At 42.5% G+C, this 71199-nt stretch overlaps 4 protein-coding genes across 7 annotated transcripts; all 4 read left to right on the plus strand.

Moving 5' to 3' along the window:
* Positions 1 to 1111: 1111 nt before the first annotated feature.
* LOC106566055 (protein shisa-4) lies at positions 1112 to 10412 on the plus strand. Its single transcript, XM_014133866.3, has 5 exons — positions 1112 to 1385; positions 5167 to 5344; positions 5798 to 5934; positions 6729 to 6932; positions 7437 to 10412. The coding sequence occupies exons 1-5, from the start codon at positions 1310 to 1312 to the stop codon at positions 7484 to 7486; spliced, it is 645 nt and encodes a 214-aa protein (XP_013989341.1). The 5' UTR covers positions 1112 to 1309; the 3' UTR covers positions 7487 to 10412.
* A 1063-nt stretch (positions 10413 to 11475) lies between these two features.
* LOC106566054 (uncharacterized) lies at positions 11476 to 18139 on the plus strand. The gene is made up of 3 exons (XM_014133865.3): positions 11476 to 12003; positions 14578 to 16374; positions 16475 to 18139. The coding sequence occupies exons 1-3, from the start codon at positions 11743 to 11745 to the stop codon at positions 16499 to 16501; spliced, it is 2085 nt and encodes a 694-aa protein (XP_013989340.1). The 5' UTR covers positions 11476 to 11742; the 3' UTR covers positions 16502 to 18139.
* Positions 18140 to 21930: 3791 nt separating this feature from the next.
* On the plus strand, positions 21931 to 30270 carry LOC106566053 (mitochondrial import inner membrane translocase subunit Tim17-A). Its single transcript, XM_014133864.2, has 6 exons — positions 21931 to 22034; positions 23376 to 23475; positions 26288 to 26351; positions 26470 to 26598; positions 29152 to 29262; positions 29394 to 30270. The coding sequence occupies exons 1-6, from the start codon at positions 22009 to 22011 to the stop codon at positions 29465 to 29467; spliced, it is 504 nt and encodes a 167-aa protein (XP_013989339.1). The 5' UTR covers positions 21931 to 22008; the 3' UTR covers positions 29468 to 30270.
* Positions 30271 to 33159: 2889 nt separating this feature from the next.
* On the plus strand, positions 33160 to 58093 carry LOC106566052 (ras-related protein Rap-1A). Of its 4 annotated transcripts, XM_014133862.3 has the most exons (9): positions 33168 to 33338; positions 36794 to 36884; positions 37809 to 37897; positions 39871 to 39939; positions 40069 to 40125; positions 40327 to 40467; positions 55421 to 55564; positions 55676 to 55799; positions 57256 to 58093. In XM_014133862.3, the coding sequence occupies exons 3-8, from the start codon at positions 37841 to 37843 to the stop codon at positions 55763 to 55765; spliced, it is 558 nt and encodes a 185-aa protein (XP_013989337.1). In that variant the 5' UTR covers positions 33168 to 33338; positions 36794 to 36884; positions 37809 to 37840; the 3' UTR covers positions 55766 to 55799; positions 57256 to 58093. The 4 variants fall into 4 exon arrangements, with proteins under 4 accessions (XP_013989338.1, XP_013989335.1, XP_045547840.1 ...); XM_014133863.3 differs by lacking the exon at positions 36794 to 36884 and having other exon boundaries at positions 33160 to 33338; positions 55676 to 55807; XM_014133860.3 differs by lacking the exon at positions 36794 to 36884 and having other exon boundaries at positions 33160 to 33338.
* The last annotated feature ends 13106 nt before the right edge of the window (positions 58094 to 71199 follow it).

Genomic DNA, 71199 nt, shown 5'->3' on the forward strand with positions numbered 1-71199 from the left:
TTTATGGTTCATTGAACAAGCATGGGAAACAGTGTTTAGAAACTTTACAATGAAGATCTGTGAAGTTATTTGGATTTTCACGAATTGTCTTTGAAAGACAGGATCCTGAAACAGGAACTTTTCTTTTTTTGCTGAGTTAATTTTTTTATTCATTTTTTTTCATTTCTGGATAGCCAGGGGCACACTCCAACACTCAGACATAATTTACAAAAGATGCATTTGTGTTTAGTGAGTCCGCCAGATCAGAGGCAAAAGGGATGACGATGTGTTGTCTTGATAACTGAGTGAATTGGACAATTTTCCTGTCCTGCTAAGTACTTTTGGGTGTCAGGTAAAATGTATGGAGTAAAAATTACATTCTTTACTTTAGGAATGTAGTGGAGTAAAAATGGTCAAAAATATAAATAGTAAAGTACAGATACCCCAAAAAACGACTTAAGTAGTACATTAAAGTATTTTTACTTTAGTACTTTACACCACTGGATTTCTGTTGGTTTGGTTGACATTTCCTTTAGGGCTTTGACTCATTTGACACTACATTGCAATCTCTTTCAGGAAGAATTTGGTGAGTGCTTCTTTTACAAATTGATGTGCTTTCATAAGTGTTGGCAGTCACACAGTGCCTCTTCTCAAATGTAAATTGAAAGTACATAAAGCTGCCATGCATTACATAAGTCACATTTCTTGTGGTTCTTAGATTATCCTGCTTGTAAATTGGGTTTTTGTGCAAGAGAATGGCAAATGCAGGACTTTTATTGGCATAATTTTTTTATGATTGCAACTTCTATTCATATTTTGAAAAGTAGAAAAATGCAAAAACTGAATCACTTGAAAAATACACGAGTAATTATATAAATTAATAGGAAATGTAGAATAACCATTGTATTGGAAATACACATGTTGTTTTGTAAACTACTGGCTTGGGGTAATTGACGCATTTTTATACAGGGTACAGACTGAAAATAACAGTCAGCTCAGCTGTCACTAAACGCATGTGTGCTGTAGGATGTTATTCTGTCTGTTATCTTAAAAAAAATGTCAAATGGAATAATGTGCAATATATTCCTTCCAACGGAGGCCAGGGTGGCGCTAAAGAATCCCATTGGGTCTCACTGGGTGAACAGCGTCACATGCGATGTTATTCTACCCAGATTTTGTTGATAATTCACCTCATTCCCGAGTGTCATATAATTCCGTAACTAGAGCATTATTATAGAGATTGTTATTTAAAGTGGCGTATGGAGCGAAATAGCTGTTAAATCTGCCATTGGTTTCCGGAAAAATCAGCAGTTGAACCATTTTGCATAGTATGTTTACAGTGGGCAAGATGTCCCTTATCGCAATGGCTCTGCTGGTGATCACCGTCCTTCTCTCCGCCTGGCAGGGTAAGTATTGACAATGCTGCTTGGTTTTTCTAACAGGCCGCACTAGGCTACATTTCTTGATACATTCTTGAAACATGTGTAAAATGTATCCATCCATACATTGTAGCGGTCGAATCCACTCGACACCTAGGGCTAAAATGGATCCAGATGATGTCTGAACGTTCCAAGGGGTGTCCAAACATAGAAATAATATACATTCATTCTATTTCTATGGTCCAGACAGTATTAAAGCATTTTTTGTTTTCCGCCTGTTTTACTAATATTTATTATCGACCTTTTGATTTTTTTTATTAAATGAATGTGGATTTTTGTATTTAAGAATTGCTATCAAGATATGGTGGTCTCAAATATGAAACGCACGATAGCCAAATATTCCCTAGCCTACGAAGACAACTGTTATTCTGTTAAAGGCCTAACGTTATGTGTTATTTAATTTCGTAATTTTATCTCTAATAGACTTACCTGTTTATTGAAAATTATTTATGTGAAATTTATGAATCACAAAATAATCTGTAAATCAAACAATATTAGAACCCATTGGTGTCAACAATACATCATTGGCAGAAATTATCAGGGGAACACATCTAATTTTAATTTGATTGGATGAAATCAACTGATCAATCAATTAACTATTTAATACATTTTATTTTTATTTATTTGATTTATTTCACCTTTATTTAACCAGGTAGGCAAGTTGAGAACAAGTTCTCATTTACAATTGCGACCTGGCCAAGATAAAGTAAAGCAGTTCGACAACATACAACAACACAGAGTCACACATGGAGTAAAACAAATATACAGTCAATAATACAGTAGAAAAATAAGTATGTACAATGTGAGCAAATGAGGTGAGATAAGGGAGGTAAAGGCAAAAAAGTTCATGGTGGCAGAGTAAATACAATATAGCAAGTAAAACACTGGAATGGTAAATTTGTAGTAGAAGAAAGTGCAAAGTAGAAATAGAGATAATGGGGTGCAAAGGAGCAAAATAAAATAAATAAATACAGTAGGGGAAGAGGTAGTTGTTTGGGCTAAATTATAGATGGGCTATGTACAGGTCCAGTAATCTGTGAGCTGCTCTGACAGCTGGTGCTTAAAGCTAGTGAGGGAGATAAGTGTTTCCAGTTTCAGAGATTTTTGTAGTTCGTTCCAGTCATTGGCAGCAGAGAACTGGAAAGAGAGACGGCCAAAGGAGGAATTGGCTTTGGGGGTGACCAGGGAGATATACCTGCTGGAGCTTGTGCTACAGGTGGGTGCTGCTATGGGGACCAGTGAGCGGAGATAAGGGGGGACTTTACCTAGCAAGGTCTTGTAGATGACCTGGAGCCAGTGGGTTTGGCGACGATTATGAAGCAATGGCTAGCCAACGAGAGCGTACAGGTCGCAGTGGTGGGCAGTATATGGGGCTTTGGTGACAAAACGGATGGCACTGTGATAGACTGCATCCAGTTTGTTGAGTAGGGTATTGGAGGCTATTTTGTAAATGACATCGCCAAAGTCGAGGATTGGTAGGATGGTCAGTTTTACGAGCGTATGTTTGGCAGCATGAGTGAAGGATGCTTTGTTGCGAAATAGGAAGCCAATTCTTGATTTAACTTTGGATTGGAGATGTGAGTCTGGAAGGAGAGTTTACAGTCTAACCAGACACCTAGGTATTTGTAGTTGTCCACATATTCTAAGTCAGAACCATCCAGAGTAGTGATGCAGGACAGGCGGGCAGGTGCAGGCAGCGATCGGTTGAAGAGCATGCATTTAGTTTTACTTGTATTTAGGAGCAGTTGGAGGCCACGGAAGGAGAGTTGTATGGCATTGAAGCTCATCTGGAGGGTTGTTAACACAGTGTCCAAAGAAGGGCCAGAAGTATACAGAATGGTGTCGTCTGCGTAGAGGTGGATCAGAGACTCACCAGCAGCAAGAGCGACATCATTGATGTATACAGAGAAAAGAGTTGGCCCAAGAATTGAACCCTGTGGCACCCCCATAGAGACTGCCAGAGGTCCGGACAACAGGCCCTCCGATTTGACACACTGAGCTCTATCAGAGAAGTAGTTGGTGAACCAGGCGATGCAATCATTAGAGAAACCAAGGCTATTGAGTCTGCCGATTAGGATGTGGTGATTGACAGAGTCGAAAGCTTTGGCCAGGTCAATGAAAACGGCAGCACAGTATTGTTTCTTATCGATGGCGGTTATGATATCGTTTAGGACCTTGAGCGTGGCTGAGGTGCACCCATGACCAGCTCTGAAACCAGATTGCATAGCGGAGAAGGTGCGGTGGGATTCGAAATGGTCGGTAATCTGTTTGTTGACTTGGCTTTCGAAGACCTTAGAAAGTCAGGGTAGGATGGATATAGGTCTATAGCAATTTGGGTCAAGAGGTCCCCTCCTTTGAAGAGGGGGATGACAGCAGCTGCTTTCCAATCTATGGGAATCTCAGACGACACGAAAGAGAGGTTGAACAGGCTAGTAATAGGGGTTGCAATAATTTCGGCAGATCATTTTAGAAAGAAAGGGTCCAGATTGTCTAGCCCGGCTGATTTGTAGGGGTCCAGATTTTGCAGCTCTTTCAGAACATCAGCTGAATGGATTTGGGAGAAGGAGAAATGGGGAAGGCTTCGGCGAGTAGCTGTGGGGGGTGCAGTGTTGTTGACTGCAGTAGGGGTAGCCAGGTGGAAAGCATGGCCAGCCGTAGAAAAATGCTTATTGAAATTCTCAATTATAGTGGATTTATCGGAGGTGACAGAGTTTCCTATCCTCAGTGCAGTGGGCAGTTGGGAGGAGGTGTTCTTATTCTCCATGGACTTTACAATGTCCCAGAACTTTTTTGAATTTGTGTTGCAGGAAGCAAATTTCTGCTTGGAAAAGCTAGCCTTGGCTTTTCTAACTGCCTGTGTATATTGGTTTCTAACTTCCCTGAAAAGTTGCATATCACGGGGGCTGTTTGATGCTAATGCAGAATGCCATAGGATGTTTTTGTGTTGGTTAAGGGCAGTCAGGTCTGGAGAGAACCAAGGGCTATATCTGTTCCTGGTTCTAAATTTCTTGAATGGGGCATGCTTATTTAAGATGGTGAGGAAGGCATTTAAAAAAAATAACCAGGCATCCTCTACTGACGGGATGAGGTCAATATCCTTCCAGGATACCAGGGCCAGGTCGATTAGAAAGGCCTGCTCACTGAAGTGTTTCAGGGAGTGTTTGACAGTGATGAGTGGAGGTCGTTTGACCGTAGACCCATTACGGATGCAGGCAATGAGGCAGTGATCGCTGAGATCCTGGTTGAAAACAGCAGAGGTGTATTTAGAGGGCAAGTTGGTTAGGATGATATCTATGAGGGTGCCAGTGTTTACGGCTTTGGGGTGGTACCTGGTGTGTCATTAATAATTTGACATTATATATACATAAATGACATTATATATACAGTATATTGCACTAAAAGTGGATTGACTTAATTCAATTCACATGGTTTCATATGACATGGGCTCAAAGAGATTAATCTGTAGTCCCTTGGGCCAGAAGGAAATTACATTAATGAAGGAGGAATTTATTAATATGGGTTTGGAGGGACCTATATGCAGAACCTCTGAACATTTTTACTGTGTCATTCTCCAACCTTCTATTTCAAGTGTAATTACACAGTAGTTATTCGGTGAGATGTAGAAGATGGGCTGTTTGGTGTCTAACTAAATCTATTAACACCCCTGAGTGGTCTCAGGGCGAGTGTAATCAGCTTTCTATTGCCTCTGTAAGCCCACCCTTCTAAGTGTGTCTGTCTGTCTCTGCAGTGGGTGCCATTGATGACTGCTTGTGGTACGTGGATAAAAATGGCACTTGGCACAACGGGGTCCCCTGTCCCCTCATGACCTTCTGTTGTGGGAACTGCCACAAGCGCTACTGTTGCTTGGATGGCCTCAAGAGGATCACTGAGAGGGAGCAGAAGCGCTGCATGCTCTTCCAGTTCAGGTGTGTGTGTGTGACTGACTCCGTTCAGATGTTATTTTTCTAGCTGTTGCGTGTTAGTTATATTTTGCTAATTGACTCTACATTACTCCCCTCAAACCATATAAACTCATAGCAACTCATATAAACTCACAGCAACCCACAGAAATGCATAGAAACTAGGATTAGGTCCCCACTGTCCATATACCTTCATTTATTATGATCTAAAAGGCAAATCCGATACTCTGAGAAGATTTGTGAATAGCTGAGCTGTGGCAGAGATGGGACTTCAAAGCTGTTCATAAACCCTGAAACTTTGGGCTCACAGAGTTCCTCTGGAGGAAGACAGTTGGTAGTTGGAACACTGATACTTCTCTACTTAATGTTAGAATGAGGTAAAACATTTCTTGCTATTACTCTGAGTGTTTTTAGAAAGAATCAAACGTCTTCCCATCCATCCCTCCCTCCCTCTCCTAGCCCTACCACCATCGCCGGCATGGCTTCGTCCATCCTGCTCTTCGTGGCTATCATTGCTACCATGGTGAGCTGCTTCATGTGCTCCTGCTGTTACCTCTACCAGCAGCGACAGCAGCGTGGCAGGACGCACTATGATGGTAACATGTTGGGTTGATATTAGCACAATGTGTTGATGTGATGAAGTACTGTATATAGTATATTGCAGTTGGGTGTGTGTGGAGTTGCAGTTGGGTGTGGAGTTGCAGTTGGGTGTGGAGTTGCAGTTGGGTGTGGAGTTGCAGTTGGGTGTGGGTGTGGAGTTGCAGTTGGGTGTGGAGTTGCAGTTGGGTGTGGAGTTGCAGTGTGGGTGTGGAGTTGCAGTGTGGGTGTGGAGTTGCAGTGTGGGTGTGGAGTTGCAGTTGGGTGTGGGTGTGGAGTTGCAGTTGGGTGTGGGTGTGGAGTTGCAGTTGGGTGTGGAGTTGCAGTGTGGGTGTGGAGTTGCAGTGTGGGTGTGGAGTTGCAGTTGGGTGTGGAGTTGCAGTTGGGTGTGGAGTTGCAATTGGGTGTGGAGTTGCAGTTGGGTGTGGAGTTGCAGTGGAGTTGCAGTTGCAGTTGGGTGTGGAGTTGCAGTGGAGTTGCAGTTGCAGTTGGGTGTGGAGTTGCAGTGGAGTTGCAGTTGCAGTTGGGTGTGGAGTTGCAGTTGGGTGTGGAGTTGCAATTGGGTGTGGAGTTGCAGTTGGGGGTGGAGTTGCAGTGGAGTTGCAGTTGGGTGTGGAGTTGCAGTTGGGGGTGGGTGTAATTATAATGTCAGGCGTAGTTATGTGAAAAGGATTTGAGAAAAAGTGAAAATGGGGGTGGGGATTCATTGAATTAGTGAGATCCCAGTGTACTGTATTTCCATATTGACTCACTGATAAGGAAGCTCACTACAACCTTTATGCTTCAACCTCAGCCCAGCACATCCCTATGGCCCCCTACCCCGTGGAGCCCATGTATGACGCTTACGGCAAGCCGCTGGTGATGGGACATCCTGATTATCCACACTCTGGTTACCCAATGGCACCTCAGTACCCTGGCATGCCACAGCCGTACCCCATGATGTACCCCGGGCCGTACACCCCGTACCCCATGGCAGACCCTGGCTACCCTCAGGGAGGTAAGAGGACAACCACACTCTGTTATTAATACTGACTGACATAATTTTTGATTGGTTGATTGATTTTTAGACTAATGCAATATCAATGTCTGAAGTTTACGCAAAATCATGAGGCTAATATTGATATGGGTTGTATTCATAAAGATCTAGAGCCAGATATTGTATTTTATTTAACCAATAAGGCCTGAGGGGGTGTGGTATATGGCCAATATACCACGGCTAAGGGCTCTTCTTAGGCACGACACAACCACAGCTAAGGACACAGCCCTTAGCCGTGGTTTATTGGCCATATATCACAAACCCCAGAGCTGACTTATTGCTATTATAAACTGTTTACCAATGTAGTCAGAGCAGTAAAAATACATGTTTTGTCATACTTGTGGTATATTTATTTTTTATTTTTAAATCGTCTGATATACCACGGCTATCAGCCAATCAGAATTCAGGGCTCGAACCACCCAGTTTATAAATAATAATTGACCTTTTTACTGTTGTGTGTTACAGCACCCCCTCCTTACTCCCCACCCCAGTACACCCCCCACCCCAGTCACTGATGGGATGATAACATGTACATGGTGGGAGATGAGAGGAGAAAGACAAAGGAAGGACTGCGTCAGAAAGAGAAGGCGACCACGAGACAACTCGGCTCTCCTAGTGGTTGTCCAGTGAAAGATAACCAGAGGCACTTTCCTTTATTTACTACATCCTTCAATGGAACAGAGCATGTGTTGAGTTGGGTTTTCCTGTCAGTCCTGACACTGAACTTGATTCCTACTGACAGTCTGGACAATGTCACACCAAGTGAAGTAACCATCCTGCATCCATGCACTCACTCTCACATCCATCCATCACAATTAGGGTAACCCATTCTATAAAGTCACACACTACCGTTTGTTTGACATTCATTCTCTGTTGAAGACGTTTGACTTGAGCAATGGTCAACATCTATTTTCACAGTCTGGCCACTACCAGATTAAAGCCAACATGAGGTCATACCTGCCTGCAGATAACACTGTGTGTGGGAGCTGATTGTAGAGTCGTATGTTGAATAAAAGTCAGAATGCTCAGAGTTGATTGCTCCTCTCGCTCTATCGGATCCCTTTAGCCAGCTCTTACTGCAGGTTCACATTCTGTGGGGATTTCTTTGCCCTCTCACGCTTAGCTTGTCTTTCCAAATAGAATATCATTAACTCTATTCATATTAGAGAGTCAGTTATCCAGGTTCTGCTACGTCCCAAGGTGTCATTGTAATCAGTTGTCAGAAAGTTTATTTATTAGTGGCATCTGTGTAAATGTTTTTCCTGTAATATATCAGGTCAATGTATATTTAATAACTTAAATAACAAATCTGAGCCTTATGTCATCGTGAATTCAAGATAAACAATTTCAATACGTATTTTGTAAAATATATTTTATGTTTGAAGGTTTACATATGAACAAATAATGATCGTTTTAACATACTATCGCAACTTTTAAAAACATTGTACCATTAAATGGTTTGAGCATTTGTTTTACAGGTTATATTTCTGGTTATTACATTTCTCTCTGAGCCATCGTTGTGCACCTTGTGTGATGTTAGAGCTGCACAGTAGGACATGACGTGTAGGACATTATTACCAGCAGGTGAATGGCTCATCCAGGTCAAATGTGTTGGATAAGGTGACATTCTATTTTACCATCACTGAGATTCTTGATACATTTTTCCATTGAAAACACGAGTTGTTTCAAAGCACACTGAGAATCTTGGCATGAAAAAGGTGGAACAATTATGCAAAATATCTAGTGATTCAGCTACTGTTTATGTGTCAATGTAAAACAATGACATACTATTATTTATAACCACTATTGTTACTAGGTCACAATTTGAATGACTTGATTACTTTGGTATTTATTGTCAACATGTAAAGTAATATGCACACCACAATACATACTTGACTTTATACTGGGTTTGCTGATGGGTTTGCTTAATGAATGCACTTATTTTATTGTGTACATTTAACATTTTTACCAGCGTGTAAATCAAATCTGTTACTAGTAGAACGGTTACCAGATATTACTTGTTGGTTGTTTAATGGATGTTGTAATATATAATAAGTGCTGTTTTTTCTAATAACATAAATTATAACTTTAGAATGTAAAATGCTGTAATAGCTGTCTTTAATTGCATTTCAAATACTCATAGTTAAAAAAATAACATTTTTTATTCATTGCCTTGCAATCAATGATATCATTACCTTCATTGTGTGAAACTTTAGTTTACTAGAAGGTTTTGTTGATGACGCCATCAAGGCGGTTTCTGATTGGAAGGCAGAAAAGTAAATATGTTAAGCAGGGGCGATTTTAGAATATAAATCTTGGTAGGGCAAATAATTAGTAAAAAAATATATAAAAAATGTATGCATGCCAGCAAAGCCACAACGCTCAACAATACATTAATTGCACTATAACGGTGACCACGAACTGTTAGGGCCTACATTTAAAAAATAAATCTTTTTTTTTTTTTGATTTTATTTAACTAAGCAAGTCAGTTAAGAACAAATTCTTATTTACAATGACAGCCTACCTCAGCCAAACCCGGACGACGCTGGGCCAATTGTACGCCACCCTACGGAACTCCCAATCACGGCCAGATGTGATTCCACCTGGATTTGAACCAGCAACTGTAGGGTCACCTCTTGCACTGAGATGCAGTGCCTTAGATCGCTGTGCCACTCAGGAGCCAATAAAGCTGTCCCAACAACAGTCCGGATACCTTACCAATGCTATACCTGGCTATCAGCGGAGTAATTACATATTACATCATTTGGCATATTACATCATCAGCAGCATACAATATATTTTTGGACTCACCTTGTGCTGTGCTCAGTTGAACAGGAAGGTAGCACGACGGTCCTTCGTGGGCAAATTTTGTCATCAAAGTCTGGCATTCTCTGTATTTATGGTGCTTTCAAGACAACTGGTAACTTGGAAAAAAATCAGGGTCGAATCATGATGAATTCAGTGATCTTCAGGTCGGAGCTCTAGAAAGAGGCCTGAGTTCCTGACTTACAATTCCGAGTTGGATGACTGTTCAAAATGTATTTTCCCAGTCGGAGCTCGTTTTTTCCCCAGAGTTCCCAGTTGTCCTGAACTCAGATTTCCTTGTTCCGAGTTTCGAGTTGTTTTGAGTGCGGCAGAATTCATGCTGGATTGACAGCATGGCCAATATTGAATGTTTATCCTTTTAAGCTTGGAAAAGAGACCCTTAAACCCAGACTTGAGACCACACACCCACTCCACTGAATAGCAGGCTAGTGATTGCTTTGCAATGCTTGCAGTTAGCCACTGATTCCTTCCAAACCACTCATTGTTGAATTTGTGATTTCCAACTTGTTGTGTAATGTTAATGTCCAATGGCCGATGAGCACCAATATGTTTTATGTATATTTTCAATTAGTTATTTCTCTTCATATGACAACGATTAAAAATGATTTGCCAGTAGATTGTCGACTTGATTTATGATGACTGCTAGCTAAGATTTTGAAACTATGATGTTGACATGATCAGTCAAATCAAAGCTACTGTAGATATAATGTCATTTTACGTCCTTGTATCTGTGGCCAATGACCTTGAGCCTTCTTGGATGTGCACTTCTAATAAACTATATGGCAGCATCCAAGGGGCTTGAATTTTTGAGCTCAACCCTTAGATTGGGCGGTGACGTAGTATCCCCATGAGTGACGAACACTGAGCCAATCACGGTGCAACTAGAGAACATTACCAACCCTTATGCTCCGTATTTTCCGCTGGTTGCCCCACCACCGCAGAAAGCACTGAGCTAGGCTGAAACACCTGCATTTTGGAGCTGCCTTACTCAAGCTTTATTATGTCAATGATTATTTATTATCTTTTTACACTGTTTGCAAACTGATATGTGACACGTATTAATGCCAAAATAACATTCCAAACAGGCCACAAATGATATTTGTTTTTCTTTAAGATAAAAAGGTGGGCAGCCCCGCCCTGAATTACGGGTTGCCACTGATGTTAAGTCAATCTATCACTGAATGTATGAAAGGGGTCATGATAATGATGGTAGTGTACTATTGTGACCAGTAGATGTCCTCAATTTGTTACTTTTCCACCAAGTGAAATATCCCTCTTCTTTTAGTTCAAAATGCGATTTTTGAATGTACAGTATTTCAGCACAGTGTTAGACTTTTCGTGTTGGAACAATGTTTCATATGTGTTTTTCTAGTCATTAGCTCGTTATTAGTTATCTCATGAAACTATGTAATAAAACACCTCAATAGCATGGACACATCGCATAATACAAATTCAACTTTACAAGTTTGTTTTCATGAAGTCTGTGTTGATTAAACACAGAACCCTCTTGAAGTAATGCTGTAATCATGAAAGAGGAAGTAGCTCTGTGTTATACTATGCTTTGGCATTTCTGTAAACCACCGCCCTTCCCTTTGCCTTTAAAGGACTATGTACCCTACACTAAATATGGACATGCAGTTTCACAGGATTTCAAAGAATGTCCCAGCCTCACACACCAACTTTCATCATAGGCTAACACTCCATACTGGTACCTGACTGCAAGCTGAGTCTCTAGTCCTCCCTCTTAGCACCAGAATTGATGCCTCTGGTGGCGTCTCAGTGAGAGAGACACCACCTTCGGCCCATGGGGATATTCTGCAAGCTCCTACACTAGGAAAGAACAATATTCTAAAGGAGATACCATACAACTCGTAGGCTACAAACCCTTTACATCTGTTCTGCTCCGAGGGTATTTTCTTTGAGTGTTCTCCAGCCAGAGGTAACCATGTCCAGGAGGAAGGTTAGGGGACTGACGCGAACGGGCCGGCAGGTGAGCGAGGACCCTGATCTGGACAACCTGCTGTCCAACCTGTCCCCTGAGGAGATGGAGGAGTTGGAGAAGGAGGTGTTGGTGATCCCGGACCTGGATCCCAACGAGGGAATAGTCATAGAACAGCCTGCCACTAACGCTGTCCGGGACCGGGATGCTAAGCTGGACAGCCGAGAGCGTCCAGGGAAGCTCAGCCAAAGGGAACAGTCTATTGAGGTATGATAACTGAACATCAAGTCAGTGGAACCCCCACAGTTAATGTTTATTATGTGTGAGACTGAGATGGTCTAACGTCTGCCTTCTGAGATGCTTTACTGACACAATCTGTCACTTTAGGTGTTTATCCTATGTTTATCTACCTGGTTTATCCCTTAACTGATAAATCTGTTGAATCTCAGCGATGTTGACAAAACTGATAGTGGTGGAAGTTGATCACATCCTTTCAGATCGAGACTACTTTCAACCCCCTCACATCAGCTCCACCCGTTTCACGTAACTGTTATACTATAATACTATAATAAAACACATTTTGGTTAATAGGACTGGCTGTTGGAAGCCAGAGAAACAAATTACAATTCACAAATGTCTAATAGTTCATTTAGGTTAGTGTTTCTTGAACAGGTATTTTGATGATACTTCTGACATTTACTCCCCTGCCAACGGGACCTTGGAAAAGATTCCAGCAGCTCATGCTCCACATAAATCATCCTCCACTGCTGCTAGTTCTAATGCCAGAAAAAACATTATTGTATACCCCTCAGAGGCTTTCACATTCTTCGCTCAAGTCTCTTTTGGTAAACAGAGGAAATGCTTAAAGATACAGAGATGTCAGATTGTAGTAGCTTTGTAGTTTATAGGTCAAATATTTGTTGTTTTTGTAGCTGACAGCTTTAATGTTTCCCCTACCAGGTAGGGGGAAACCGAGCCATGAGGTTGGAAGTGTATAAAAAATGGGCACTTCAGATGATTGAGCCTGGGCTCTGTGGAGCTTCTTAATCCCGGCCTGATAGAATTCCTTGGTTGATTGTTCCTTACCGCCTTTTAAGGACACATCTGCCAGGGCCGCAGCCTTGCACAGCAAAACAGATGGAGCAAGGCTCACAAATCAAACACTTAGCTGCTCTGCAAATGTATTCTGCACTATAAAAAGGCTCCCCCATGCACACTGTAAACACATGGTATATAATGTCAAGTTTACTTTACATGCTGTGGGATTATATCATAGTTTATGTCATACTGTGCTCTCAGGGAGCCAATATGTTATTCTTCATAAATAGCCTTGAAATAAAACTAGACTGGTATTACCAAGACTCGTTTTAATATTTAATATTAATATTTCTAGAGAACATGAATGAGCAAATGCATGTTTTTGTGTAAATCATTGGTAAACAAAGGCTTACAGGGTTACATAATCAAGGATACAGACTGATTTGGATTTGGAGCTGGAGCTGGAGGACAGGCCTGTGATTAATCATCTTAATAGGGCTGTTGCTGGTTGACATCATAGAATGGTGGCCATGCGGGGATGACCATAACAGGCAAGGCACATTGACAAATTAAACACACATGAAACACAATATCTTGATTCGAATTGGATGATACCGTAGAAACAATTAAGAAAAATGTACTGAGTTATAGTTCATAGCAGGAAATCGGTCAATTGAAATAAAATCATTAGGCCCTAATCTATGGATTTCACATGACTGGGTATACAGATATGCATCTGTTGGTCACAGATACCTTTAAAAAGAAGGTAGGGGCGTAGATCAGAAAACCAGTCAGTATCCGGTGTGACCACCATTTGCCTCATGCAATGCGACATCTCCTTCGCATAGAGTTGATCAGGCTGTTAATTGTGGCCTGTAGAATGTTGTCCCACTCTTCAATGGCTGTGCAAAGTTGTTGGATATTCCCAGGAACAGGAACCCGCTGTCGCACACGTCAATCCAGAGCATCCCAAACATGCTCAATGAGTGACATGTCTGGTTTGTACGCAGGCCATGGAAGAACTGGGATATTTTCAGCTTCCAGGAATTGTGTACAGATCCTTGCAACATGGGGCAGTGCCTCAAGACCATTGATAAAATGCAATTGTATTCATTGTCCGTAGCTTATGCCTGCCCATACCATAACCCACCGCCACCATGGGGCACTCTGTTCACAATGTTGACATCAGCAAACCACTCGCCCACACGACGCCATACACGTGGTCTGCGGTTATGAGGCCAGTTGGATGTACTGCCAATTCCACTAAAACGACGTTGGAGGCAGCTTATGGTAGAGAAATGAACATTAAATTATTTGGCGACAGCTCTGGTGGACATTCCTGCAGTCAACATGCCAATTGCACTCTCCCTCAAAACTTGAGACATCTGTGGCATTGTGTTGTGTGACAAAACTGCACATTTTTAGTGGCCTTTTATTGGCACCAGCACAAGGTGCACCTGTGTAATGATCATGCTGTTTAATCAGCTTCTTGATATGCCACATCTTTCCGGTGGATGGATTATCTTGGCAAGAAGAAATGCTCACTAACAGGGATGTAAACAAATTTGTTCTCCAAGTGTGGGAGAAATAATCTTTTTGTGCGTATGGAACATTTCTGGGATATTTTATTTCTGCTCATGAAACATGGGACCAACATTTTAATGATGTGTTTATATTTTTGTTCAGTATATTACTGTTTGGATTGTTGTGTGGATTCTTGAAAGTCTTGTCAATGTGTACAGTATACTGTTCAGATTAATTTCATTGTGGAAACATCCCTATGTAATGTTTCTTCTCCTGCAGGGAGAACCCAAGAAGGAGAGCCGGAAACAAGAGTACCTGAGGAAGATGGGCCTGAGTCAGGAGGGGAAGGAAGGAGGAGGGATCAGGAGGCAATCAAGTATCTCCACTGAACGAGAGAACAAGATGGTGGAGAGAAATAACAAAGGTCCGGACTGTACTAAAGAGGACAGAGCCAGCCTGTCTAGTAGATACAGGAGAGAGGAGAGCAAACAAAAAGACGTGAAAGAGACCACTAGAGAAAGCTTCAAAAGAGTTGAGAGTAGCGACGCTGACGTGAAAGATACAACTAGAGACAGATTCGGGAGAGGGGAGAGTAGGGACATTGTAGAGAAAGAGGATGCCAAAGAAAGAGAGAAAATTGAGGATAGCAAGCTTAAGGAGAAAAGAGACAATAGATTGAGCACCAGTAATAAGACAAAAGAAATGATCTCGAAGTTACAGGAGAAAAAGGAAAAAGAGGAGATCAAGGAGAAAGAAAGAAAGGAGGAGAGTAGGAAAAGAGGTGAAAACAAGACAAGGGGACTTGTGTCAAAGTTGGTGGAAAAGCAAAGTCACGTTGAAGAGAGTAAACCAGAAGATAAGAAAGCCAGAGTGGAAGAGAAGGACAAGCCCAATAAAGACAAGTTTGACTTGAAACTTGAGCGTCAAAAGTTGCCAAAAGAGGAGGAGAGCGGAAGTGAGAAGCAAGTGGAGAAGGAAGATCCTAAGGTGAAAGTGAAAGAAGATGGTAAGGATAATGAGAAAGACATGGTGTTAAAACGCAAGGACAGTATGAAAGCGAAAGATAGGAGTATCACAGATAAGGAAACAGAAGAGAAACAGGGAAAAGATTTGAATGAAGGACTAAAATCCATCAAGGGTGATGAACAACGTGGGAACTCTGTGGCGAACAAGAGCACACCTAGCAATCCCAAAGTAGAGGAGGAAGAAGACGAGGACTCCAGCATGTTCGATGACCTCATGGAGCAGGTTCGCAGCAACGACCCCACCATGACCGAGCTCAACGTCAACAACTCTGAGGTCATCAAGGCTAAAACACTCATCCAGTTTGCAGAGGCCTTGAATAAAAACACCCACATTAAGACATTCGCCTTGGCCAACTGCCGTGCTGACGACCACGTGGCCTATGCCATCGCGGGCACCTTGCGCAGCAACACGTCTATCACAAGCATCAACCTGGACTCAAACCTTCTCACCCCCAAGGGTATAATGGCCCTGATCCAGGCCTTGCAGAAAAACACTACACTCACCGAGCTGCGCTTCCACAACCAGAGGCACATCTGTGGGGGAAAGACAGAAATGGAAATGACCAAGATATTGAAAGACAACACCACCCTCCTGAAGCTGGGCTATGGCTTTGAGCTTGCCGGCCCACGCATGACCATGACCAACATCCTGAGCCGCAACATGGACAAGCAGCGACAGCGGCGCCTACAGGAGCAGAAGCTGGCCCAGGCCAATGGTGAGAAGAAAGGGGCACTAGAGGTCCCCAAAACTGCTGGAGGATTCCTCCGGGGTTCCCCCAAGGCTTCCCCTAAACCCTCCCCACATCCCTCACCAATGGCCTCGCCAAAGTTGACTCCTAAAAAAGGACCAGGAGTGGGACCTCCTCCACCCCCTCCTCCTGGAGGACCACCCCCACCTCCACCCCCCATGCTGGACATAGACTCCCTACGCAACTCCCTGACGCCTGCATCACAGAGGAAGATGGATGATAAGGCCAACAAAACCGGTGTTAACTCCAGGGACCAACTGCTGGACTCCATTAGGAATGCCAATATGAAGAAACTGAAGAAGGTAAGATGGGGAAAGGATCAATTGCTGATAGACAGAAAGAGTTGTAACACATGTATATATTTATATGCCTATCCATACACCATCCCCTCTCTTCCTACAGGTTGCGGTACCAAAGCTGTTGCAGTAGTCCTCTGGAATCGAGACCATAACCGAAGAAATAGGAACCACACAGGTGGTCTTGAACGTGGATCAAAACTCCTACACATCCCATGCATAGACAGACACACAGTCTGACCACTGTGCTGCGAGGTTGATAAGGCAGGCAAGCAGAGAATGAACAGATGATTTCTATTGGATGCACGGCTTCCACTGTGCCGTGAGTTCTCTCCTTAAGCTATACACTGGACTGCAGGGACCCTGTGGAGCGAGTTTTTCAGCAGGACGTGCCCTGAGGTCCTATATGTCTGCCTTTGTCTGTGTTGATACTTTGCCTGTTATTTGCACTAGATTATGAAGTCGTTCATATGGTATGTTGACAAGCATATGTGGCATGATGTGTACAGTATAATGTGTGGGCGTGGTAACTGATAAGCAGGTCAAACAGTTTTCTGTAAATTCTATACAAATCTACTTTAACATTCATTGAAAAATTGGACTGTAATTTGACAGTTTATTTATTTGTGGAGGGAATCACCTCGTGGCTTGTGACATAGAATTTTGACAAAACTGCTGATTCTCCATGGTATATTATCAGGGAATTAAAATGGGGTTAGACTTCGAAAATTCACAGGGGGAGGAGAGAAGGTGGTTTGTAATGTGTGTCATTGCCAAATCTCAAGACTGACATCTCAGGCAAAGTTTTCACATAAAAAGCAACCTATAATCCCAGTCTTCTTTGAACGATTCAGTAAGGAAGTTCAGTCTTATTTGGATGTAAGTATGGTCGCCCTTTTAGTAATAACAACGTTATGTATAAAGTTATTTTCATACATTTTGCTTAAAGTGCAAAAAATTATAATTCTAACAGAAGAAAAAAAACGACACTGTCAAAAGCAAAGAGAACAAATCACAGAATACTATTTACAGCAACAACAATGCAAATATATTCTAGGCTGGGCGTCTTACGATTAAGGATGTCAAAACAGTTTATTTTATTAACATGTCAGAGCAGCCTTGTTGAGCTATGCAATACTAGCTCCTGAGTGGTGCAGCGGTCTAAGGCACTGCATCTCAGTGCTAGAGGTGTCACTACAGACCCTGGTTCGATCCTGGGCTGTATCACAACCGGCTGTGATCGGGAGTCCCATAGGGCGGCGCACAAGTGGCCCAGCGTCGTCCGGGTTAGGGGAGGGTTTGGCTGGGGTATTCTGTCATTGTAAATAAGAATGTGTTCTTAACTGACTTGCCTGGTTAAATAGAATACAAAATAATAATACATTTTAAAAAATAATAATAATTGGATGTGTTGTTGTACAGAGTGTCTCACTGCTCTAAAAGTGACTATTGACTATTTGTATGCATAATGTGGTTTCTCTGTCATATTAGACTTCACTAACTTTACTTACAGAGCTTGTATACCTTTAATAAAAAGTACTGATATGTTTGCAATTGAAAGTGTAATATAATAAACTTTATTTTAACAACTTTGCAATGAAGTACAAAAAGAATAAAGGTAAAAATACATTGTCTAATAATAAGATACAGGATGAGGTAATATCTGTCCATTATTTGATAGTACAGTACTGATACAAAGAAAATGCTAGGGATACGTTTACTGTATTTTGTTTTAATGTTAAACATCTATTAAAAAAATATTTTCCTTTCAGGGGGACATTCCCATTTTTTAATCTTAATACAATTTCTTCTGCTTGAGAAGTATTCAGTAGGCTATGTCTGTCTATTGCTTGGTTGACAGAATCAGGAATAATGTCCAGCATCTATATAAGATATGTTGTCTTGGTAGAGCCCTGTAACCTGCAATGATATCGAAGCTTTGTGACCGAATGGACCATTCTGTGTGCCATGCCGAGTATACAATGTCAAATGGATCCTAATAAAATGTTTGTGTACACACACAGAGAGCACTGAAGTGTTCCTTGGGAACAGAAAGCTAATGATCTAATGCGCTGTTGTGTGTATACTGTAAAGTCAATCTGATTTCCATTTCTGTACACATGGCTGGCGGACAAGACTAAATGGAATGTGAACTTTAGCTGGAGAGTACAGTACAGTATACTCTACAAGTTCTCTCCCACAAGATCATGTCCTTCACACAACCAACAAAAGAGAGAGGACTGTCTACTACCAGTGATTGACTTGGGTGGGAGCTCACTGGAGCGGAGTACCGGCACCTCAATGTTTCTAATGCTAGAGCTCCTGCACCTCTTATAGAATATTAGCTCAAAAGTGCCTAAATATAAACAGTAACGGCAACCCGAAGGAGTACCCGGCACCTATTTCAGTCCAAGTCAAGCACTGCTACTAGTTCTGACAACATTTGAGAAGTTGTGAGATGGCTCCTTTAAGGACATCATGTTCAAGGCAGTGGAAAAGCATTGCTCTCTCTGGCCAGTGCACTTGGGGTTGAGAGGGATAGCAACAGGTCAGTTTACATCTCGACTGCCTGGCCTAAACCTCTGCATCCATGAAATGCCTATATTTGGTCATTTCTCAATGAGGAGTTGCACTGTGATTCATTCCTTTCTCGTTCCTAATAATGGGAAGTGGGCCAGCGGTCTGTCTGGCTCTCCCCATGAACGCTGGTCTGATGGGGAGTGGGGTAGGGAGGAATCTGAAAATTATCAGCTTGTGTAATAGCCCAAACAGTGGGCTATTCCTGAAATGATCAGCTTGTGTAATTACACTTTATAACTTGGGCCATGAGTTTTTCCATATGATCTGACAAGATTGACATTTTAGCAGACGCTCTTATCCAGAGTGAATAGAGCCTTACTCAAGGGCATGTTGACAGATTGTTCACCTAGTCTTCCTGGGGATTTGAACCAGCAACCTTTTGGTTACTGCTCTTAACCGCAAGGCTACCTGCCACCCCAGATTGGATGGAAAATCTGACCTGTAGGCCTAGAGTCTTTGATGTGATTTGACCGTTTTTTCCTGGTCAGGTCACATGCTCAGGAAAAACTTGGGGTACTAATAATTGAAATTAGATTATAAAGAAAGAGTTTGGTCTTTGGGGAGTCTTTAACCAAAAATAGTCTTTGGACAGCTAGATGACAAACTAGTTTCCAGAAAATCTATTAAAATCTTAAAGGGCCAAGAGTTTTTTCTGACCATAATAGGGCCCAGAGTTTGTCTTGACTTTCTATTTTAGTGAAGAGTTATCGACGAAGATAAAACTACAGACAGTACAGTATGAAGCTAGAAACTGCTTCTCCAATTGAAATCCCCGATCGCGATTTCATGGCAACGTCACGTTGGCTAGCTAAACTCATGCGAAGAAAACGTAGTCGGGTCTAACCATGGACTGTGGCCGTGTTCGAGAGCATACAAGCCATAATGTATCACGGGTAAATTGTGACTGACAGAATGATCTACAAATATTAATGAGTAATTATTTATGACGCAAGGTGATTTGCAGATCAGTCAGCCGGCAGCCGCCTGCACTGTCGGCTGCAATGTCGAACAAGCCAATTAAAAAGGGTCTAATGGTTGTTCCGCGCCGAACTGCGCAAGTGCAAGTTGTCAAATCAAAGGCACTCCTTCGATATAAAGTTGTTTTTTATGAAAAATGTAAACGTGTCAGTTTGTCATGTTCACAAGATCAAATCAAATCAAACTTTATTTCTCACGTGCTCCAAATACAACAGGTGTAGACCGTACCGTGAAATGCTCACTTACAAGCCCTTAACCAACAGTGCAGTTCAAGAAGAATTTAAGAAAATATTTACCAAATAAATAAAGTTAAAAATAATAAAAATATAATAAAAAGTAACAGAATAACATAACAATAACGAGGCTATATACAGGGGATACCAGTACCGAGTCAGTGTGCAGGGTACAGGTTAGTTGAGGTAATTTGTACATGTAGGTAGGGGTGAAATGACTATGCATAGATAATAAACAGCGAATAGCAGCAGAGTACAAAACAAATGGAGGGGGGGCATTTGATTAATTGTTCAGCAGTCTTATGGTTTGGGGATAGAAGCTGTTAAGGAGCCTTTGGTCCTAGACTTGGCGCTCTGGTACTGCTTGCAGTGTGGTAGCAGAGAAAACACTCTATAACTTGGGTGACTGGAGTCTCTGACAATTTTATGGGCTTTCCTCTGACACCGCCTATTATGTAGGTCCTGGATGGCAGGAAGCTTGGTCCCAGTGGGCTATACGCACTACCCTCTGTAGTGCCTTACGGTCAGATGCCGAGCAGTTGCCATACCAGGCGGTGATGCAACTGGTCAGGATGCTCCCAATGGTGCAGCTGTATAACTTTTTGAGGATCAGGGGACCCATGCCAAATCTTTTCAGTCTCCTGAGGGGGAAAAGGTTTTGTCGTGCCCTCTTCACGACTGTCTTGGTGTGTTTGGACACCAAGGAACTTGAAACTCTCGATCCGCTCCACTACAGCCCTGTTGATGTTAATGGGGGCCTGTTCGGCCTGCCTTTTCCTGTAGTCCACGATCAGCTCCTTTGTCTTGCTCACAGTGAGGGAAAGGTTGTTGTCCTGGCACCACACTGCCAGTTCTCTGACTTCCTCCCTATAGCTTGCCTCGTCGTTGATCAGGCCTACCACTGTTGTGTCATCAGCAAACTTAATGATAGTGTTGGAGTCGTGTTTGGCCACGCAGTCGTGGATGTACAGGGAGTACAGGAGGGGATGAAGTACACACCCCTGAGGTGCCCCAGTGTTGAGGATCAACGTGGCAGACGTGTTGTTGCCTACCCTTACCACCTGGGGGCGACCCGTCAGGAAATCCTGGATCCAGTTATAGAGGGAGGTGTTAAGTCCCAGGATCCTTAGTTTAGTGATGCGTGGGCACTATGGTGTTGAGCGCTGAGCATTATTGGAGTAATAGTATGTTAAACTACATAAGACATTGTCTCAAATCTAAGTTGTGCATTTAGATTTTGAGAAAATGAACAACTGGGAAGCATTTTTCACTTCTCTGATTCGCCTTGTTTGACATTGCAGCTGACAGTGCAGGTGACTGCCGACTGACTGATCTACAAATCACCTCGCATCATAAATAATGACTCATTATTATTTGTAGATCAGTCAGTCATAATTTAACCATGATACATCACGGGTTTGATGCTATCCCTCTCGGAACAGTAGAGTGACTTCTCAAACCCATGCCTGGTCTGCTTAGTCTGCTTCGCAAGCGTTCCTGGATGTTTTGCGATGTTGCACTTCTGGGTTTATAAACTCTGTGATAAAACATTAAATTAAAATGTAATAATGCAATAGCTACATTATTTATTTAGTGATGACGTAGTCGTTTCTCCGGTTGTTGTTGGCAGTTACATCAGGGGGAACACACAGACACAAAGTCAAAAGTGGCTATATAGTAAAACATTTATTTTTGGTTTTAATTTAAGGTTAGGGTTAGGCATAAGGTTAGTAGTGTGGTTAAGGTTATGGTTAAAATCCCATTTTATGAAGAGAAATGGTAGAAATGGGCGGGGTTTATGACTTTGTGGCTGTAGTAACTAGTGACGGAGGACCATTGAAATAACAAAATGGAGGAATACGCACGGGAGCCATGGTGAGTCTTGGTAGCTAGCTAGCTAAAGTACAAGACAGCTTTACCGGTCTTGTTATTATGGTGTCCTAACATCATATATAAGCTGTTAAAATATACAATCAATATATTGTTCATCAAAACGAATATTTTAAACCCCCAAATCCGAAGATATTCAGCTAAGCTAACGATGCTAGCTAATTAAATTAGTTATCTAGCTAACGCAGCTAGCAAGCAAGCCGTGTTCGTTGTTGGGAAGCACTCTTCAATGACCTTGTTGAACGTTTAAATGTTGGTGGTGGTAACGACGTTAAAATCGTATAATTTCACGCATACGTTGTGTGAGCAACACTATTCACCACAAATGAGTTGCTTTAGATATTTCCCACGTTCACGGTTCACAAGTAACTAGCTAGCCCTGCTACGTGACTAGCCTGCTAACTATGGATTGTGGTTGCTCAATCATTTCATAGTGTGTGATGTAATGTCTGCATGTTCCATCCACATGAGAAACCATAGCTACCTAATATATTAATATATCATATTAAGGGTAATAGTAACTAACTAGCTATCTCACTAACGTTATTCTACTCGTTAAGGTAGCCTAGTGGGGCGGCAGGGAGCCTAACGTTAGTGGTTAAAGGTTGCTGGATATAATCCCCGAGCTGACAAGGTAAAAATATGTCGTTATGCCCCTGAACAAGGCAGTTAACCTACGGTTCCCCGGTAGGCCGTCAATGTAAATAAGAATTTGTTCTTAACTGACTTGCCTAGTTAAAGCTGAAAAAAATGTGATATGCCAGCTAGCAATTGTAAGGGATAGCTAGCTATTAGTAGTTTGTAAGGTATGTGCTGCTAGCACAGCTTAGCTACGTTTCAAGCAACTACATTAGCTTAATCAAATACAATGTATTGGTCACATACACATATTTAGCATATGTTATTGCGGGTGTAGCAAAATGCTTGTGTTCCTAGCTCCAACCGTGCAGTAGTATAACAATACACAAATCTAAAAAGTAAAAGTGGAATTAAGAAATATTTAAATATTAGGACGAGCAATGTCGGAGTGGTATTGACTAAATAGAATACAGTATATACTATGAGATGAGTAAAGCAGTATGTATCTATGGTTAGCCTACCGGTATCTACTCAGTGTGGCAATCAAAACATTTTTCATGCATTTTAAATGCACTCTAGCTTCGATCCAATAGTTTTTAGAGTTTTTACATTGTGCTGGACTCTCCAGCACAGTGTAAAAACTATCTTGGTTGCATCAAAGTTAAATGCACCCATGACCCTGAAGGAAAAACTGGTAGAGATCTGTGGTGTGGTTATCTGTGTTTATTGAACACTGTGTTTTTGCAGTCCGTGGAGAATTGTGGACGACTGTGGAGGTGCTTTCACCATGGGGGCCATTGGAGGAGGGATCTTCCAGGCAGTCAAGGGCTTCAGAAATTCACCTTCAGTATGTAAAGCCATGTAAATAAATTCACCCATGTGAAAAATTAAGTTGACAGCTATGTTTGATACAGCCTTTGTAATTTGAAGGAACAGTTACATTTTAACTTATGAAAATACCTGTCAATTACAGCCCTTGTTTGACTAATAATTTGGCACTTTGCTGAATGAGTTGGACATAGTGAGGCGTGACTCTGGAGAACCCAAGGTGGTATACAGTAGAGGTCGATCGATTATGATTTTTCAACGCCGATACCGATTATTGGAGGACCAAAAAAGCAGATGCCTATTAATCGGCCAATTTTATTTATTTATTTGTAATAATGACAATTACAACAATACTGAATGAACACTTATTTTAACTTAATATAATACATCAATAAAATCAATTTAGCCTCAAATAAATAATGAAACATGTTTAAATAATGCAAAAACAAAGTGTTGGAGAAGAAAGTAAAAGTGCAATATGTGCCATGTAAGAAAGCTAACGTTTAAGTTCCTTGCTCAGAACATGAGAACATATGAAAGCTGGTGGTTCCTTTTAACATGAGTCTTCAATATTCCCAGGTAAGAAGTTTTAGGTTGTAGTTATTATAGGAATTATAGGACTATTTCTCTCTGTACGATATGTATTTCATATACCTTTGACTATTGGATGTTCTTATAGGCACTTTAGTATTGCCAGTGTAACAGTATAGCTTCCGTCCCTCTCCTTGCTCCTACCTGGGCTCGAACCAGGAACACATTGACAACAGCCACCCTCGAAGCAGCGTTACCCATGCAGAGCAAGGGGAACAACGACTCCAAGTCTCAGAGCGAGTGACGTTTGAAACGCTATTAGCGCGCACCCCGCTAACTAGCTAGCCATTTCACATCGGTTACACCAGCCTAATCTTGGTAGTTGATAGGCTTGAAGTCATAAACAGCGCAATGCTTGAAGCACAGCGAAGAGCTGCTGGCAAAACGCACGAAAGTGCTGTTTGAATGAATGCGTACGAGCCTGCTGGTGCCTACCACCGCTCAGTCAGACTGCTCTATCAAATCATAGACTTAATTATAATATAATAAACACACAGAAATATGAGCCTTAGGTCATTAATATGGTCGAATCCGGAAACTATCATCTCGAAAACAAAATGTTTTTCCTTTCAGTGAAATACGGAACCGTTCCGTATTTTATCTAACGGGTGGCATCCCTAAGTCTAAATATTCCTGTTACATTGCACAACCTTCAATGTTATGTCATAATTACGTAAACTTCTGGCAAATTAGTTCGCAACGAGCCAGGCGGCCCAAACTGTTGCATATACCCTGACTCTGCGTGCAATGAACGCAAGAGAACTGACACAATTTCACCTGGTTAATATTGCCTGCTAACCTGGATTTCTTTTAGCTAAATATGCAGGTTTAAAAATATATACTTCTGTGTATTGATTTTAAGAACGGCATTGATGTTTATGGTTAGGTACAGTCGTGCAACGATTGTGCTTTTTTCGCAAATGCACTTTTGTTAAATCATCCCCCATTTGGCGAAGTCGGCTGTCTTTGTTAGGAGGAAATAGTCTTCACAGTTCGCAACGAGCCAGGCGGCCCAAACTGCTGCATATACCCTGACTCTGTTGCAAGAGAAGTGACACATTTTCCCAAGTTAAAAGAAATTCACGTTAGCAGGCAATATTAACAAAATATGCAGGTTTAAAAATATATACTTGTGTATTGATTTTAAGAAAGGCATTGATGTTTATGGTTGGAGCAACATGTACCGAAGCGATTATATGCAACGCAGGACAGGCTAGATAAACTAGTAATATCATCAACCATGTGTAGTTAACTAGTGATTATGATTGATTTGTTGTTTTTTATAAGATAAGTTTCATGCTAGCTAGCAACTTACCTTGGCTTCTTACTGCATTCGCGTAACAGGCAGGCTCCTCGTGGAGTGCAATGTAAAGCAGGTGGTTAGAGCGTTGGACTAGTTAACCGTAAGGTTGCAAGATTGAATCTCCGAGCTGACAAGGTAAAAATCTGTCGTTCTGCCTCTGAACAAGGCAGTTAACCCACCGTTCCTAGGCCGTCATTGAAAATAATTATGTGTTCTTAACTGACTTGCCTAGTTAAATAAAGGTGTAAAAAAAAAACGCCGTCCAAAAATAACAATTTCCGATTGTTATGAAAACTTGAAATCGGCCCTAATTAATCGGCCATTCCGATTAATCGGTCGACCTCTAGTATACAGTCGTTCCCCGTCTTGGGTTTTCTGGTGATGGTTGGTTTGGAGGACAGCTGGCTCCAAGTGAACTACAATCCCAACTCATTATTTTGACATTTAGAAACATTGTTAATCCGTGCTAAAGTTACGCTTTGGAAATCTTTGGAACTTTCATATAAGCGAGAAAGAATGTTTCAAATACAAAAGATATACATACTTTGCGCAGTTTAGCAAAGTTGCACCCGACTGTTACACTATGACACATCCTCTCACCTTGCGCTTGCATTTCTATTGTTCCATTCCACTTTTCTGTGTTTTTTAAAATACAGCCGGGTGCAACGTTCCTAAACTGCTTACAGTAAGTGTGCCTTTTGTATTTCACATTTTGTTTCTCGCTTATATGAGTTAAGTTCCACATTTTTCCTAAACGGTATTGCACATTAGTTCTATTTGCGTTTTAAACAGAGCATTTGTGCAGCCTTCTGTCATTTGCCACACATGGCTAATGGAGACCTCTAATGGTTCAATGGAATGAAATTGGAGTCATGAAAAGGGGTTAGGTGAGGCGTGATGAATGAGGAGTTTTGATGCATCTTCTTTCTGTTCTCAGGGGATGAGCCACCGATTGAAAGGTAGCATGACTGCCATCAAAACCAGAGCCCCACAGTTGGGGGGTGAGTGCACATTCAAATTGAAACGTATTTGCCATATTAGGTCCTTATTTTATTTTCTGAGTGTAATGCATTGTTGCTTTCTCTGTCTGAAACCATGTGGATTCTGTTTTTATTGTAGGTAGCTTTGCAGTATGGGGAGGACTCTTCTCCATGATTGACTGTGGGTTGGTAAAGGTAAGGGAGAAAGAGGACCCCTGGAACTCCATCACAAGCGGGGCCATGACTGGAGCTATCCTCGCAGCAAGAAGTGAGTGACCCCAGCAAAGATCACTTTTTATCTGACTTACATTTATCTGCATGTCCAGCCCTTATATTTAGACTCCCAATTAAGTGTTTTACCATTTTCTTTACAGGACAACCAGGGCTACAAGTAGAACACAAAACAATTTTACATATATAATTGCATTCATGAGTTTTATTAACAAGTGTCAATAAAAAAAACAAGGTCAACCAAAGCAAAAACCTGATAAAAATGAATTTATATGAATGCTGTAAGTACAGAAATTGTTTGCTCACTGGGAAATTAATATCCAACTAGTCAGTGACAAATTGTAGGAGTTTGTGACGGCAACTGTGAGTTTATTACAGTATTATAGACACTAATATGATCTTTTATGTAGATGAACCCCTTCTAATGACTCTTGTGTAGTGTGTGAGCGTCATAGAGCAAAACATGTCTCTTCTTTTCATAGCTAGATTTTAATAGTTTGTGGCTCAAACCATTCAGACTCTACAGAAATGTTTGTAAAAAGACCCGGCTTTGGGATCCGCCCTTGTCTCACAAACACTGCTCTAGCTCAGCTGCCGTTAATCACACAGACTTACGCCGGCATAATGGTGGGACTCATTTGGTTAATAATTCTCATTTCAAGTCCACAAGCGACAGCATTGCTGTGAAGGACCTTCATATTTTTCTCCATCCCACATCATACTCGCAACAAAACGCCCCCGTACTGTATCTTATAAGAACATTTGCACCGTTTGTTCCTTGTTTAACACAGCTATGTATTTTCCCATGCTTATTCCCCTCTCAAATATACCCACTACCCACAATATGTGCATTTCAATTCTGAACATTTGCGTAGGCATAGTGTTTTTTCACTCAATGTGCATTCAGAAAGTATTTGGGCGCATTGACTTTTTCCAAAGTTTGTTACGTTACAGCCTTATTCTAAAATGTATTAACACTTTTGTTTCTCATCAATCTACACTCAATACCCTATAACGACGAAGCAAAAATCTGGTTTTTAGAAAATTATGCTAATTTATATATATATATATATATATATATATATATATATATATATATATATATATATATATATATATATATATATATATATATAAAAATATATATATATATAAAAATATATAAAAAAAAATATATATATGACATTTACATAAGTATTCAGACCCTTTACTCAGTATTTTGAAGCACCTTTGGCAGCGATTGCAGCCTCGAGTCTTCTTGGGAATGACGCTACAAGCTTGGCACACCTGTATTTGGGATGTTTCTCCCATTCTTCTCTGCAGATCCTCTCAAGCTCTGTCAGGTTGGAAGGGGAGTGTCGCTGCACATCTATTTTCAGGTCATTCCAAAGATGTTTGATCGGGTTCAAGTCTGGGTTTTGGCTGGGCCATTCAAGGACATTCAGAGACTTGTCCCGAAGCCACTCCTGCATTATCTTGGCTGTGTGCTTAGGATCGTTGTCCTGTTGGAAGGAGAACCTTCACCCCAGTCAGGTCCTGAGCACTCTAGAGCAAGTTTTTATCGTGGATCTCTCTGTACTTTGCTCTGTTCATCTTTCCCTCGATCCTGACTAGTCTCCCAGTCCCTGCCGCTGAAAAACATCCCCATAGCATGATGCTGCCACCACCATGCTTCAACGTAGGGATGGTGCCAGGTTTTCTACAGACGTGACGCTTGGCATTCATGCCAAAGATTTCAATCTTGGTTTCATCAGACCAGAGAATCTTGTTTCTCATGGTCTGAGAGTCTGAGGTGCCTTTTGGCAAACTCCAAACGGGCTGTCGTGCCTTTTACTGAGGAGTGGCTTCTGTCTGGCCACTCTACCATAAAGGCCTGATTGGTGGAGTGCTGCAGAGATGGTTGTCCTTCTGGAAGGTTCTTCCATCTCCACAGAGGAACTCTGGAGCTCTGTCATTGACCATCGTGTTCTTGGTCACCTCCTGACCAAGGCCCTTCTCCCCCAATTGCTCAGTTTGGCTGGGCGGCCAGCTCTAGGAAGAGTCTTGGTGGTTCCAAACTTCTTCCATTTAAGAATGATGGAGGCCACTGTGTTGTTGGGATCCTTCAATGCTGCAGACATTTTTTGGTACCCTTCCCCAGATCTGTGCCTCGACACAATCCTGTCTCGGAGCTCTGCGGACAATTCCTTCGACCTCACTGTCAACTGTGGGGTCTCATATAGACCGGTGTGTGCCTTTCCAAATCATGTCCAATGAATTTAATTTACCACCGCTGAACTCCAACCAAGTTGTAGCAACAGCTCAAGGATCATCAATGGAAACAGGATGCACCGGAGCTCTATTTCGAGTCTCATAGCAAATGATCTGAATACTTCTGGTTTTTGGTTTTAATACATTTGCGAACATTCGCTTTATCATTATGGGGTATTGTGTGTAGATAAGAAAAAGATTGAATCCATTTTTAGAATCAGGCTGTAACGTTACAAAATGTGGAAAAAGGGAACAGGGTCTGATTTGCACTGTAAATGTTGTGTTTTGGTTTACTGTCAAGGCTAGTCTGTTTTTCTGATTTCTCTACTGTTCTCTTCAGATGGACCTGTGGCCATGGTGGGCTCTGCAGCAATGGGAGGTATACTGCTGGCGTTGATAGAGGGTGCTGGGATCCTGCTCACTAGATTTGCTTCATCACAGTTCCCAACTGGTGAGTGTCACTGAGCTATGCTATAGATGATTCTCAGGGCTGCAATGAAGGCTTATAGAGAATGCAAATGACTGCCCAGTTGTCTTTTCAATAGACTATCCCTGATCTCAACTCTTCTCCTCTTTATACAGGTCCCCAGTTTGCTGAGGAGCCAGCCCCCATGCCTGCCCCTTCCTTTGGAGGAGACTACAGACAGTACCAGTGAGAGGTCCCTCTCAGTCTCTAGGCCTTTTTGAATTCCTTGCTGAAGTTACACTGGGGAAATGGAGGACAAATACTACACAATACGCACTTGCACCTAACATTATGGACTGGGTCAGAACTAAATGGCAAATTCACCCCCCCCCCGGAGCCTGTACAGATTTGCCTTTTACCATCCTCAGCCTTGTCAGTTGTGCGTAGTTCACCCTACATTGGTTAAAATATCTGAACTGGAGACGAGGGAAAAGTTTGTGGTTGGTACAATCATACATGCATGTAATACCCTACCCTGCAAGTGTGCCAGATACACTGGAGCTGATGTTGAGCCAAGGGCACTGCCATGGTTATGTCAATATCAAGTCAAAGATGGACTCTTCCAAACTTGTATCATGTTTTTCGTATGTGTGTATATATAGGCTTTCCTGCATGCATTTGACATGTTTTGCTTATTTGCCTTGTTGTTCATCATATCCTGTGCTTGTGCTCGCCATTTTATAAATTTAAAATGTAAGTGGGCATTTTATGAATTGCCTTTATTGAATGGTATAAAAGGCAAACAATTCATTATGCTGTCCCTGAAATCTTAAGTTTTATAGTGACTTATTTATTTTTTTAGTAGTTGATAATTATATGCTTTTATAAATTTACACCGAGGCACAAATTACTGCTGGCAAATGATATTTGAGACAGAAGGATGATGAACAGGACAAACCTCACCAATTACTCAATGGTCCTCATGCAAGGGGTTGATACAACGTATCTGTATGACAGATTGAATTAAACAAGAATAAAATTGGTCAAATACAATTATTTTGTAGCTTTAATTTAACCTTCAAATTATCACGCAGTGCAACTTCATGCGTATGCTCATCGTGTGGATTGTGCGGCTATTCTTCCTGGGGTCCATACAAATCATCAGTAGTGTCTAGGCTCAGTTACATATAGTATACACTGGGTGTACAAAAAATTTGACATCTGCTCTATGAGACTGACCAGGTGAAAGCTATGATCCCTTATTGATGTCACTTGTTAAATCCACTTTAATCAGTGTAGATGAAGGGGAGGAGACAGGTTAAAGAAGGATTTTTAAGCCTCGACAATTGAGACATGGATTGTGTATGTGTGCCATTGAGGGCGATCGACAATCGATTTAAGTGCCTTTCGACGGGTATGGTAGTAAGTGCCAGGCGCGCTGGTTTGTGTCAAGAACTGCAACGCTGCTGGGTTTTTCATGCTCAACAGTTTCCCTTGCGTATCAAGAATGGTCCACCACCCAAAGGACATCCAGCTGACTTGACACAATTGTGGGAAGCATTGGAGTCAACATGGGCCAGCATCCCTGTGGAATGCTTTCGACACCTTGTAGAGTCCATGTCTTCATGAATTGAGTCTGTTCTGACGGCAATACTAGGAAGGTGAACTTAATGTTTTGTACACTCAGTATATATGTCAATATACACAAAATATTTAGGTCAAATAGGGGATTGCATTGTGCCGTGAGGTGTTGCTTTATCTGTTTTTGAAAGCCAGGTTTGCTGTTCACTTGAGCAATCTGAGATGGGAGTTCCATGCAATCATGGCTCTATATAATACTGTACGTACGTTATGGACTGTGTAAAGAACCCTGGTGGCATGTCTTGTGTGTCAGTGTTGTAAGTTGACTGCAAACTATTTGGAATTTTCAACACTTTGTTTCTTAGAAAAACAAAGAAGCGATGCATTCAGCCTATATACTTTTAGCCAAGAGAGATTGGCATGCATAGTATTGATATTGGCCTTCTGATTACAATGAAGACCAAGACATGCTGCTCTGTTCTGGGCCAGCAAACAGTTTGCTAGGTCTTTCTTTGCAGCACCTGACCATATGACTAGGCAATAATCAAGATAAGATAAAACTAGAGCCTGCAAAACTTGATTTGTGGTGTCAAAAAAGCAAAGCATCTCTTTATCAAGGACAGACTTCTCCCCATCTTTACAACCATTGAATCAATATGTTTTGACCATGACAGTTTACATTCCAAGGTAACACCAAGTAATTTAGTCTCCTCAACTTGCTCAACAGTCACATTATTCATTATGAGATTCAGATGAGGTCTAGAACTTAGGGAATGTTTTGTACCAAATACAGTGTTTTAGAGATGTCCAGGACCAGTTTATTACTGGCCACCCAGTCTAAAACTGACTGCAACTCTTTGTTTAGGGTTGCAGTGATTTCACTAGTCGTGGTTGCTGACGTGTACAATAATTAATCATCAGCATCCATAGACATACACGCTTTACTTATTAAGGCTAGTGGTAGGTCATTAGTAAAAATAGAGAACATTAGAGGGCCAAGAGAGCTCACCTGCAGTACACCACGCTTTACATGTTTAACATTAGAGACGCTTCCATTAAAGAAAACTCTATGTTCTATTAGATAGATAGCTCTGAATCCACGATATGGCAGAGGTTGAAAAGCCATAACACATACTGTACGTTTTTTCAATAACAGGTTATGGTCAATAATATCAAAGGCTGCACTGAAATCTAACAGTACAGCTCCCAAAATCTTCTTAATATCAATTTATTCCAACCAATCATCAGCCATTTGTGTCAGTGCAGTACATGGTTTACAGTGAAATGGTATTGTATCTGGTCAAACAAAGGTAAAGGGTGCTTTACCATTCTTAGGTAGCAGAATGACTTTTGCTTCCCTCCAGGACTCAGATTAAAGATATGCCAAATAGGAGTGGCAATATAGTCCGCTATCATCCTCAGTAGCTTTTCATCTAAGTTTTCAATACTAGGTGGTGGCCACCCTCACCATACCACTTGATCTTATGTAACCTCAGTGTGTATTTTTTACACCATTTGCTTTGGTGTTGTGTTGCTTATGTTATTCAAGAGACTGCTGTCTCAGCCTGGAGAACTCTCAAGGCATAAAACCATAAAACCTAAAACATGTCACCCTCTAGAGGGCAGTATACACTAGATATCCTGAAAGAGTTGTCCATGTCTCACAGTTTTCTTTTCAGTGAACATTGACTACCAGGGGTTGTTGGAGACTAACTCATGTGAGCATTTTTCTTCCTTCATTTACACAAAACACAAACCTGTCCTCAGCTACAGGAAATCTGAAATGGGGTTCTGTAAAGGCAATGCAGCCCAATAACAGTTGGAAAAAAATGTTTCTGTTCTTGGAGGAGCATGATAGAAAGTTGTCAGTCACCGTTGTCACATGCCATCTCCATTCTCTCAAAAACTTTTAACATGCATCTGCACACAATGTGTGGGTGTGCCTCTAACTCTTGCACCAATTTGACTCTATTGTCAATGTTCAAAACGAGCTTGGTTCACACAGTCAGTTACATAGGTGCCGTGACCCAGTCTGTGAGGAGGAAGTCAAAGGAGGGTCAAATTAACAGAGATGGTTTGATAATAAGGTTGACATATTTGCTTAAATGCTTTTTGCCGAGTTTACTGATTGGGTTTGCCAGGGACTGTCATGGGCCAAGGGGCCATGTTGATTATAAAAAAAGATACGTTTTTGTTCCTTATATGGCACATACACTGCTACCACAAACGGAACACGTGCAACATTTCACATTTCCATTATAAGAAAACCGAGAAATAGATAGGAATGACGTCTCCTGCGCACCGGGGCCGTACCGGGGATATCAGAGACGCAAAAGGAAGCGAGACATCCCACTTTCTCATTTATTGTTTCAATGGAAGTCAATGACAGCAAGTACACGTTGGTTTCTATGGAAGAGACACCCCTTTAAGTAGACAGGAACTGACACATTTTTTACCTATGGTAAATGGCCTGAGTGAGCCATCTTCATTTATCCAACGTCTTTGGATATACACAGACTGGCGGAGTGGAGCGAGAAACGGTGAGAGTAAAAAGGCTTACTTTATTTGGCCGTAAAAAAAGCCACTTGCGTAAAAAATGTCGGTGCAACAATTTTATGTAAGTTAGAAAGAAAAACATGACACATTGTCAGTGAATATGCTGCATTTAGCTACTGAGATGAGGAATTTAAACGCCCACTAGAAGCTGTATGCAGTGCACTCCCATTTTAGTCAAGGCCAGGCGGAAGGGCAGGTAGCTAACAGTCAGAAGGCTAGCTAACTATAGGGTTGTGGAAAACATATGTTACTAGATAAGATAGCTAACAAACGTGGAATGTATTTAAAATAGAATAACTTTATCCAAAGATGTGTACTATATTTTGTATTGTGTACAGAGGCACAGGAATGCAGGGAGATACAGTTAGCTACGTTAACTCGTGAAGCGTCGACCAATCATCAGTCGCGTGCTAGTTTGCTAACTATTAGCGTACTAGCAAGCTATTACTAAGCTAGTTAGGTAACATTAGCTGGCATTTGTATTTTGAATTCGTTTTAGACCTACTTGAAGGCTACGATACAAGTGTGCTTGCTAGTTACCGTATGTATAGCTAACGTTCGTTATGTATTAATTTGAGTTAATCAAGTTTATTCTAAATAGTTAGGTACCGTTAGTTTGACTTGCGAACAGTTGACGCTAGCTAGAGAAATTACCTTGTTAGTCTGTAGTACTTGACTTGTTAGTTATCTGTTTGTCCGCTCATGGGATGTTAACTGACCACGGTGCAAGAGGCCAGATCATAGCATCATAACAATTATGTTTAGGTTGACATGTGGATGTCTGTTGGTTCTCCTGATGTAGCCAAGATACTCGCTGCTGTAAAACAGCTAGGTGGGTGTCACTGGCAGGGATTACAGTAGGGAAGTCAATGAATGGGCTGCTGCACGGTCCCTTTGGAAAACTCTTTCTAGAGCGCATTATTTCAACATCTCTAAATGGTTAAACTAGGGAGAAATGTGTCAATATTGAACAAATCTGTACGTTTACTTGATTTACTATCATGTTAAGTAAAGATTAATTAGAAAAAAATTCAATGTATAGTATAGGCTACTTTTACCCCGCTAACCCGGACGACCCTGGGCCAATTGTGCGCCGCCCTATGGGACTCACGGTCACGGCCGGTTGTGACACAGCCTGGGATCGATCCTGGGTCTGTAGTGACGCCTCAAGCACTGCGATGCTACGCCTTAGAGCGCTGCGCCACTCGGGAGGCAGGAGATGTGATAGTTTTAACAGGACATACAACCTCATCTCCCCATCTCAAACAATTGATTTCAACTTGATAATCGATGAGTGAATGACAAGAGTGTTGCATTTCTCTCTCTGTTTTGAGGATCTCTGTATCTAAATTTTTTGCTGACTGTGTTCTACAGGTTGTCCTCTAACCAGTGATGTACAAATATGTCAAATTTCCATGTGGGTTTTGTGTTGTGGTAGTTTCAACTGGCAGTTTCACTCAGTCAGTGATTGCATCAGCAGTTTGCTTAGACCCTGACTCAACTCACAAGTTTACTTCCAACAGTTGTTGCAGCTTTGGTTTAAATTCAATTAATGACTTGCTGTTAGCCAGAAGATAGTCACCACATTAGAATGTAGCCGAGACGACAGAGAAGGACATCTGGGCTAACGCTTCAGGCAAATGTTTCAATGTTAATTTATGCTAATCCCATTTTTCACAGGATTACCATGGGACTCTTCTCTTGTCAAAAACAAAGGGCCAGTATGGAATTGTGCAAATAAAAACTAGCTCATAATAGGATAAATTCTCTGCTCATCTAACCTTGTGATTTTGTCTCTCTGGTTGCTGCTGACTGTGTGGGGTATTTTTCTGTAATTTCCTGACATCTTAGTAGGGGGATTTCAGGGTGAAGTTGTTTGAATGAGTAATAATGGAAGACGTGACCTTATCGTGGCAATTTGAATAATATCAGTTTGTAGATTTTGCCCATTCTTTAGCACCATTAATTCCTGAACCACAAGTGGTTGACCATAATTCTTCTGACTCCAACCGTATTCAGTGCTAGCTTTGCTAGCAGAGGGTAAAAGGGGAGTGTAATGAACAGATACTTGCTATGTAAGTGCAAAGTGGTGCCTCAAATTATAGGAGTGTGGTTTCTGCTGGTCTGGAGAGAAAGAGGAACCTGCCAGTCAGTGTGCTGCTGAGTCAGGCGCAGTGACAGCTTCACTATCATTGTCACTGGATTACCAGCAACATCATAGGAAATCCCCCCCACTCCAAATAGCCTGCTGAAGTCTAGGCTAAATGTCAGAGTACCTATCTACTACTACAGTGTGGCTATTAATGAAATTTGAATTGTGTCCACCAATAATTTGTATACTGTTTTGACTAATTTGTGACATAGCTAAGACATTGTCTGTGCAACTCGTCTTCCCAGTTTAAGCCTTGCATGGAGATGTACCTCTGTCCATAGAGTGAGTTATATGTTGGTGATGTCATGGTTTCAGCATGTTTGTGGTGCGTGGCTCACTCTCCTTATTTCTTAGTTACTGTGAGGGGAAAGACTGTTAAGCAGTGGAGGCTGCTGAGGGGATGACGGCTCATAATGATGTCTGGAACAGCGTGAATGGCATGGAGACCATGTGTTTGATGTATTTGATACCATTCCACCTATTCCGCTCCAGTCATTACCACCAGTCAGTCCTCCCCAATTAAGGTGCCACCAACCACCTGTGCTCTTTAGGCTATTTGTTTTGTGATGAGAGATATATTGAGGACGAGTAGAGAGAGAGAGAGATTGAGGTTGTTAAATAGATGTCCTTACATGGCCTGCAGTGCACGTGTATGCAGTTGAGGGACTTCAGTAGGTCGTCCCAGTATGAAAGCTGGGAGTGGAGTCAGTAGGTCGTCCCAGTATGAAAGCTGGGAGTGGAGTCAGTAGGTCGTCCCAGTATGAAAGCTGGGAGTGGAGTCAGTAGGTCGTCCCAGTATGAAAGCTGGGAGTGCAGTCAGGAAGCATCAGTACTGGAGGAGACTTTCTTATGATTATCTATGCATAGTGACTTTACCCCTACCTACATGTACATATTACCTCGACTAACCTTTACCCCCGCACATTGACTCGGTACCTGTACCCCCAGTATATAGCCTCATTATTGTTGTTTTTTTACTGTAATTTATTTCGTTTATATTTTCTTGACACTTATTTTTCTTAACTGCATTGTTGGTTAAGGGCATGTAAGCATTTCACGTTAAGGTCTACACCTTTTGTATTAGGGCGAATTATGTGACGAATGAAATTTTATTTTATTTGGTCTCATCTATTTGAAAGTAGGCCTAGTGTTAGTTGACAGTTTTTCACACATCATTTGAACTGAAAAGTGTATTACGCTACCAGTGACATTAAATCCACATCTTCAGCATGCCTCAGCGATAATAATCCTAATAGCTAAGTCTCTGTCCCCCTCTGCTTTTATAAGGATTACAGTTTTCGCATGGCTCATGAGGACTACGATGTGTGGAACAGAAACTCCACTGACGGGTAGACTGTTTCTTCTCAGAAGAGCGTAGGTGTGTGCGCTTTCCCTTGTTCTCGCCCCCCCCCCCCAAAATAACGTACCTCCTGTAGGGGGAGGAGGATTTAGTATATCCTTAAATGATTGATTGGTCGCATATCCAATGAGACTGTGTCGGGTGCTGAAGGTCAAGGAGCTCCCCTCCCCTCAGTGTTTAGTCCTAGAGGGCTTGTGCTGTCAAAAGAAGGACACGAGGAGCAACCCAGATGGGTGGTGTTGCGCTTCTACATTGACAATAATTAAGTATTCATTTATTATTATTCATTTATTATTCATTTATTATTGCGCACACAAGGCCCAACCGAAACTTAACTTTCGCTTTTAACCCAACCCCTCTGAATTGGAGAGGTGCAGGGGCTGTCACGTTGGATGCCCGGGGAGCTGCTGTTGTGGGCGGTTAAGTGCCTTGCTAAAGGGCAGAACTAAAGATTTTTCACCTTGTTAGCTCGGGATTCAAACTAGCAGCCTTTCAGTTACTGGCCCAACGCTCGACTATCTGCCAACAGATTTTGCCAGCTAGCCTCTTCGCTTTACTTTAGCAGAAATATAGGCCTGCATATAGACCCAGTTGTCAAGCCCATGTGACGTACGGCAATGGATTTCAGTTACTGTATTCATAAACTGAATCTTACGGGGTGTGCTGCCTGCATGCATAACGGCCAGATGGTTGTGTCATAGGAGCAGGCGGCCTAAAACCCAAGCATTTCCATTCACACCCACAGCTGGTTTGTGTTAGCTAAAGGGTGGGGTCATCTGGGGTCATATACTCCTCACCACCTCCGCTCTGGAGCTCCACTAATGGATGTTCCCATTGTTATGTTGCTACTTGTCCCAACCATACTAAAACCAATGCCTACGATCTTACTAGGGAAAACTCTGTTTTACAATACTTCTCTGTCTTTTTCTCTTGTCTGTGCAGACTGTTGGGCTGTCCCGTGAAGAGATACCGCCATGCGTGAATACAAGCTAGTGGTGCTAGGCTCGGGAGGCGTGGGCAAGTCCGCTCTGGTGAGTATTTTACTCTGGGCCCGACCACTCTGTTCCTGCTACTGTTGCCGCGATACAACGATACCAGATTTTCCTTGGTAAAAAAGAAAGCATAAAGCAGACTTAACTCTATGGTCTTTTGAAAACCCACTGTGTGCTATAGCTAAACAGATGTGAGTCTGGGTGACAGCATAAAGCTGTCTGCTTAGTGCTCAGTCCAGCTGTCTGTCTTTTATTTGTGTACCAACTAGCTACCGAGTGGCGCAGAGGTCTAAGGCACTGCATCTCGGTGCAAGAGGCGTCACTACAGTCCTTGGTTCTAATCCAGGCTGTACCACATCCGGCCGTGATTGGGAGTCCCATAGGGCGACGCACAATTGGCCCAGCGTCATCCGGGTTTGGCCGGGGTCAGGCCGTCATTGTAAATAAATAAGAATTTGTTCTTAACCTCTCTGGGGTATGTGGGACGCTAACAACAAAAATCTCATAATTCAAATTTCTCAAACATACAACTATTATATCCCATTTTAAAGATACACTTCTCGTTAATCCAACCACCATGTCCGATTTCAAAAAGGCTTTACAGCGAAAGCATAACATTAGATTATGTTAGGACAGCACTTAAACAAGAAAAACCACACAGCCATTTTCCAAGCAAGGAGAGGCGTCACAAAAACCAGAAATACAGCTAAAATTAATCACTAACCTTTGATCTTCATCAGATGGCACTCATAGGACTTCATGTTACACAATAAATGTATGTTTTGCTCGATAAAGTTCATATTTATATCCAAAAACCCCATTTTACATTGGCGTGTAATGTTCAGAAATGTTTTGCCTTCCAAAACTTCCGGTGAATGAGCACATCAATTTACAGAAATACTCATCATAAACGTTGATAAAATATTCAACAGTTATTTAAAGAATTATAGATACGCTTCTCCTTAATGCAACCGCTGTGTCAGATTTCAAAAAAGCTTTACGGCGAAAGCAAATTTTGCAATCTGAGTACAGCGTTCAGACACGAAACCAAACCCGCCATTTTGTGGAGTCAATAAAACTCTGAAATAATATTATAAATATTCACTTACCTTTGATGATCTTCATCAGAATGCACTCCCAGGAATCCCAGGTCCACAATAAATGTTTGTTTTGTTCGATAAAGTCCATTTATGTCCAAATACCTCCTTTTGTTCGCGCGTTCAGTCCACTACTCCAAATGCAGGAAGCGCGCGCAAATGTCACGACGAAAAGTCAAAAAAAGTTATATTTACGTTTGTAGAAATATGTCAAATGATGTATAGCATCAATCTTTAGAACGTTTTTAACATAAATCTTCAGTAATATTCCAACCGGACAATTCCAATGTCTTCAGAAAAGAAAAGGAACACAGCTAACTCTCACGTGAGTGCGCGCCTCTGAGCTCATGTAACTTTCTCACTCATCAACTTCCAGGCCCTCTTGTTCGCTCCATATTCACAGTAGAAGCATGAAACAACGTTCTAAAGACTGTTGACATCTAGTGGAAGCCTTAGGAAGTGTAAAATTAACCCTAAGTCACTGTATACTGGATAGGGAATCACTTGAAAAACTACAAACCTCAGATTTCCACACTTCCTGGTTGGATTTTTCTCAGGTTTTTGCCTGCCATATGAGTTCTGTACTCAGACATCATTCAAACAGTTTTAGAAACGTCAGAGTGTTTTCTATCCAAATCTACTAATAATATGCATATCCTACCTTCTGAGCCTGAGTAGCAGGCAGTTTAATTTGGGCACGCCTTTCATCCGGACGTCAAAATACTGCCCCCTATCCTAGAGAAGTTAACTGACTTGCCTGGTTAAATAAAGGTTAAATAAGTAAATAAAAGCACAAGCCAGGGTAATTCAAATCTAGGCCTGAAGGTCCACAGCATCATGACTGCATATTCCTGCGCTAGTGATGGGTTGTGATTTGTTGATCTGACTTGTTGTGGCCCGTGTCCTCTCTTACAGACAGTCCAGTTTGTGCAGGGAATCTTTGTGGAAAAGTACGACCCAACAATAGAAGACTCCTACAGAAAGGTATGTGTCCCGTAAGGGAGGAAGGGCCAGGAATAAGCTGATTGCTAGCAGCTGGTCTTTGCGTCAAAAACATGTTGTGTTGGGCTTTCTCTGTAATATAATAATATCGTATTTTCTTCTCCTCTGCAGCAAGTGGAAGTAGATGGACAGCAGTGCATGCTTGAAATCCTTGACACAGCTGGCACAGTAAGTGACTGTTTCTCAGTCTGTGTTTTTATTAATAATTTCTCAGAACTACCAAGACTAGATAAAATTATCAGCAGCTGATAAATTAATTTATAGAAAGGCATCACTTATGGTGAAATGAAGAGGCTTTGAGAGGAGGATAGAGACGTGTTGAACTATAATGACAGGGTGGAGCTTATGGTGTGTCTGTCCGTCCTACAGGAGCAGTTCACTGCCATGAGAGATCTGTACATGAAGAACGGACAGGGTTTTGCACTGGTATACTCCATCACAGCACAGTCCACGTTCAATGACCTGCAGGACCTGAGGGAACAGATCTTGAGAGTCAAGGACACAGAAGATGTGAGTATCTACAGGAGATGACGTAGCATATCACCCAGTGTTCCCCTTGGTTTATAACAAGGACCTAGCTTTTTTCCTAATCAGGCCAGATGATCAGTAAAAACTCCTGCCGCTAGTTAAAACCAACCAGTATAGTTGCCACAGCACGATATACCATTTTCCCATGAACTAGTCTTTGCGGTGTAATCACAACTGAGCTCATACAGAAAGAATGAGAAAAGGAAATATAATACAATTATTATTGCAACCCCTCCACATTAACCACAGTCCCATGTCTTGGTATTACCTCCTTGTGTTTGGAGTAGCATAGTGAGAGAACTGGCCTCAACAGATACTCTCTCAGGAGGAGGATGCCCTTTTTTGGTGATCTGTAGGATCCCTTTCCTCTCTTGCTCTCTTTTCCTCTCTCTCTTTCCTGTTCCCTCTCTCCCTCTGGGGGCGGGACTAAACTTTGTGTGTGCCAATAGGGTCCCTGGACTTTGTTGTGATTGACTCTCTTCATCGCCTTTTGCTCTTTGTTTCCCCCCTGGCTTGCTGTTCCGTGTGGTCTGGCCCGAGGCTTTGTTTCCCCCCTGTCTTGCTGTTCCGTGTGGTCTGGCCCGAGGCTTTGTTCCCAACTGGCTTGCTGTTCCGTGTGGTCTGGCCCGAGGCTTTGTTCCCAACTGGCTTGCTGTTCCGTGTGGTCTGGCCCGAGGCTTTGTTCCCAACTGGCTTGCTGTTCTGTGTGGTCTGGCCCGAGGCTTTGTTCCCAACTGGCTTGCTGTTCTGTGTGGTCTGGCCCGAGGCTTTGTTCCCAACTGGCTTGCTGTTCCGTGTGGTCTGGCCCGAGGCTTTGTTCCCAACTGGCTTGCTGTTCCGTGTGGTCTGGCCCGAGGCTTTGTTCCCAACTGGCTTGCTGTTCTGTGTGGTCTGGCCCGAGGCTTTGTTCCCAACTGGCTTGCTGTTCTGTGTGGTCTGGCCCGAGGCTTTGTTCCCAACTGGCTTGCTGTTCCTTGTGGTCTGGCCCGAGGCTTTGTTCTCAACTGGTTTGCTGTTCCTTGTGGTCTGGCCCGAGGCTTTGTTTCCCCCCTGGCTTGCTGTACCTTGTGGTCTGGCCCGAGGCTTTGTTTCCCAACTGGCTTGCTGTACCTTGTGGTCTGGCCCGAGGCTTTGTTTCCCCCCTGGCTTGCTGTACCTTGTGGTCTGGCCCGAGGCTTTGTTTCCCCCCTGGCTTGCTGTTCCTTGTGGTCTGGCCCGAGGCTTTGTTTCCCAACTGGCTTGCTGTACCTTGTGGTCTGGCCCGAGGCTTTGTTTCCCAACTGGCTTGCTGTACCTTGTCGTCTGGCCCGAGGCTTTGTTTCCCCCCTGGCTTGCTGTTCCGTGTGGTCTGGCCTTGGGGGTGTGGTTCGATGTGGCAGTTACTGATGTTTGTCCCACATGAGACCATAGGAACAAAGCCAGTATCACTTCCTCAAACTAGTCAGAATGAATCCAACATAACTCAAGGAATCTGTAATAAATTGACATTTTTGACAAGGTTTTATTCACACAGTTTTACATCTACCTAAGGTGTTTAGTGCAGTATTTATCAAGTAAAAAAAAAAAAATCCAATCCGCTGGGCAGGGCCCGTTTTCTCTAAAGCGTCTTAAGACTAACAGCATTATTAAAGAGCCACTGAGCCACTTAAAGAGCCACTTTCTAATGTTGCTCATTAGAAAAAAACTGATTTCAGTCTTGGTGTGTTTGCTGATCGATTCCCATTTGGATTGTCCTCCATATGACACTGTAGACGCGGAAGCCTAATTCACTTCCTCAAAATCCACAGGATGAATCTAAGATGACTCAAGAAATCTGTAATTTTGACAAGGAAGTTTACTGTTTTAGTTGTGCAATTTTCTACCTAACTGAGGTGTTTGGTGCTGTGTTTCTCAAGTAAAAAAATGTGCGACATGTTGTCTTATGTAAACAGTCGGAGCTGCTGGGCAGGTCTGTCTCACTGTCTATGCTACTGAATTGAGAGCTCTCACAGCAGCTGTTAGCCCTATGTTAGTGGACAAATGGACATCGTCAAATCAAAACCCAACCTTCATTTATGATGTTCCAAAGTTAGTTTTAGATGAGACTGGCTTTATGACCAATTGTCCTATTTACATTTTGTAGTCAACATTTACACAAATCGCTGTTTCTGACTTGTATCGATGCCACACAGGCATTTTTTTTAAAGGGATTTGTGTTTTTTAAAGGCAGTCGCTCTTTAACGTTGCACTTAAAAACGCTCATAATCTAACACCTGCTTCAGACCACTCGTAGAACACCTAAGTTCTACGAGACGCATGTGGCAGGGTCTACTGGAAATTACGGACTACAAAAATAAATCCAACCACGTCACGGACACCGACGTCACGCTTCCAGACAAACTAAACACCTTATTTGTCGCTTTGAGGATAATACTGTGCCACTGTCGCGGCCCGCTAACAAGGACCCCCCCCCATCCTTCTCCATGGTTGACGTGAGTAAAACATTTTAAACGTGTTAACCCTCGCAAGGCTGCTGCCCCAGACGACATTCCTAGCCGCGTCCTCAAAGACGACCTGACGCAATCGCCATCACACTGCCCTATCCCATCTGGATAAGAGGAATACCTATGTAAGAATGCTCTTCATTGTCTACAGCTCAGCATTCAACACCAATATACCCTTCAAGCTCATCATCAAGCTGGAGGCCCTGGGCCTCAACCCTGCCCTGTGCAATTGGGTCCTGGACTTTCTGACGGGCCACCCCAGGTGGTGAAGGTAGGAAACATCATCTCCACTTCGCTGACCCTCAACACTGGGGCCCCACAAGGGTGCATGCTCAGCCCCCTCCTGTACTCCCTGTTCACCCACGACTGCGTGGCCATGCACACCTCCAACTCAATCATCTACTGTTGTGTCGTCTACGAACTTGTAGGCTTGATTACCAACAACGACGAGACAGCCTACAGGGAGGAGGTGAGAGCATTTAGAGTGTGGTGTCAGAAACAACCTCTCACTCAACGTCAACAAAACAAAGGAGATGATCATGGACTTCAGGAAACAGTAGAGGGAGCACCCCCCCCTATCCACATCAAAGGGACAGCAGTGGAGAAAGTGGAAAGTTAAGTTCCTCGGCATACACATCACAGACAAACTGAAATGGTCCACTAACACAGACAGACAGTGTGGTGAAGAAGGCGCAACAGCACCTCTTCAACCTCAGGAGGCTGAAGAAATGTTGCTTGTCACCCAAAACCCTGACAAACTTTTACTGATGCACAATCGAGAGCATCCTGTTGGGCTGTATCACAGCCTGGTACAGCAACTGCACCGCCCTCAACCACAAGGCTCTCCAGAGGGTGGTGCGGTCTGCACAACGCATCACCGGGGGCCAACTACCTGTCCTCCATGACACCTACAGCACCTGATGTAGGACATCAACCACCCGAGCCACTGCCTGTTCACACCGCTACCATCCAGAAGGCGAGGTCAGTACAGGTGCATAAAAGCTGGGACAGAGACTGAAAAACAGCTTCTATCTCAAGGCCATCAGACTGCTAAAGAGCAATTACTAACTCAGAGGCTGCTGCCTACATTGAGAGCCAATCACTGGCCACTTTAATAAATGGATAACTCGTCACTTTATACAATGCACTCTAAATAATGCCACTTTAATAATGTTTACATATCTTACATTACTCATATCACATGTACAGTTCAAGTCGGAAGTTTATATACACCTTAGCCAACTACATTTAAACTCAGTTTTTCACAATTCCTGACATTTAATCCTAGTAAAAATGCCCTGTTAGGATCAGTTAGGATCACCACTTTATTTTTATTTTGGCCTTCCCTGTGGCTCAGTTGGTAGAGCATGGTGTTTGCAACGTCAGCATGGTGTGTGTGCAATGCCAGGGTTGTGGGTTCGATTCCCACGGGGGACCAATACTAAAAAAAAATATATAATTATGAAATGTATGCACTCACTACTGTAAGTCGCTCTGGATAAGAGCGTCTGCTAAATGACTAAAATGTAAATGTACATTTTAAGAATGTGAAATGTCAGAATAATAGTAGAGATAATGACTTATTTCAGCTTTTATTTCTTTCATCACATTCCCAGTGGGTCAGAAGTTTACATACACTCAATTAGTATTTGGTAGCATTGCCTTCATATTGTTTAACCTCTTACATCTAGACGTTCTGCTAGCGGAACACCTGCTCCAATATCCAATGATGGGCGTGGCGCGAAATACAAAGTCCTCGAAAATCCGAAAACTTCAATTTTTCAAACATATGACTATTTTACACCATTTTAAAGACAAGACTCTCCTTTATCTAACCACACTGTCTGATTTCAAAAAGGCTTTACAACGAAAGCAAAACATTACATTATGTCAGCAGAGTACTCAGCCAGAAATAATCAGACACCCATTTTTCAAGCTAGCATATGTCACAAAAAACAAAACCACAGCTAAATGCAGCACTAACCTTTGATCTTCATCAGATGACACTCCTAGGACATTATGTTATACAATGCATGCATGTTTTGTTCAATCAAGTTCATATTTATATCAAAAACCAGCTTTTTACATTAGCATGTGACGTTCAGAACTAGCATACCCACCGAAAACTTCCGGTGAATTTACTAAATTACTCAGAAAAACGTTCACAAAAAACATAATTATTTTAAGAATTATAGATACTGAACTCCTTTATGCAATCGAGGTGTCCGATTTTAAAATAGCTTTTCGGTGAAAGCACATTTTGCAATATTCTGAGTAGATATCTCGCCATCACGGGCTAGCTATTTTGACACCCACCAAGTTTGGCCCTCACCAAACTCAGATTTACTATAAGAAAAATTGGATTACCTTTGCTGTTCTTCGTCAGAATGCACTCCCAGGCCTTCTACTACAATAACAAATGTTGGTTTGGTTCCAAATAATCCATAGTAATATCCAAATAGCGGCGTTTTGTTCGTGCGTTCAAGACACTATCCGAAGGGTGACGCACCGACGCGTTTCGTGACAAAAAAAATCAAAATATTCCATTACCGTACTTCGAAGCATGTCAACCGCTGTTTAAAATAAATGTTTATGCCATTTTTCTCGTAAAAAAGCGATAATATTCCGACCCGGGAAACCCTGTTTTCGTTCAAAGACGAAAAAATAAAAACATGGTGTCGGCTCGTGCACGCGCCCCCAGTCTCATTGTTCTCTGATCGACCACTATCCAAATGCGCTACTGTTTTTCAGCCATGGCCTGCAGAGAGTCATCATTCCCCGTTCTGGCGCCTTCTGAGAGCCTATGGGAGAAAATGTAAATGTCACGTTACAGCAGAGATCCCCTGTTTTGGATAGAGATGATCAAGAAGGCCAAGAAATGGTCAGAGAGGGCGCTTCCTGTTTGGAATCTTCTCAGGTTTTGGCCTGCCAAATGAGTTCTGTTATACTCAGACACCATTCAAACAGTTTTAGAAACTTTGGAGTGTTTTCTATTTAGTTTCTGGGCAGGAGTAATAATCAGATTAAATCGGGTACGTTTTTTATCCGGCCGTGAAAATACTGCCCCTTATCCATAAAAAGTTAACTTGGGGCAAAGGTTTCGGGTAGCCTTCCACAAGCTTCCCACAAAAAGTTGGGTGAATTTTGGCCTATTCCTCCTGACAGAGCTGGTGTAACTGAGTCAGGTTTGTAGGCCTCCTTGCTCGCACACGCTTTTTCAGTTCTGCCCACACATTTTCTATAGGATTGAGGTCAGGGCTTTGTGATGGCCACTCCAATACCTTGACTTTGTTGTTCTTAAGCTATTTTTGCCACAACTTTGGAAGTATGCTTGGGGTCATTGTCCATTTGGAAGACCCATTTGCGACCAAGCTTTAACTTCCAGACTGATGTCTTGAGATGTTGCTTAAATATATCCGCATAATTTCCCTACCTCATGATGCCATCTATTTTGTGAAGTGCACCAGTCCCTCCTGCAGAAAATCACCCCCACAACATGATGCTGCCACCCCCATGCTTCACAGTTGCAGTGGTGTTCTTTGACTTGCAAGCATCCCCATTTTTCCTCCAAAGATAACGATGGTCATTATGGCCAAACAGTTCTATTTTTGTTTCATCAGACCAGAGTTGCAAACTGTAGTCTGGCTTTTCTTTATGGCGGTTTTGCAGCAGTGGCTTCATCCTTGCTGAGCGGCCTTTGAAGTCGATATTACATTTACATTACATTTAAGTCATTTAGCAGACGCTCTTATCCAGAGCGACTTACAAATTGGTGCATTCACCTTATGATATCCAGTGGAACAACCACTTTACAATAGTGCATCTAAATCTTTTAAGGGGGGGGGGGGGTTAGAAGGATTACTTTATCCTATCCTAGGTATTCCTTAAAGAGGTGGGGTTTCAGGTGTCTCCGGAAGGTGGTGATTGACTCCGCTGTCCTGGCGTCGTGAGGGAGCTTGTTCCACCATTGGGGTGCCAGAGCAGCGAACAGTTTTGACTGGGCTGAGCGGGAACTGTGCTTCCTTAGAGGTAGGGGGGCCAGCAGGCCAGAGGTGGATGAACGCAGTGCCCTTGTTTGGGTGTAGGGCCTGATCAGAGCCTGAAGGTATGGAGGTGCCGTTCCCTTCACAGCTCCGTAGGCAATCACCATGGTCTTGTAGCGGATGCGAGCTTCAACTGGAAGCCAGTGGAGAGAGCGGAGGAGCGGGGTGACGTGAGAGAACTTGGGAAAGTTGAACACCAGACGGGCTGCGGCGTTCTGGATGAGTTGTAGGGGTTTAATGGCACAGGCAGGGAGCCCAGCCAACAGCGAGTTGCAGTAATCCAGACGGGAGATGACAAGTGCCTGGATTAGGACCTGCGCCGCTTCCTGTGTGAGGCAGGGTCGTACTCTGCGAATGTTGTAGAGCATGAACCTACAGGATCGGGTCACCGCCTTGATGTTAGTGGAGAACGACAGGGTGTTGTCCAGGATCACGCCAAGGTTCTTAGCACTCTGGGAGGAGGACACAAGGGAGTTGTCAACCGTGATGGCGAGATCATGGAACGGGCAGTCCTTCCCCGGGAGGAAGAGCAGCTCCGTCTTGCCGAGGTTCAGCTTGAGCTGGTGATCCGTCATCCACACTGATATGTCTGACAGACATGCAGAGATGCGATTCGCTGCCTGGTTATCAGAAGGGGGAAAGGAGAAGATTAATTGTGTGTCGTCTGCATAGCAATGATAGGAGAGACCATGTGAGGATATGACAGAGCCAAGTGACTTGGTGTATAGCGAGAATAGGAGAGGGCCTAGAACAGAGCCCTGGGGGACACCAGTGGTGAGAGCGCATGGTTTGGAGACAGATTCTCGCCACGCCACCTGGTAGGAGTGACCTGTCAGGTAGGACGCAATCCAAGCGTGGGCCGCGCCGGAGATGCCCAACTCGGAGAGGAGGATCTGATGGTTCACAGTATCAAAGGCAGCAGATAGGTCTAGAAGGATGAGAGCAGAGCAGAGGAGAGAGAGTTAGCTTTAGCAGTGCGGAGAGCCTCCGTGACACAGAGAAGAGCAGTCTCAGTTGAATGCCCAGTCTTGAAACCTGACTGAATAGGATCAAGAAGGTCATTCTGAGAGAGATAGCAGGAGAGCTGGCCAAGGACGGCACGTTCAAGAGTTTTGGAGAGAAAATAAAAAAGGGATACTGGTCTGTAGTTGTTGACATCGGAGGGATCGAGTGTAGGTTTTTTCAGAAGGGGTGCAACTCTCGCTCTCTTGAAGACGGAAGGGACGTAGCCAGCAGTCAAGGATGAGTTGATGAGCGAGGTGAGGTAGGGGAGAAGGTCTCCGGAAATGGTCTGGAGTAGAGAGGAGGGGATAGGGTCAAGTGGGCAGGTTGTTGGGCGGCCGGCCGTCACAAGACGCAAGATTTCATCTGGAGAGAGAGGGGAGAAAGAGGTCAAAGCACAGGGTAGGGCAGTGTGAGCAGGACCAGCGGTGTCGTTTGACTTAGCAAACGAGGATCGGATATCGTCAACCTTCTTTTCAAAATGGTTGACGAAGTCATCTGCAGAGAGGGAGGAGGGGGGGGGGGAGGGGGAGGAGGATTCAGGTGGGAGGAGAAGGTAGCAAAGAGCTTCCTAGGGTTAGAGGCAGATGCTTGGAATTTAGAGTGGTAGGAAGTGGCTTTAGCAGCAGAGACGGAAGAGGAGAATGTAGAGAGGAGGGAGTGAAAGGATGCCAGGTCCGCAGGGAGGCGAGTTTTCCTCCATTTCCGCTCGGCTGCCCGGAGCCCTGTTCTGTGAGCTCGTAGTGAGTCGTCGAGCCACGGAGCAGGAGGGGAGGACCGAGCCGGCCTGGAGGATAGGGGACAGAGAAAATCAAAGGATGCAGAAAGGGAGGAGAGGACGGTTGAGGAGGCAGAATCAGGAGATAGGTTGGAGAAGGTTTGAGCAGAGGGAAGAGATGATAGGAAGGAAGAGGAGAGAGTAGCGGGAGAGAGAGAGCGAAGGTTGGGACGGCGCAATACCATCCGAGTAGGGGCAGAGTGAGAAGTGTTGGATGAGAGCAAGAGGGAAAAGGATACAAGGTAGTGGTCGGAGATTTGGAGGGGAGTTTGGACTCGTTTTACTGTGGAGATATATACTTTTGTACCGGTTTCCTCCAGCATTTTTACAAGGTCCTTTGCTGTCGTTCTGGGATTGATTTGCACTTTTCGCTCCACAGTACATTCATCTCTAGGAGACAGAACGCGTCTCCTTCCTGAGCGGTATGACAGCTGCGTGGTCCCGTGGTGTTTATACTTGCGTACTAATGTTTGTACAGATGAACGTGGTACCTTCAGGCGTTTGGAAATTGCTCCCAAGGATGAACCAGACTTGTGGAGGCCTACCATTTTTTTTTCTGAGGTCTTGGCTGATTTCTTTTGATTTTCCCATGATGTCAAGCAAAGAGGCACTGGGTTAGAAGGTAGGCCTTGAAATACATCCACAGGTACCCCTCCCAATTGACTCAAATGATGTCAATTGACCTATCAGAAGCTTCTAAAGCCATGACATCATTTGCTGGAATTTTCCAAGCTGTTTAAAGCCACAGTCAACTTAGTGTATGTAAACTTCTGACCCACTGGAATTGTGATACAGTGAATTATAAATAATCTGTCTGTAAACAATTGTTGGAAAAATTACTTGTGTCATGCACAATGTAGATGTCCTAACCAACTTGCCAAAACTATAGTTTGTTAACAAGAAATTTGTGGTAGGTTGAAAATTGAGTTTTAATGACTGCAACCTAAGTGTATGTAAACTTCCGACTTCAACTGTATATACTGTATTTTATACCATCTGTTGCACCTTGCCTATGCCGCTCGGCCATTGCCCATCCATATACTTACATGTACATATTCTCATTCACCCGTTTAGATGTGTGTGTGTGTATTAGATTAAATGTTAGATATTTCTGCACTGTCGGAACTTGAAGCGCAAGCATTTCGCTACACTCGCATTAACATCTGCTAACCATGTGACCAATACAATTTGGTAAGTGTCATTAGATGTTGTTTTTTTTGTCCTCCTGCGTCACTTTATACACAGATTTCTGCTAAACATGGGATCCCATTGTTTATCCATCGCTATGACCTCCTATAACTTCAGAACGCAGTTGACTACAAAGTTGACTATTGGCCAGTCTGATATGGCTTTTTCTTTGCAACTCTGCCTAGAAGGCCAGCATCCCGGAGTCTCTTCTTCACTGTTGATGTTGAGACGGGTGTTTTGCGGGTACTATTTAATGAAGCTGCCAGTGAGGACTTGTGAGGCGTCTGTTTCTCAAACTAGACACTCTAATGTACTTGTCCTCTTGCTCAGTTGTGCACCGGGGCCTCCAACTCTTTCTATTCTGGTTAGAGCAGTTTGCGTTGTTCTGTGAAGGGAGTAGTACACAGCGTTGTACAGGATCTTCAGTTTCTTGGCAATTTCTCGCATGGAATAGCCTTCATTTCTCAGAACAAGAATAGACTGTGTTTCAGAAGAAAGGTCTTTGTTTCTGGCCATTTTGAGCCTGTAATTGAACCCACAAATGCTGATGCTCCAGATACTCAACTAGCCTAAAGGAGGCCAGTTATATTGCTTCTTTAATTAGCACAACAGTTTTCAGCTGTGCTAACATAATTGCAAAAATGTTTTCTAATGCTCAATTAGCCTTTAAAATGATGAACTTGGATTAGCTAACACAACATGCCATTGGAACACAGGAGTGATGGTTGCTGAAAGTGGGCCTGATAATGAGCCGTTTCTAGCTACAATAGTCATTTACAACATTAACAATGTCTACACTGTATTTCTGGTCAATTTGATGTTATTTTAATGGACAAATTTGCTTTTCTTTCAAAAACAAGCAAATCTGTAAGTGACCCCAAACTTTTGAACGGTATTGTAGGTATTCACAACTCAGTCACTCAATACTTTGTAGAAGCAACTTTTGACAGTGGTTACAGCTGTTTTTCTGGCTAAGTCTCTAAGACTTTTCCACGCCTGGATTTTGCAACATTTGCCCATTATTTCTTTAGAAAATTCTTAAAGTTCTGTCATTTGTTGTTGATTATTGCCAGACAAATACAGCAAGACCTGAAAATGGTTAAGTCACGACTGTAACCCGGCCTCTCAGGAACATTCACTGTCTTTTTGGTAAGCAACTCGTGTAGATTTGGTCTTGTGTTGCAAGTTATTGTCCTGCTGAAAGGTGAATTAATCTGTGTCTGATGAAAAGCAAATAGAATTTTGCCTGTGCTTAGCAGCATTCTGTTTTATTTTTTATCCTGAAAAACTTCCCAGTCGTTATTGATTACAAGCATACGCATAATGTGATGCAGCCACCACTTTGCTTCAAAACATGGAGCGCGGTTCTCAGTAATGTGTTATATTGGTTTGCCCCAAACAACACTTTGTATCAGGACAAAAAGTCAATTGCTTTGCCACATTTTTAGCAGTATTACTTTAGTGCCTTGTTGCAAACTGGATGTGTGTTTTGGAATATTTTGTACAGGCTTCCTGCTTTTCAATCTGTCAATTAGGTTAGTATTTTGTAGTAACTACAATGTTGATCCATCTTCAGTTTTCTCCTATCACAGTCATTAAACTCTAACTGTTTTAAAGTCACCTGTACGGTTTCCTTCCTCTCCGGCAACTGACTTAGGAAGGACACCTGTATCTTTGTAGTGACTGGGTGTATTGATACACCATCCAAAGTGTAATTAATAACTTCACCATGCTCAAAGGGATATTCAATGTCTGCTTTTTTTATTTACTCATCTACCAATAGGTGCCATTCTTTGAGGCATTGTAAAAACCTCCCTGTTCTTTGTTTGAATCTGTGTTTGAAATTCACTGCTCGACTAAGGGACCTTACAGATGTGTGTGGAGTAGAAGAGAAGGTAGTCATTTAAAAAATAATGTTAAACACTATTATTGCACACAGTGAGTCCATACACCTTATTATGTTACTTGTTAAGCACATTTTTACTCCTGAACTTATTTAGGCTTACCATAATAAAGGGGTTGAATACTTATTTACTCAAGACATTTCAGCGTTTCATTTTTAATTAATTTGTAAAAGTTTTGAGAAACATTGTTCCATGTTGACATTAATGAGTATTGTGTGTAGTTCCAGTGACGAGGACAAAATCTCAATTTAATACATTTTTAAATTCCGTCTAACAAAACAAAATGTGAAAAAAGTCAAGGGGTGTGAATACTTTCTTAAGGCACTGAATAAAAAGATGCTTCAAATGAAAACCGATACGACAGCATTAAAATATGAAAAGTTTACAGTATGCTATAGGTCAATTTTATTCTAATTGAAATACATTTCATGTTCAATAAATGTAGTTATATTTCGCTACTGTCTAATTTGTCATGATGTGTGCAATGACGTGCCAAATCGGTGATAAGGCAGCTTTAGAATAAGCTGCCTCAATATTTGCAGCCATATTGGTGGTAATATATCCATCGTCAGTATTGTGAAGTAATTCTAAGGTTAAGGTAAGATTTGAATTGAGAAAGCTGATCCGAAAGAAGCGCTGTCTTTCCCCCCCGATCCTATCAGTATCGACACATGCTCCAACAACGCACATAGCGACAGTTCTCTGTGAGCTTTTGGGAAAAGCGTGTTACATCTTCGGATGTTGTAGGAAAGATGCATCATTAAAACCTTTGCAAGCCTAAGTTCCATCGGAAAACTGGGACAAAGTCTGTTTCACTGTCGGTGTGTTCTGTGGTAGGATTGGATAGAGTTGTGTATCCTGTGTTAGTGGGAAAGTGAGCATTGTTGAAATCAAAACGCAACCCTCACGTAAGTCTCACTTACAAACCTCTGTTTTGGACGAGAGTGACTTTATGACCAAAATTCTCCTATTTACACTTTGTAGTCAATTTGACTTTTTTGGGGGGGAAACCGCAATAAATGTTTGACTAAGAACGGCCTGTGAGGCATTGATATATCAGATAAGTTGTTAATTGCTTTCAGTTGCATTTAAAGCTTTTTTTTTAGACTGTTTAATCCTTCATTGCCACTTGCAGGAATGCATGACCAACGGAAATGCTTTCTGTTTTTTCTTTTCTTCTCTCGCTCACTCTCTCTCGATGGATTCTTGGTTGAGTTTGGGCATAGTGAGTCCAGTGCTGCTCCAAGTGCTTGATGGGAATGCCACACACCATTTACTACCACAGGGTTGCAGAATGTGGAGACACTGAGGGCTCATGGTCTAGCCAGACTCGATTACAGACACTTTGTCCACAGAGAAGACACAAGCTACAAAACAGAAAGAACACAGCAAGGCTCTGAAATAGGTGCTTAGATGTCCCACTATAATAAGCTTTGAGGAGTCTTGGTAGGATTTGTTAAAGGCTAAATGTGATACAATGTAACCATACGATTTATCAAAATGCAATTGCAAGTGTTTTAATCAGTAGATAATTGACCAGTGCAAACCTGGCCACTACAATGAACCTGGACACCATAGGCCATTTCCTAACATTTAAACCAGTCTCATAAGGTGGTGAATGACGTGATGGGACCAGTGAAGGCTCTTCTCTCATTTGTATTTCCTTTGGTCACAATACTTACTTATGTAAGAGATCTTGTGACTCCTGCTGTTTAAGCCCTCGTCTGTTCAGCCGGAGTAGTAGGCTAATACCTGACTTGTGATTTCTCCATGTGTACGTCTCAGTGTGGGTCTTGGACACGGGCAGCTTAACGTGCCTGTCTCCATGCTGCTGACTGGGGACATTCTATAGCTACATTCCTCCCTCTCTGGCATTTGCTAGCCTAGAAATGCGTACCTTTGGCTCCACTCGGACTCTAGGGAAACCGTCGCTCAACAGCCCAGTCTGAGGGTTTGTTTGGATTTGAAACTTCAGCGCTACCTCTATGGAGCAAGTCCAAACATCTGCTTCCTGTCGTCTGGCCTACAGCCCTGTGGGAGAGGGCACTTTATACCACCCTGAGAAAGGGTGAAGTTGCCCCCAAACGCTGTTCTTGCATTTCTGCAACAACTGCTCCTCTAATGCTTAAAGTTAGGATCTGGGAACGAAAAACTGAACCTAGACCTATGCTTATATATAGCAACTTCTACGCAGAGCTGCTTCTTCTAGTAGAGGTGTGAAGGTTTAAACGAAATTGGGATTCTTAATGTTAAGAAAAACCCCTAACAAATTATATTTCTATTTTTTACGTAGATGGAGAAAGTAAACAGTGGGTCAGTTTCCGAAACAACTAAGAGCGTTAAAGTGCGAGGCTCAACTTCTCCACTGTTTTGGTGCCCTGGCTACCATGCTGTGAACAGCATGAAGCGAACCCGTACACATGCGCAGATACTGTGTGTGACTGGGTGACAGCCAAGTGTTGCATCTCCCTCATCTCAGTATCCTAGACTGTTCATTGATGACAGCCCCAGCTTTACTGAAGTTGCGAGACATTCCAAGCCAAGGAATTGCGTGGTACAGCCTTTGCTGATAGGCCTAGTGCACGGTTCTTTCTGTCTGCCTGCCTGGTGGCCGACCTGCCTATACTCTCCCCCTCTCTCTTCCTCGCTAGCTCGCTATGAAAGATGCAAGTGTTTAGTTGCCTTACTTCAAAGAACATAATCAGTCTCTTCATTCCAAAAATACTGAATATTAGGAGTCATCTTGACACGAATCGGAGTCGACACCGGGAGTCGACGTGCAAGGATTCGAGGAATCCATTATTTTGGAATTGACTCTCCACTACTGCGTCATCGTCATTAGCAGTTGGGAAAATGGCAGAGAAAGGCAAGCGACAGCAGTGAAGTCCTGTATGGCAACACTTTGAGAAGTTAAATGAGAAGGAAATGGCAACTTGGTGAGGTGAAAATGAGGTACAGTAATGGTAGTACAGGTGCAATGCTTCACCATCTGAAAAGGACGCACCGTGAGACCCAAACCGTTTTATATATATATATATATATATATACATACATACACACACACACACACACACACACACACACACACACATATATATATATATACACACACACACACACACACATATATATATATATATATATATATATATATATATATATATATATATATATATAATGTGTGTGTGTGTGTGTTTGTTTGTGTATGTATGTATATATATATATACAAACAGCCTGCCATGGTATCATTCTATGCAGCAGCTGGAGCATGGAATGCAATGTAAACACAGAGAAGCAGGCAGGAAGCTGATTTCTATCCTGCGTGGGTGGGGTTGTCATAGTTTCCGCTTTTACCTACCTCCCTAGACAGCCAGAACAAACTGTCAGGATGTGTCTGAAAGAAACTCTCTCACACACACACACACACACATCCATGTGTTTTTCATCTGGTCCCAGTAAAATGCTTTAGTAACATTTTGATGTTATCCCGTTCTCTTCTCTCTGTCTCTGTCTCATCCCTGTTCTCTCCTCTCCCAGGTGCCTATGATCCTGGTGGGTAATAAGTGTGATCTGGAGGATGAGCGGGTGGTGGGCAAGGAGCAGGGTCAGAACCTGGCCAGACAGTGGAACCACTGTGCCTTTTTAGAGTCCTCCGCAAAGTCAAAGATCAACGTCCTCGACGTGAGTACTTCTAATCAAATTGCTGACCGACGATGCTAAAGGACTGGATTTATATGGCTAGATCGGGCTTTTTAATGTGTCAAAGCACTAAACAATGGTATTGCCCTGCAGATCTTCTACGACTTGGTCAGACAGATAAATAGTAAAACACCTGTGGAAAAGAAGAAGGCGAAAAAGAAATCAAACTGTGTCCTGCTCTAAAGGTCCCCTCCACCCTGCAGCAGCTCTGAGCCAGGTGAGTAGGTAACTAACACGCTCCTCTAATACCCTGACTGGTACACCTCCAGCCTTACTGCTCGGCCTCCGGCCTTGCTGCAGAGCACAAACCCCTTCTCAACTCACGATACGGACACACAGTTTGGGATTTGTTTGATCAGTACTTTATACACGCTTTATTATTACAACTCTGGCAGTACATTCTCTTGTCATTGATGGAGTTGATATGGCCCAAGAGCATTCATGGAGAGTTGACTGCTCCCTGTCATTAGAGTTGGAAGGAAACGGCTACATCTGCTGGTAGCCTGGTGTGACTGTGTCCACATGACATACTCATGTCCATATTGCTCAGTCTTTATCCAGTTTGTAGGGTAGTCGTCAAAGCAGAAAGGTCTGGGACTATGCTACAGTAACTGGAGACTGTGTTTCATTTGTTGTTCAGTCCCACAGTGAGGGGTCCCAGCCAGTCCAGCAGCCCCCAGGCAGTGTCTGTCCCCTCTGTCCTCGGCTGGCCACGCCGCCAAGAGCACTGGACTGGCACTAACGGGATTACAGACCCACTGTTCAGACTACAGGAGCTGCCAGGCTGGGGTAGAACAGCAGAGCTGGGAGGGCGGTGTCAGGCCCCGTAGCTCTCAGGCTGGTCTGAAAACAACCCCTACAGTTATCCATACCTACCCGTAGGTGTTTAAGTCTGAAGGAATTGGATTGGAGTGAGCAATATGGTAATGTCTCTGATGGGCTTGGGGAACATCTGCCATATTTCCTGTTCCTCTCTGGTCCCTTCAGTTCTGAACGCTTAGGGCAGTTGTCTCCATGTCCCTCTACTCACTAACACCTGGCCCAGCTTCTTTACCAAGCTTGCCTTGCCTCCACGCCTAATGGACTATATAGCCTCGTTATTGTTATTTCCTTTTTTATTTAGCAAATTTCTCGCTTTTTAACTCTGCATTGTTGGGAAAGGGCAGGCAACTAAGCATTTCACTGTAAAGTCTACACCTGTTGTGTTCGGCGCATGTAAAACTAGATTTGAATGAAAAGCAGAAATATGCACTGCACCAACTGGCCAGGAGAGGGCAGCACATCAAATCACATTTTATTGGACACACACACTTAGCTGATTTTATTGCGGGTGTAGTGAAATGCTTGTGTTCCTAGCTTCAACAGTACTGTAGTATCTAACAATTCACAACAATACACACATCTTAAAGTAAAAGAATGGAATTAAGTATATAAATATTAGGATGAGCAATGTCGGAGTGGCATTAACAAAAATACAGTCGAATAGAATAAAGTATATACATATGAAATGAGTAAAGCAGTATTCAAACATTATTAAAGTGACTAGTGTTCCATTATTAAGGTGACCAGTATATATGGCAGATAAATATCACTTGCTAGGTGATATAGTATAGGACATTTCCTTGAATGAAATCGAAAGTTTTATGTACTGCATTAATCCTCTCCGCCTATAGAATGCTGTAATGAAGAACTGTTGCCCAGATTGGACCGTGCCAGCATTCTGACAGCCCCGCCTCCCCCATCAGCCATAAACGGTGACGACACAAACAGACGCCTGCTGATTCGCTAGTATCAAGATATCAAGGCAGGACACAAGGAGAGAGAAGACTGGTGTCTATCTCACTCAGACTTCTCTGATCTGACATCAGTGAGCCCTGAAGGACAATCTTCATTTCCCACATGCTGAACCACCATAAACTCTCTGAAAGTCTCTGAAATGGAAATGTCAATGGTCTGGCCAACCGAGAGCCCCCTGCTCCTTTTTTGAGAGTTTAAAAACGATTACCTACGAAGGGAAAAAAAGACTTCAGTATTTTACATCTTTGCAATATATCATATTTGAAGACATGGAAGTTGACTTTAGTTGTATGAGTATAAATATCTGCAGACAGCATGATCACATCTGGTATTAAGTGTAGTAAGAACTTTCAAGTGGAAGTAACAACTTTTTTATAGCCGTACACCCATTTCCCCGTGCCAGTCATGTCAATGGTGGACCATATGTATTTTGGTTTCGCTTAAGTCCATGGACTTTCTCTTCTGCAAATATCTCTGTGACTTAATTTTATACTCAGTCACTGGGATTTCATAGTTCCCGTAATATATTCTAATGCCATTTTTTGCATAATAATGCTTGAGAAAGGGTATTTTATAGAAGAAATATGGGGGGGAAGGATTAATTTCTGTCTCTTGAAGCTGAAATATATACTAAACCAACTTTAATAATGCTTCTTGTGTTTTTGTCAAATGATGTTCCAGCTTTTATGGATTATTAAATTTAGTACATTTTAATTATTTTGGTCATTGTATTTTGTGGATTTAACACATCTGACTTAATAATCATACAGTGTCATGTAAAACCAACTCTATGATAATCATGGGGTTAAATCGGATGTTTACAAACTAAGTGCAAATCCTGTGTCTGCAACAACCACCAGGGGGTACTGTGTGGGTGTAAAAGGGCTGTGCCATATTGGCCTGTAAGTGCCTTCAGAAAAGTATTCACACCCCTTGACTTTTTCCACATTTAGTGTTACTGCCTGAATTTAAAATGGATTACATTTGAGTTTTTTTTTTTTGTCACTGGGATTGTTTTTTGAAATGTTTACAAATTATTTAAAAATGAAAAGTTGGATTGTCTTGAGTCAATAACCCATTTCTTATGGGATGCCTAAACATTTGCTTAACAAGTCACATAAGTTGCATGGACACACTGTGTGCAATAATATTGTTTTAAAGTGACATTTTTCAACTTCATCTTCAGCACCAGCCCAACAACGTGAAAATGGCGTGTTTCTATGTTTGTAGTAAAAAAGGAGGGAGATAAGTGTTTCTTTCCAATGACATTGTCAAACAATTAGTAGGCAATGTCTACTCATAATTGGTTAAAATCATAAGATGCACACTGATCTCATTGGAAACATCTTCCTCTTGTTTTTGCTACAAAACATTGAAACACACCATTTTCACATACACTGCTCGTCGACCATTTCATTCCAAATTCATGAGCAATAATATGGAGTTGGTCCCCCTTTGCTGCTATAACAGCCTTCACTCTTCTGGGAAGGCTTTCCAGTAGATGTTGGAACGTTGCTGCAGGGACTTGCTTCCATCCAGCCACGAGCATTAGTGAGGTCGGGCACTGATGTTGGGAGATCAGGCCTGGCTCGCAGTCGTCATTCTAGTTCATCCCAAAGGTGTTTGATGGGATTGAGGTCAGGGCTCTGTGCAGGCAGTCAACTTCTTCCACACTTCTCGAGAAACCATTTCTGTATGGACCTCGCTTTGTGCACGGGGGCGTTGTCATGCTGAAACAGGAAAGGGCCTTCCCCAAACTGTTGCCACAAAGTAGGAAGCACAGAATCGTCTAGAATGTCATTGCTGTAGCGTTAAGATTTCCCTTCACTGGAACTAAGGGGCCTAGTCCGAACCATGAAAAACAGCCCCAGACCATTATTCCTCCTCCACCAAACTTTACACTTGCCACTATTCATTGGGGCAGGTATCGTTCTCCTGGGATCTGCCAAACCCAGATTCGTGTGTCGGACTGCCAGATGGTGAAGCGTGATTCATCACTCCAGAGAACGCATTTCCACTGCTCCAGAGTCGAATGGTGGCAAGCTTTACACCACTCCAGCCGACGCTTGGCATTGCACATGGTGATTTTAGGATTGTGTGCGGCTGCTTGGCCATGGAACCCCTTTTCATGAAGCTCCTGACAGTTATTGTACTGACGTTGCTTCCACAAGCAATTTGGAACTCTGTAGTGCATGTTGCACCTGAGGACAGACTATTTTTATGCATTTCAGCACTTAGCGTTACCTTTCTGTGAGCTTGAGTGGCCTACCACTTTGTGGCTGAGCCGTTGTTGCTCCTAGAGATCTCCACTTCACAATAACAGCACTTTTAGTTGACCAGGGTAGAAATTTGACTAACTGACTTGTTGGAAAGGTGGCATCCTATGACGATGCCACGTTGAAAGTCACTGAGGTCTTCAGTACAGGCCATTCTACTGCCAATGTTTGTGTATGGAGATTGCATGGCTGTGTACTCGATTTTTTTTTTATACATCTGTTGTCTGAAATAACCAAATCCACTAATTTGAAGGGGTGTCCACATACTTTTGACCATGTTGTTGGGGTGGTGCTGAAGGTATTTAATATGAAGTAGAACAATTTAGAAAATGTCTATTTAGCATAATTTTGAATGACTACCTCATCTTTGTACCCCACACATACAATTATCTTTAGGTCCCTCAATCGAGGAGTGAATTTAAAGTCCATGGAGGTTTTCCAGTGCCTCACAAAGAAGGGCACCTATTGGTAAATGGGAAAAATAATAGAAAAGCAGACATTAAATATCCCTTTGAGCGTGAAGTTATTAATTACGCTTTGGATGGGTTTCGCCGGGGTAGGCTGTCATTGTAAATAAGAATTTGTTCTTAATTGACTTGCCTAGTTGAAGGTAAAAAAAATAAATAATGGTGTATCAATACACCCAGTCACTACAAAGTTGCTGGTGTCCTTCCTGACCCAGTTGCCGGAGAGGAAGGAAACCGCTCAGGGATTTCACCATGAGACCATGGGGACTTTTAAACAGATACATATTTGAATAAGTGTGATAGGAGAAACATTGTAGTTACTCTACAATACTAACCTAATTGAGTGAAAAAAATGAAGCCTGTAGACAATACAAATATTTCAAAACATGAATCCTGTTTGCAACAAGGCACTAAAATAATACTGCAATAAATGTGGCAAAGCAATTAACTTCTTGTCCAGAATACAAAGTGTTATGTTTGGGGCAAATCCAATACAACACATTACTGAGTACGGATTAACACTGGTAACCGGGATCTGGGACTGTCTCTTAATATTTACTGAAAAAGTTCAATGACAACACCAGGGAAATTACATTTCCCCACAATGTTGCGCTAATGCAATTTCACAAAATACACAAAATGTGCAGCAGCAGATTGGCAAAAAACGAAATAGCACATTATCCAAACAGGAAGCCCTTAGCCTAGCGTATTTAGTTCACACAAAATCGTCATAAATTCAAAGCACACACATAATTGAGACTGCCGGACTGCACACGACCCGAAGCAGTTTAGAGTTTTCATCAGAACTGAACATTTTATCCTGGTCCGACCCAAGTCCGGTGAGCTGATGCCGGAGCCCAGACCTTGTACGACATCACAGAAATGAAATGATCCCGAACCCGAAAAAAAGCCAGATTTTTAGAAAACATGAGGCAATATTGATTTAAACTGGTGTTGAGAACAACACGGCGGGCGGCAGAGGGAGGAGACGTGGAAACAGCCATTGGGCCTAGAAAAATCTCAGAGAGAAGAAAACTCACCTTAGTTATGATCATTTGAATGATGAAAATACTGGAATAAAGTAGGCTACTGCAACTGAAGGCCTATATCAAATTCTTACTTATACTGAACTCCCAAAATTATATCCAACTGTTATACTAATTTACAGTGGCGACCCGTCATTCCGGGCAGGTGGGAAACAGACCCACCTGATTTGAGCCACACATTTTTTTTTTGGGCATGTTATTTTGCCATTAATACGGGTCACATATCAGTTTGTAAACAAATCAGTTTGCAAAAAATATATATCATTGAGTTAATAAAGCCGCATACAAAGATGGTCTCTTTTTTGTATTCTTGAGTAAGGGAGCTCCAAAATGCAGATGTTTCAGCCTACTGTAGCTCAGTGCTTTCTGTGGTGGTGGGGAAAGCCAGCAGAAAATATGGAGCATTGCGCCGTGATTGGCTCAGTGTTCTGTCACTCATGGGGACACTACGTCACCACCAAGTCTAAGGGTAGCCCCTTGGGTGCTGCCATATAGTTAAATTAGAAGTGCCCATCTAAGGCTCAAGGTCATTGGCCACAGATAAAATGACATCAAATCACGTTATATCTACAGTAGCTTTGATTGGACTGATCATGTCAACATCATACCTTCAAAATCTTAGCTAGCAGTCATCACCATGAATCAAGTCGACAATCTACTCACAAATCCTTTTTAATCCTTGTCATATGGAGAAATACTGAAGAGAAATTATAGATTAATCGCATTGGTGCTCATCGGCCATTGGACATCAACATTACACAACAAGTTGGAAATCGCAAATTCAACAACGAGTGGTTTGGAAGGAATCAGTGGCTAACTATGAGTTCAAGACAACTGAGAATTGTCAATCGGGAACTTGGGCCTCTTTCTAGAGCTACTACTTGAAGATCACTGATGTCATCATGATTCTACCCCCCCACAGCCCATGTGGCCTAACTCCAATAAGTTAGGCTATTTTCACCTCTTAATTCTGCCTACTGTTCTGACTGTTCTGACTTGTAGCCTATAACCTGTTTTTGAGAAATGTAATAATCTAATATTGTAAGAGCTTTCATTGTCTGCTTATATGCCCCCTTTATTTATCCTATGGTTCTGACTTGGTGTACAGGGAGAACACTGTAAGAACGGTCCATGTTCTGAATTCTGTCGCTGTACATTTCAAAGTGGTGAACAAATAGTTATATTGACTATGTACATAATTGCTCGCTCATTAATGTCTTAATAGAAATTACGGATTGCCTCTTATCCAACGTCGTCCCCTTATGCCATAGTTTGTACATCTCAATTGTCAGTAGAAACCACATTTGTTTAAGCAAGTCATCCATATCAGCTATGTTTTTTTGTAAAAGCAGTAAATGAGGCTGAATGAACTGTTTCGCTGCCAGACAAGGCTCCGCTGATAGCCAGGTGTAGCATTGGTAAGGTGTTGGGACTCTGTTGTTAGGACAGCTTTATGTAGGCACTAACAGTTTGTGGGCACCGTTTGTCACCGTTATAGTGCAATTAATGTATTTTTTAATGTTATGCAATGGCTTTGCAATATATCACTGAAACATACCTATGTAATTTAAATAATATTAATAATACGCAATGAAAGCAATTGTGCTGATTATAGACACTTAATAGCGCGTTTTTAAGTTTAAAAAGATTGCGACCACTGTTCCTTAGTTGGCAAGGTAACAGAGGGGTGGTATCCACTGTCTGAAAGGCACTCAATGAACGTAACTGACGTGAAGTTAATCCAGTCAATCGCGCACACACACTAGCTGAATATGCAGAGCTAGCGGGCAAATATTAACTATTAAGCTAGCTAGTAATTATTCCATTTATGTGGCCTCGTCCAAGATGGAATCTTTGCTATCGTCAATTTATTCCAAGATCAGCATGCAGATGATGTAAGTTAGTGCTTCAAAGTCCCTGTGATAAGGTTAGCGATAAACTGAAGTCCAAACTGAACAGAACTACACTCTCTTCTACCATTGTCTTAAATATATTTAATGGTCTCGTTGCAAAAGCTAAATTGTCGCAAGGGAACTTTTATTTATTTATTTTATTTCACCTTTATTTTACCCGGGTAGCAAAGATTATAGCAAACACCACTGAAACGGAATTGGTGCTCGCTAGCTTTGCAAATTCAGCTATTGTTGGAAGCCAGCCAATATGAAACAAACTATTAAAATTACAAAAGGTTGTAGCATATGTTGTGTAAATGGTGAACTCATACAGCTGTCAACTCTTGTCATTTTAATCCGTTTCACATTTGCTAGGTACCTTTTAGATCGAAGCCCAAATAGAATGATAAAAGATAAGATGATAGAAGCCCATCTCCTACTGTAAAAAACCTACACACTGTGTGTGTGTAGCCAGCCAGCCAGCCAGCCAGGTAGAAAAATGGCAGAAAAATAAAAGACGGACATCAGAGTATTTTTCAGTACACCAAAACGCAAAGTAAGAACCCTAGTAGCCTAATATCTCAAAGACTAGTTGATAAAATGTTCATAAGAAAGAAATGAAATTCTAATGGAAATGTTTCACAATGATGTCATTAGGCAGAGCAGGCAACAGATGGCACACAGACAGCAGAGTTGGGGACAGATATGCAGGGACAGACTGGCAGAGACAGGGAGTCTCAGGTAAGTTTGTTGAGTCTTTGTTTGACAACATTATGAAAGGTTCTCAATTTTTTTGACTTGTAAAATAGGAACATAATTGGAAAATGCCATGGATACCCCCACTCTCAACTTAAACTGGTGACTGAACTAAGATTTGTTAAAGGCAATGGTATTGCTGTTGTGATTAGTTGTGTAGTTTTGGGTACCGGTAGTTAGGAGTACGGCAAACACCTTATTTCTTTGGTTCCTCAATATACATTTACCATGTTACAATGTAGGCTATGTGTTACAGCACTACTTTTGGTGTCCCCCTCAGGAATTGCTCTTGAGAAAATTTCATGTAATTGTCCCCTCCAAAGTTGATATCAGATTTTCGCCCCTGGTGGTCATAGAGAAATGTATAAATCATGTGATTCTATGTTTAGCGGAGATCTTCTGTGTGTAAAGTCACGCGGGAGGGCAAAAAAACATCTAACGACGCACTTAGCTGTTTGCATGACTGTAACTGCTAAATATAGTAGTTCAATCTATGGTTGTTGGTAAAGCAATGCAACATAAAACTGACACGATGCTTACTGTTTAATGTATTATTTAATGTCTCTGGATGCAGCCGTATGAAATCGCTTTCCAACTTCATCCTTTGCTGTTCATAGAGAGATAAATACAAATATTTGTGTTTACTTGGATTTTGGAAGTATTAACAAAAAAACTAAACGGACCCAGCTCTTTTTGAAGTCAGAGTCCGCTTTTGAAATTGCTGTATCATCTAAGCGTCTTACGTCTCCTAGTAAGGGGGAGTCAGGCAGCCAATCCATCTGGCAGGGCTCAGCTGTGATGTGATTACTGTATGAATCACAGCGCTCTTGTTTTTGACTTTTATCACCCAAACGGCAGCCTTGATCACAACTAATCCCTTTAGTTTTGAGAGGAGCAATAACACCAAACCCTCCTGCATGTATGATCCTCTCTAAGCTAGCTAGCTGTCATCTTAAATACCTCCCAGATTCTTCAGTTTTGCGGTATGCCGCCCGTCTCCTCGAGTATATAATACTATAGGTGGGCTTGAGAGTTAAATCTCAGCTTTCTGCACCAAAGCACATTATCCCTGCCTTATACAGTGCACAGAACCATGGGTTTGAATGTCTGAATATATCAAAAGTGCATCACAAATATATTGATGGATTATGTATTCGCTAGCTAGCACACATGAAGTACAGAAGCCTGACTTACAAGTATTAAGTCTTTTGTAGGATAGTTTAAAAATGTCAAATTTGTTGAAAAGGGACAAATGCATATATTGTTTTACAGACCGGCGCTATTCAGTTTTCTCAAACTACTGTGCAGTATTCCATTCCCCTCTTGTTGTTTGCACTGTAATCTCTCTTTAGACTGGAAACACGTGCAGACAGTGCCAACATTAAAACTGTTGGCCGGATGAATTCTGCATTTAAAGAGGAACATCTACAGTGCTAACTAAGTATCCCGCTCAAGATCCCTAGCCCATTATAACAGATTATATATTTCTTCAGTCATAATGCCTACCATTTCCATGGCCAGATCAATTAACAGATTAGTGACAGTGCAGGATGGATTGAGGAGCCGGGTGGGGACAGAGATGTTTGGTGTGTCTAATGCATTTTCCAAAGAGAGGGCGAATATGATCCTGACTGTAGGGGGATATTGACAGGAAGTGGAGGATTAGGTGAGCCACAAGGGAATCTCTCTCTCTCTCTCTCTCTCTCTCTCTCTCTCTCTCTCTCTCTCTCTCTCTCTCTCTCTCTCTCTCTCTCTCTCTCTCTCTCTCTCTCTCTCTCTCTCTCTCTCTCTCTCTCTCTCTCTCTCTCTCTCTCTCTCTCTCTCTCTCTCTCTCTCTCTCTCTCTCTCTCTCTCTCTCTCTCTCTCTCTCTCTCTCTCTCTCTCTCTCTCTCTCTCTCTCTCTCTCTCTCTCTCTCTCTCTCTCTCTCTCTCTCTCTCTCTCTCTCTCTCTCTCTCTCTCTCTCTCTCTCTCTCTCTCTCTCTCTCTCTCTCTCTCTCTCTCTCTCTCTGAGATTTCCTCCAGATGATTCAATCCACACACATATTGGGGCTCCTGAGTGGTGCAGCTGCCTAAGGCACTGCATTTCAGTTGTTGAGGCATCACTACAGACCCTGGTTCGATTCCAGGCTCTATCACAACTGGCCGTGATTGGGAGTCCCATAGGGTGGCGTACAATTGACCCAGCGTCGTCCGGGTTAGGGTTTGGCTGGGGTAGGCTGTCATTGTAAATAAGAATTTGTTCTTAACTGACTTGCCTAGTTAAATAAAGGTTAAATAAAAACATTATAAAACAGGATACCGCATGTTGGTGAGGATTGTGGCAGAACATTGCTTCCTCTGTCTGTATTATGATGCTATTGTCTCCATGGCTACTGACTTGCTAAACTTTAAAATACTTTGTTTTGGGGTAAATTTACTGGAATTGATTTTCTTATGACACACTGCTGACCCTAGGAATGTCCATGCTCACTGTCATTCCACTGTAAGGGGAGATACTCATTAACTGCAAAGATGAATTGAACAGGGATGATGTCTTCAACCAAGATGCACTCTGAGACGGTCCTTCTGTAAATCAGCCTCCGGCCAAACCCTAACCCAGACGACGCTGGGCCAATCACAGCTGGTTGTGATACAGCCTGGAATTGAACCAGGGTCTGTAGTGATGCCTCTAGCACTGAGATGCAGTGCTTTAGATCGCTGCGCCTCTTGGGAGCCCGAGTGGCACTGCGTTTCCTTTAGCCCTGATTGGTACTAATTAGTTATGAGGTGTTAGAATGATTGATTCATTCACATGCATGGAAATCACTGTAAAAACAGTTCCTCTGTGTAATGTGCTTGATTACCTCATTTCACCTTAGTAGAGGTTTTTGGGCCAGATGTGGCGGACTTGCAGCACAGATGGCTGATCTGATGATGTGGGTTCAGGGCGTCCTGTTACATTTTGATGAGCCCCCTCTTTCCTGACAGCCATTAGGCTACGTCATTCATTGACTTGTACAATTTTTTTCTTAATTTTTGCAATATGATCCCCCTTTTCGCTTTTGCTCTTCCTCTCTCTCCCATGTCTCTCTATCTCTCTCTTTCTCTATCTCGCTCTGTCTTGTTCTCTCTTGTTATCATTCTCTCCCTCGCTCCTTTGTTGTCTCTCCCCCTCTCTGTCTTTCTGTGTCTCTGTCTCTCCCTCTCTTCTGTCTTTTTGGGGTTTTATGCACTTTTTTGTTGTGCAAATACACGCCTGACAATTTTTCAGTTTAATGGCTAGGTTTCTTTCTTCCAGTCTCTCTAAATGTCAATACCTCATTAAGAGAGGAGCTCTCGCTTCGCCTCCCGTAAACCTTTGCCATGGTTACCTCATCCTCCCATAGTCACTCCCCTTATTTATTAGTGAGGTGGTGGATGGAGGGATAGATGAATGGAGGGATAGATGAATGGAGGGATAGATGGATGGAGGGATAGATGAATAGAGGGATAGATGAATGGAGGGATAGTTGAATAGAGGGATAGATGGATGGAGGGATAGATGGATGGAGGGATAGTTGAATAGAGGGATAGATGGATGGAGGGATAGATGGATGGAGGGATAGATGAATGGAGGGATAGATGGATGGAGGGATAGATGGATGGAGGGATAGATGAATGGAGGGATAGATGAATGGAGGGATAGATGGATGGAGGGATAGATGAATGGAGGGATAGTTGAATAGAGGGATAGGTGAATAGAGGGATAGATGGATGGAGGGATAGATGGATGGAATGATATATAAATGGAGGGGAGCTGGGGGATGGAGGGGAGGATGGAGGGGAGCTGGGGGGATGGAGGGAGGATGGAGGGGGAGCTGGGGGATGGAGGGGTGTCTGTATCAATTCCTTCCAATAACGTCTGCTCTCCCTCAGCGGCCAATCTAACCTTGTGCTTTCCACTGTGATGTATGGCTCAGGCCTGTATGAGAATTTATAACGGTTTTAATGTATACATCTCAAGTCATTCCTGACACCATTCAATTACTGGAGTCAGTTTAATCACTGATCACAGCAGTAGCGCAACGACAGGTGCACATTACTAATCAAATACAATTGTATTTGTCTACATAAATACTTACAAGCACAGCAATGCAGTTCAAGAAATAGAGTTAAGAAAATACCTTACCAAATAAACTAAAGTAAAACATTTAATGAAAAGTAACACAATAAAATAACAATACTGAGACTATATACAGGGGGGGACCGGTACCTAGTCAGTGTGCGGGGGTACAGGTTAGTTGAGGTAATTTGTACATGTACAGTTGAAGTCGGAAGTTTACATACACCTTAGCCAAATACATTTAAACTCAGTTTTCTCTCACCAATTCCTGACATTTAATCCTAGTAAAAACTTCCTGTTTTTGGTCAGTTAGGATCACCACTTTATTTTAAGAATGTAAAATCTCAGAATAATAGTAGAGAGAATTATTTATTTCAGCTTTTATTTCTTTCATCACATTCCCAGTGGGTCAGAAGTTTATGTACACTCAATTAGTATTTGGTAGCATTGCCTTTAAATTGTTTAACTTGGGTCAAACGTTTCGGGTAGCCTTTCACAAGCTTCCCACAAAAAGTTGGGTGAATTTTGGCCCATTCCTCCTGACAGAGCTGGTGTAACGGAGTCAGGTGGGTAAGCCTCCTTGCTCGCACACGCTTTTTCAGTTCTGCCTACAAATTTTCTATAGGATTGAGGTCAGGGCTTTGTGATGGCCATTCCAATACCTTGACTTTGTTGTCCTTAAGCCATTTTGCCACAACTTTGGAAGTATGCTTGGGGTCATTGTCCATTTGGAAGACCCATTTGCGACCAAGCTTTAACTTCCTGACTGATGTCTTGAGATGTTGCTTCAATGTATCCACATAATTTTCCTCCCTCATGATGCCATCTATTTTGTGAAGTGCACCAGTCCCTCCTGCAGCAAATCACCCCGACAACATGATGCTGCCACCGCCGTGCTTCATGGTTGGGATGGTGTTCTTCGGCTTGCAAGCATCCCCCTTTTTCCTCCAAACATAACGATGGTCATTATGGCCAAACAGTTTTATTTTTGTTTCATCAGACCATAGGACATTTCTCCAAAAAGTACGATCTTTGTCCCCATGTGCAGTTGCAAACCGTAGTCTGGCTTTTTTATGGCGGATTTGGAGCAGTGGCTTCTTCCATGCTGAGCAGCCTTTCAGGTTGTCGATATAGGACTCGTTTTACTGTGGATATAGATACTTTTGTACCTGTTTCCTCCAGCATCTTCACAAGGTCCTTTGCTGTTGTTCTGGGATTGATTTGCACTTTTCGCACCAAAGTACGTTCATCTCTAGGAGACAGAACGCGTCTCCTTCCTGAGCGGTATGATGGCTGCGTGGTCCCATGGTGTTTATACTTGCGTACTATTGTTTGCACAGATGAACGTGGTATCTTCAGGCGTTTGGAAATTGCTCCCAAGGATGAACCAGACTTGTGGAGGTCTACAATTTTGTTTCTGAGGTCTTGGCTGATTTATTTAGATTTCCCCATGATGTCAAGCAAAGCGGCACTGAGTTTGAAGGTAGGCCTTGAAATACATCCACAGGTACACCTCCAATTGACTCAAATGTTGTCAATTAGCCTATCAGAAGCTGCTAAAGCCATGACATAATTTTCTGGAATTTTCCAAGCTGTTTAAAGCCACAGTCAACTTAGTGTATGTAAACTTCTGACCCACTGGAATTGTGATACAGTGAATTATAAGTGAAATAATCTGTCTGTAAACAATTGTTTGAAAAATGACTTGTGTCATGCACAAAGTAGATGTCCTAACCGACTTGCCAAAACTATAGTTTGTTAACAAGAAATTTGTGGAGTGGTTGAAAAACGCGTTTTAACAACTTCAACTGTAGGTATGGGTAAAGTGACTATGCATAGATAATAAACAGCGAGTAGCAGCAGTGTAAAAACTAAGGCGGGGTCAATGTAAATAGTCCGGGTGGCCATTTGATTGTTCAGCAGTCTTATGGCTTGGGGGTAGAAGCTGTTAAGGAGCAAGTTGGACCTAGATTTGGCGCTCCAGTACCGCTTGCAGTACTGTAGCAGAGAGAACGGTCTATGACTTGGGTGACTGGAGTCTCTGACAATTTTACGGGCTTTCCTCTGACACCACCTATTATATAGGTCCTGGATGATATAGGCGCCTTACGGTCAGATGCCGAGCAGTTGCCATTACAGGAGGTGATGCAACAGGTCAGGATGCTCTCGATGGTGCAGCTGTGGAACTTTTTGATGATCTGGGGACTCATGACAGATCTTTTCAGTCTCCTCAGGGGGAAAAGGTGTTGTCATGCCCTCTTCACGACTGTCTTGGTGTGAATGGACCATGATAGTTTGTTGGTGATGTGGATATCAAGGAACTTGAAACTCTCGACCCGCTACACTACAGCCCCGTTGATGTGAATGGGGGCATGTTCGGCCCTTCTTTTCCTGTAGTCCACAATCAGCACGTTTGCCTTGCTCTCGTTGAGGGAGAGGTTGTTGTCCTGCCCCATACTGCCATGTCTCTGACCTCCTCCCTATAGGCTGTCTCGTCATTTTCAGTGATCAGGCCTACCACTGTTGTGTCAGCAAACTTAATGATGGTGTTGAGGATCAGCGTGGTAGATGTGTTGTTGCCTACCCTCCACCTGGGGGGTGACCCGTCAGGAAGTCCAGGATCCAGTTGCAGAGGGAGGTGTTTAGTCCCAGGGTCCTTAGCTTAGTGATGAGATTTGTGGGCACTTTGGTGTTGAACGCTGAGCTATAGTCAATGAACAGCATTCTCACATAGGTGTTCCTTTTGTCCAGGTGGAAAAGGGCGGTATGTAGTGCGATTGAGATTGCGTCATCTGGGGATCTGTTGGGGCGGTATGCGAATTGGAGTGGGTCTAGGGTTTCCGGGATGATAATGTTGATGTGAGCCATCACCAGCCTTTCAAAGCACTTCATGGTTACTGATGTGATTGCTCTGGGGCGGTAGTCATTTAGGCAGGTTACCTTCGCTTTCTTGGGCACAGGGACTATGGTGGTTTGCTTGAAACGTAGGTTTTACAGACTCGGTCAGGGAGAGGTTGAACATTTCAGTGAATACGCTTGCCAGTTGATTCGCGCATGCTCTGAGTACACATCCTGGTAATCCGTCTGGCCCCATGCCCTTGTTAATGTTGACCTGTTTAAAGGTCCTGCTCACATCGGCTACGGAGAGTGTGATCACACAGTTGTCCGGAACAGCTGGTGCTCTCATGCATGCGTCAGTGTTGCTTGCCTCGAAGTGAGCATAAAAGGCATTTAGCTCATCTGGTAGGCTCGCGTCACTGGGAAGCTCGCGGCTGGGTTTACCTTTGTAGTCCGTAATAGT

The sequence above is a fragment of the Salmo salar genome, chromosome 12 (assembly GCF_965601325.2).
Source record: "Salmo salar chromosome 12, fSalSal1, whole genome shotgun sequence".
Lineage (NCBI taxonomy): Eukaryota > Metazoa > Chordata > Actinopteri > Salmoniformes > Salmonidae > Salmo > Salmo salar.

What these genes read in the sequence shown, in the direction of transcription:
- LOC106566055 (XM_014133866.3), top strand. Translation starts at nt 1,310, where the DNA reads ATGTTTACAGTGGGCAAGATGTCCCTTATCGCAATGGCTCTGCTGGTG. An exon ending in CCTTCTCTCCGCCTGGCAGG is followed by an intron (nt 1,386 to 5,166) that starts GTAAGTATTGAC and finishes CTGTCTCTGCAG; the next exon opens with TGGGTGCCATTGATGACTGC. An exon ending in TGGCAGGACGCACTATGATG is followed by an intron (nt 5,935 to 6,728) that starts GTAACATGTTGG and finishes CTTCAACCTCAG; the next exon opens with CCCAGCACATCCCTATGGCC.
- LOC106566054 (XM_014133865.3), top strand. Translation starts at nt 11,743, where the DNA reads ATGTCCAGGAGGAAGGTTAGGGGACTGACGCGAACGGGCCGGCAGGTG. An exon ending in AAAGGGAACAGTCTATTGAG is followed by an intron (nt 12,004 to 14,577) that starts GTATGATAACTG and finishes CTTCTCCTGCAG; the next exon opens with GGAGAACCCAAGAAGGAGAG. An exon ending in ATATGAAGAAACTGAAGAAG is followed by an intron (nt 16,375 to 16,474) that starts GTAAGATGGGGA and finishes CTCTTCCTACAG; the next exon opens with GTTGCGGTACCAAAGCTGTT.
- LOC106566053 (XM_014133864.2), top strand. Translation starts at nt 22,009, where the DNA reads ATGGAGGAATACGCACGGGAGCCATG. An exon ending in GCTTCAGAAATTCACCTTCA is followed by an intron (nt 23,476 to 26,287) that starts GTATGTAAAGCC and finishes TTCTGTTCTCAG; the next exon opens with GGGATGAGCCACCGATTGAA. An exon ending in CAGAGCCCCACAGTTGGGGG is followed by an intron (nt 26,352 to 26,469) that starts GTGAGTGCACAT and finishes TTTTTATTGTAG; the next exon opens with GTAGCTTTGCAGTATGGGGA.
- LOC106566052 (XM_014133863.3), top strand. Translation starts at nt 37,841, where the DNA reads ATGCGTGAATACAAGCTAGTGGTGCTAGGCTCGGGAGGCGTGGGCAAG. An exon ending in TCCTTGACACAGCTGGCACA is followed by an intron (nt 40,126 to 40,326) that starts GTAAGTGACTGT and finishes TCCGTCCTACAG; the next exon opens with GAGCAGTTCACTGCCATGAG. An exon ending in CAAAGATCAACGTCCTCGAC is followed by an intron (nt 55,565 to 55,675) that starts GTGAGTACTTCT and finishes ATTGCCCTGCAG; the next exon opens with ATCTTCTACGACTTGGTCAG.